The sequence below is a fragment of the Panulirus ornatus genome, chromosome 32, assembly GCF_036320965.1.
Source record: "Panulirus ornatus isolate Po-2019 chromosome 32, ASM3632096v1, whole genome shotgun sequence".
Classification (NCBI taxonomy): Eukaryota; Metazoa; Arthropoda; class Malacostraca; order Decapoda; family Palinuridae; genus Panulirus; species Panulirus ornatus.
Window position 1 is genome coordinate 4,102,479 of NC_092255.1, and position 72,089 is coordinate 4,174,567.

A 72,089-nucleotide genomic window follows, 5' to 3' on the forward strand; every position below is an offset into this window, starting at 1 on the left:
TAGACCATCCAGTTAGATTTCTGATAGATTTTGATCACGCCCTTACAGCTGGGACATAGATGTGTCATAGAAATATCTCTAATTCTATGTCTGATAATAATAATAATAATAATAATAATAATAATAATAATAATAATAATAATAATAAAGTTAATAATAATGATAATAAGTTGATAATAATAATAATAAGTTAATAATAATAAAGTTATTTCAGAAATATCAGGCAAGGGTAATTTGAGAAGGTGGGAGGGTGGGGAGGGGATCGAACCCATGTACTCTGGACCCATGAGAGGCTGTGGGTGGGGTACCCAACACTCCAAGAAGAGAGAAGAGAAAGCTATGTGATGATATATGGGAGGCAGTGAAATCAAGTGTAGCGAGAATATGAACCTTAGTGGTATAGTGTTGGCGTTAGCGACCGTGACGTGTGCACGGGAGGGCATGGGTTCGAATCCCCGTGGACTCATAAGAATATATATATATATATATATATATATATATATATATATATATATATATATATATATATATATATATATATATACATATATATATATATATATATATATATATATATATATATATATATATATATATATATATATTTATTTATTTTTTTCTTTGTCGCTGTCTCCCGCGTTTGCGAGGTAGCGCAAGGAAACAGACAAAAGAAACGGCCCAACCCACCCCCATACACAATGTATATACATACACGTCCACACACGCAAATATACATACCTATACATCTCAATATACACATATATACACACACACAGACACATACATATATACCCATGCACACAATTCACACTGTCTGCCTTTATTCATTCCCATCGCCACCTCGCCACACATGGAATACCATCCCCCTCCCCCCTCATGTGTGCGAGGTAGCGCTAGGAAAAGACAACAAAGGCCCCATTCGTTCACACTCAGTCTCTAGCTGTCATGCAATAATGCCCGAAACCACAGCTCCCTTTCCACATCCAAGCCCCACACAACTTTCCATGGTTTATATATATATATATATATATATATATATATATATATATATATATATATATATATATATATTTTTTTTTTTTTTTTTTTTTTTTTTTTTTTATACTTTGTCGCTGTCTCCCGCGTTTGCGAGGTAGCGCGAGGAAACAGACGAAAGAAATGGCCCAACCCCCATACACACGTACATACACACGTCCACACACGCAAATATACATACCTACACAGCTTTCCATGGTTTACCCCAGACGCTTCACATGCCTTGATTCAATCCACTGACAGCACGTCAACCCCTGTATACCACATCGCTCCAATTCACTCTATTCCTTGCCCTCCTTTCACCCTCCTGCATGTTCAGGCCCCGATCACACAAAATCTTTTTCACTCCATCTTTCCACCTCCAATTTGGTCTCCCTCTTCTCCTCGTTCCCTCCACCTCCGACACATATATCCTCTTGGTCAATCTTTCCTCACTCATTCTCTCCATGTGCCCAAACCATTTCAAAACACCCTCTTCTGCTCTCTCAACCACGCTCTTTTTATTTCCACACATCTCTCTTACCCTTACGTTACTTACTCGATCAAACCACCTCACACCACACATTGTCCTCAAACATCTCATTTCCAGCACATCCATCCTCCTGCGCACAACTCTATCCATAGCCCACGCCTCGCAACCATACAACATTGTTGGAACCACTATTCCTTCAAACATACCCATTTTTGCTTTCCGAGATAATGTTCTCGACTTCCACACATTTTTCAAGGCTCCCAAAATTTTCGCCCCCTCCCCCACCCTATGATCCACTTCCGCTTCCATGGTTCCATCCGCTGACAGATCCACTCCCAGATATCTAAAACACTTCACTTCCTCCAGTTTTTCTCCATTCAAACTCACCTCCCAATTGACTTGACCCTCAACCCTACTGTACCTAATAACCTTGCTCTTATTCACATTTACTCTTAACTTTCTTCTTCCACACACTTTACCAAACTCAGTCACCAGCTTCTGCAGTTTCTCACATGAATCAGCCACCAGCGCTGTATCATCAGCGAACAACAACTGACTCACTTCCCAAGCTCTCTCATCCCCAACAGACTTCATACTTGCCCCTCTTTCCAGGACTCTTGCATTTACCTCCCTAACAACCCCATCCATAAACAAATTAAACAACCATGGAGACATCACACACCCCTGCCGCAAACCTATATATTGTATATATTGTATATATTGTACACTGGTGGGGGCACCATCTCTTGTACTGTACGGGGAGGAGGGAGTTGTACACTGGTGGGGACCCCATCTCTTGTACTGTACGGGGAGGGAGTTGTACACTGGTGGTGGGGCCCATCTCTTGTACTGTACGGGGAGGGAGTTGTACACTGGTGGGGCCCCCATCTCTTGTACTGTACGGGGAGGGAGTTGTACACTGGTGGTGGGGACCCCATCTCTTGTACTGTACGGGGAGGGAGTTGTACACTGGTGGGGCCCCCATCTCTTGTACTGTACGGGGAGGGAGTTGTACACTGGTGGTGGGGACCCCATCTCTTGTACTGTACGGGGAGGGAGTTGTACACTGGTGGGGCCCCCATCTCTTGTACTGTACGGGGAGGAGGGAGTTGTACACTGGTGGGGGCCCCCATCTCTTGTACTGTACGGGGAGGGAGTTGTACACTGGTGGGGACCCATCTCTTGTACTGTACGGGGAGGGAGTTGTACACTGGTGGGGGCACCATCTCTTGTACTGTACGGGGAGGGAGTTGTACACTGGTGGGGCCCCCATCTCTTGTACTGTACGGGGAGGGAGTTGTACACTGGTGGGGGCCCCATCTCTTGTACTGTACGGGGAGGAGGGAGTTGTACACTGGTGGTGGGGACCCCATCTCTTGTACTGTACGGGGAGGGGGTTGTACACTGGTGGTGGGGGCCCCCATCTCTTGTACTGTACGGGGAGGGAGTTGTACACTGGTGGGGGCCTCCATCTCTTGTACTGTACGGGGAGGGAGTTGTACACTAGTGGGGACCCCATCTCTTGTACTGTACGGGGAGGAGGGAGTTGTACACTAGTGGGGGCCCCATCTCTTGTACTGTACGGGGAGGGAGTTGTACACTAGTGGGGGCCCTCATCTCGTACTGTACGGGGAGGGAGTTGTACACTAGTGGGGCCCTCATCTCTTGTACTGTACGGGGAGGAGGGAGTTGTACACTGGTGGGGACCCCATCTCTTGTACTGTACGGGGAGGAGGGAGTTGTACACTGGTGGGGCCCCCATCTCTTGTACTGTACGGGGAGGAGGGAGTTGTACACTGGTGGGGGCCCCCATCTCTTGTACTGTACGGGGAGGGAGTTGTACACTGGTGGGGGCCCCCATCTCTTGTACTGTACGGGGAGGAGGGAGTTGTACACTGGTGGGGGCCCCCATCTCTTGTACTGTACGGGGAGGGAGTTGTACACTGGTGGGGCCCCCATCTCTTGTACTGTACGGGGAGGGAGTTGTACACTGGTTGGGGCCCCCATCTCTTGTACTGTACGGGGAGGGAGTTGTACACTGGTGGGGGCCCCATCTCTTGTACTGTACGGGGAGGAGGGAGTTGTACACTGGTGGGGGCCCCCATCTCTTGTACTGTACGGGGAGGGAGTTCTAACACTAGTATGATATTGGCCAGCAAACACCTAACCTAACCTAACCTAACCTAACCTAACCTAACCTAACCTGACCTAACCTAACCTAACCTAACCTAACCTGACCTAACCTAACCTAACCTAACCTAACCTAACCTGACCTAACCTAACCTAACCTAACCTAACCTAACCTAACCTGACCTAACCTAACCTAACCTAACCCAACCTAACCTAACCTAACCTGACCTAACCTAACCTAACCTAACCTAACCTAACCTAACCTAACCTAACCTAACCTAACCTAACCTAACCTAACCTAACCTAACCTAACCTAACCTAACCAACCTAACCTAACCTGACCTAACCTAACCTAACCTAACCTAACCTAACCTAACCCAACCTAACCTAACCTGACCTAACCTAACCTAACCTAACCTAACCCAACCTAACCTAACCTAACCTAACCTAACCTGACCTAACCTAACCTAACCTAACCTAACCCAACCTAACCTAACCTAACCTAACCTAACTACCTAACCTGACCTAACCTAACCTAACCTAACCTAACCCAACCTAACCTAACCTAACCTGACCTAACCTAACCTAACCTAACCAACCTAACCTAACCTAACCTAACCTAACCTAACCTGACCTAACCTAACCTAACCTAACCTAACCTAACCTAACCTAACCTAACCTAACCTAACCTAACCTAACCTAACCTAACCTAACCTAACCTAACCTAACCCAACCTAACCTAACCTAACCTAACCTAACCTAACCTACCTAACCTAACCTAACCTAACCTAACCTAACCTAACCTAACCTAACCTAACCTAACCTAACCTAACCTAACCTAACCTGACCTAACCTAACCTAACCTAACCTAACCTAACCTAACCTAACCTAACCTAACCTAACCTAACCTGACCTAACCTAACCTAACCTAACCTAACCTGACCTAACCTAACCTAACCTAACCTAACCCAACCTAACCTGACCTAACCTAACCTAACCTAACCTAACCTAACCTAACCCAACCTAACCTAACCTAACCTAACCTAACCTGACCTAACCTAACCTAACCTAACCTAACCTAACCTAACCCAACCTAACCTAACCTAACCTAACCTGACCTAACCTAACCTAACCTAACCCAACCTAACCTAACCTAACCTAACCTGACCTAACCTAACCTAACCTAACCTAACCTAACCTAACCCAACCTAACCTAACCTGACCTAACCTAACCTACCCTAACCTAACCTAACCTAACCTAACCCAACCCAACCTAACCTGACCTAACCTAACCTAACCTAACCTAACCTAACCTAACCTAACCTAACCTAACCTAACCTGACCTAACCTAACCTAACCTAACCTAACCTAACCTAACCCAACCTAACCTAACCTAACCTAACCTAACCTGACCTAACCTAACCTAACCTAACCTAACCTGACCTAACCTAACCTAACCTAACCTAACCTAACCTAACCCAACCTAACCTAACCTAACCTAACCTAACCTAACCTGACCTAACCTAACCTAACCTAACCTAACCTAACCTAACCTAACCTGACCTAACCTAACCTAACCTAACCTAACCTGACCTAACCTAACCTGACCTAACCTAACCTAACCTAACCTAACCTAACCTAACCTGACCTAACCTAACCTAACCTAACCTGACCTAACCTAACCTAACCTAACCTAACCTAACCTGACCTAACCTAACCTAACCTAACCTGACCTAACCTAACCTAACCTAACCTAACCTAACCTAACCTGACCTAACCTAACCTAACCTAACCTAACCTAACCTAACCTAACCTAACCCAACCTAACCTAACCTAACCTAACCTAACCTAACCTGACCTAACCTAACCTAACCTAACCTAACCTAACCTAACCTAACACTTGCTTCTTAACTTTCCTCCTAATATGGGACGCTGGCCACAGGTTAGGGAGGCACCATGTCCACTCCCAACTCCCTCACACACACACACACACACACACACACACACACACACACACACACCTTCCTACTACACGTACACCCAACTAGATGTATGTATGTATGTATGAATGTATATGTACGTCTATTTGATGTATACTTATGGCTGGTATAGTCCTAATAGAATACTTAGAACAATTGAAATGGGAATATCCACTTAGCGCCATTAGAATGGACCCGAAATGAATATAAGATGTAGCATTAGAATTAACTTATGATCAGTACAAGGTTAGGAGAATGATTAATAATTGATCATGTACGGATTCGTTATAATCAGTACAAGGTTAGGATAATGATTAATGATTAATCATGTGTGGATTGGTTATAATCAGTACAAGGTTAGGAGAATGATTAATAATTAATCATGTGTGGATTGGTTATAATCAGTACAAGGTTAGGATAATGATTAATGATTAATCATGTGTGGATTGGTTATAATCAGTACAAGGTTAGGAGAATGATTAATGATTAATCATGTGTGGATTGGTTATAATCATTACAGGGTTAGGAGAATGATTAATAATTAATCATGTGTGGATTGGTTATAATCAGTACAAGGTTAGGATAATGATTAATAATTAATCATGTGTGGATTCGTTTCTGTACACCAGCGTGGATATCCAAAATGATCTTACACAGTTACTCACTTAACATCTAAGTAAAGATAGAATTACTCACTTAACATCTAAATAAAGATAGAATTACTCACTTAACATCTAAATAAAGATAGAATTACTCACTTAACATCTAAATAAAGATAGAATTACTCACTTAACATCTAAATAAAGATAGAATTACTCACTTAACATCTAAGTAAAGATAGAATTACTCACTTAACATCTAAATAAAGATAGAATTACTCACTTAACATCTAAATAAAGATACAATTACTCACTTAACATCTAAATAAAGATAGAATTACTCACTTAACATCTAAATAAAGATACAATTACTCACTTAACATCTAAATAAAGATAGAATTACTCACTTAACATCTAAATAAAGATAGAATTACTCACTTAACATCTAAATAAAGATAGAATTACTCACTTAACATCTAAATAAAGATAGAATTACTCACTTAACATCTAAATAAAGATAGAATTACTCACTTAACATCTAAATAAAGATACAATTACTCACTTAACATCTAAATAAAGATAGAATTACTCACTTAACATCTAAATAAAGATACAATTACTCACTTAACATCTAAATAAAGATACAATTACTCACTTAACATCTAAATAAAGATACAATTACTCACTTAACATCTAAATAAAGATATGTATTTCAAGAAAGAAAATAAAGTCATTTCTCTGGTATAGAATAGGAGGTTTAATGATCGACCTTAATGTGTCTGTAGATAAGGTCTATTTTTTTCTTTTTTTTCATTAGTGTTAATAACTGTGTTTACCTTAATGGGAATGAGGTTTTAATGAGGTTATCACCTCATATTCCCCCCCTCCATGCATGAGGTTACACCATGAGTACCAACTCATAATAGTCTTCGTTTAAATTCTCGCCTTTACAGGAATTTAACCCCCCCTCTGCTCCTGATTGTAGCGCAACCATGGACATCCCACTGTCCCCCTGGGGTTACGGGATCATGTGAAGGTTAAATAGTTGTTCTAACCAGTTCACATGTGTGTGGGGCCACCAGCACTGGGCCACCCTACCCTCACACACATGTGTTGTTGTTATTGTTGTGAAGGGATAATGTTTATGAGTCTCCATAGCAACGTGGAGAGTCGATAACCCTCCCTCCCTCCTCTCCCTCCATCCCTCCCTCCGTCCCTTCCTTGGGGGCCCATGGGGTACACTAACACACCCTCCCTCCCTTTCCCTCCTTCCCTCACCCCCAACACACACACCCCCTCACACACATCTCACTGGACAAACACCTCTTCCTTCATGTTTATCGGGTCATAAATTCTGTATTCGTTTATCTCTTTCATCCTAATAATCTATACAAGTTAAATATTCGTGTTAGAATAGGTTTACAATACGTGTTCAAAGATGTCGAAATTTATAATTTTCTTTCTATATCTCATGGAATATCATACCTAATCAAAAATAAGTGTTCTATACTTTTTCTTTTTAAACACTTTACACACCACACACACACACACACACACACACACACACATAAACACAGGGACAGAGCAACCAGACGACCTAATTAGAAATGAACCAATAAACTTGCTAGAAGTATATGAGAAGGAGAATGTATGTGGTATGAGAGTCATGGATGAATGGAATGAATTAAATTACGAGTTAGTGAATGTGGGCAACGGGCAGAAACTTGAAAAGTAGTATGATAATGAGAGATGTTCAAGAGATGGGGGCCCCACTAGTGTAGAACTCCCTCCCCGTACAGTACAAGAGATGGGGCCCCACCTTTGTAGAACTCCCTCCCCGTACAGTACAAGAGATGGAGCCCCAAGGGTGTAGAACTCCCTCCCCCTGTACAGTACAAGAGATGGGGGCCCGACCTTTGTACAACTCCCTCCCCGTACAGTACAAGAGATGGGGCCCCACTAGTGTAGAACTCCCTCCCCGTACAGTACAAGAGATGGGGCCCGACCTTTGTAGAACTCCCTCCCCGTACAGTACAAGATATGGAGTCCCATGGGTGTAGAACTCCCTCCCTCCGTACAGTACAAGAGATGGGGCCCGACCTTTGTACAACTCCCTCCCCGTACAGTACAAGAGATGGGGCCCCACTAGTGTAGAACTCCCTCCCCGTACAGTACAAGAGATGGGGCCCGACCTTTGTAGAACTCCCTCCCCGTACAGTACAAGATATGGAGCCCCATGGGTGTAGAACTCCCTCCCCCCGTACAGTACAAGAGATGGGGCCCGACCTTTGTACAACTCCCTCCCCGTACAGTACAAGAGATGGGGCCCCACTAGTGTAGAACTCCCTCCCCGTACAGTACAAGAGATGGGGCCCGACCTTTGTAGAACTCCCTCCCCGTACAGTACAAGATATGGAGCCCCATGGGTGTAGAACTCCCTCCCCCCGTACAGTACAAGAGATGGGGCCCGACCTTTGTACAACTCCCTCCCCGTACAGTACAAGAGATGGGGCCCCACCAGTGTACAACTCCCTCCCCGTACAGTACAAGAGATGGGGCCCGACCTTTGTAGAACTCCCTCCCCGTACAGTACAAGAGATGGGGCCCCACCAGTGTACAACTCCCTCCCCGTACAGTACAAGAGATGGGGCCCCACCAGTGTGCAACTCCCTCCCCGTAGAGTACAAGAGATGGGACCCCCACCAGTGTACAACTCCCTCCCCGTAGAGTACAAGAGATGGGACCCCCACCAGTGTAGAACTCCCTCCCCGTACAGTACAAGAGATGGGGCCCCACCAGTGTACAACTCCCTCCCCGTACAGTACAAGAGATGGGGCCCCATCAGTGTACAACTCCCTCCCCGTACAGTACAAGAGATGGGGCCCCACCAGTGTACAAGTCCCTCCCCGTAGAGTACAAGAGATGGGGCCCCACCAGTGTAGAACTCCCTCCCCGTACAGTACAAGGGATGGGGCCCCCACCAGTGTAGAACTCCCTCCCCGTACAGTACAAGAGATAGGGCCCCCACCAGTGTACAACTCCCTCCCCGTACAGTACAAGAGATGGGGCCCCACCAGTGTACAACTCCCTCCCCGTACAGTACAATTTTATCTTAGTAGTATCATGCACAGCTTTATCTTAGAGATACATCCTAGGTTTCATCCTAGAGACGTATATTCCTACAGGATATATCCTAGGTATATCTTCCTGCAGATATGATCCTAAAGGTTTTATTGTGGAGGTTTCATCCTCCAAGTTTTACCTTGAAGGTACCCTTCTACAGGTTTTATCCTTCGAATATCATCCTAGAGGTTTACTTTGGAGTTTATCATCCTACAGGTATAATCCTACAAGTTTTATTGTACGAATCACCCTACAGGAGTTACTTGAATGTATCATCCAAGAGGCTTTATCCTCGGTATCATCCCACAAGTTTTACTCTGAATATATCATCCAACAGACTTTATCCTCTGTGTATCATCCTGCAGGATTCATGCCAGAGGTATGATCCTACAGGTTGTTAACGCGAGAAGTATTCATGGGTTTGTGTTTCCTGGATTTTGAATTTCGCGGTATTTGTGTTGTGTTATGGGAATGCATTTCTTAATTACATTGTGTATACCAGCATTATGTAAATCTAGAAAAAGATAACGAGATAATTGATATAAAGGTTTCCAGTGTAAATAAAATATATGAAGTAGAGGTGAGTAAAGGAGTGATATGTAAAGTAAATATTTTCAGTTTTTCTTGAGAAATCTTTGTTTGGGTTGCGCCTCGAAAGTTTTTGTTGGCTGAGAAAAGTTGAAGGTGGGAACTGCTCTCAGCTGGTCTCAATTGCTGTCTTACACGCCTTATTTTTGAGTCGCACACATGTTTCCTCACACCACAGACCAGAATATGCAGACCTGAAGCTCACTCGGCCGCAGTCATTCCTCAAAATGCCAAAAGTCAAGTCGGGAAGGATGTACGGAAGCTGCTTCCCTGATTACGAATTGAGACGGAGGGAGGCAGGGCTGAGAGCCACCCTAGGCTGGGAATCTGACATAAGACGGTCTCTCTACTCCTCCATGATCCCATGCACCTCGTGGGATCCACAGGAAAATGACCCCAAGACGGGATTTATAGGTCACGGCGGTGTGTTCAACCTTGAGTTCTCTCCCGATGGGTAAGTCAATTGTTTACACCTTTTTTGTTTACATGGTTGAGTTTACAGGTAAACTATCACTCTATGGGTGAGATGTAGACTATGTTTAGTTCTCCTATGGGTGGGAAAATGGGAGGAATTTCCTCAGTTTTCTTGGCTGGAGAGTATGAGGTGGTGTTGTTTGTTTGGGGGGGATAAGTAGACGTTGGGGGCTAAACAAATTTGTTTACTTCCCTCTAAATATCTGTCTCGTACTTATGTCTTCATTTGCATGTAAATCTTGATGAAAGATGATCGTAATTTTGCAAAAGCAGAACACCAGTGCGTAATGGTGTGTACGTAATGTTTTTTGTTTGAGGTTGCGTAATCATTTATCAGTTATTGTTTATTATGTGATCACAGATGCCTGTTTACTTTGTTTATTCATCTGTCTTACACATTGACTAGTTAAACTGTATGGAATTACATGTATTGCTGGTAATTAGTTGGTTGAGCTTTCCATGCGTTTTAGTTCTACATTTTCTGTCATTTTGTTCTCTAATGCTGTATAGCATTTCAAGAATACAGTAACAATTATGGAACAATGAGAATTAAGTCATTTATAAGATAAGGAAGGGGATTTATATAACTTTGTCCTCCCAGGATCCACTGAATGGTTGAACTTGATGAAATCAATGACGTGCATATTATGACGAGTTGACGTTTATGATCATGTGAATGTAGCCCAGTGATCTGTTGACCCTTAAAAGACTAAACAAGTACTTTTATGATTTTTCTCTCAGGCCTGTATGGGTTACCTCTTCCTGTCCTCAGTCGAATTGGAACGCACGCTTTATCATTACGTAGAGGTATCATTTACCTGCATAACACAATGGGGTAATGTGTCTGACTCTATGGGGATTCTAGCCTTACTCGTACAGGTTTCCTTTTCCTTCAGCAATGTAATTTGGAAGGCATGCTGTAACGGTATGTAGAGATGTGATAAGCAACTAAAGTAAGCACCGGGACATAATTCTAGCATGTTAGTTATCCGAATACCATGATGGGAGGAGTTCAACCTTGGCTTGCGTGCCAGATTTAAATTTGGTTAACTTACTAAATTGTTTGTTACTTTATGTTTCATGATATTTCCTCTCAGTTAACGAAACTAAAATCACATTTTGTATTTTTGGATTAACCTTTCTCCTGGGGACCCCCTAAATTTTCAGGGCTTGGTTCTGTAAGGGTTAATGGCTTAAGTTGCCCTTTACATATTTTGATTTCCTTTGACACTTGTTCTATGTTGGTTTGTTGACAATTTTACCGTGAAATCTACCTATGATGAGTATCTTAGTGAGGGAATAGAAATTTACTGTAGTGAGGAAACCCCCCCCTTCTGCATTCCTAGATAATGTGGAGTTCATAGATTCTGCCAATTTTATTTATCTGCTGGATGAGGAGGCGTCATCAAGGCTCGAGGGAGAGTTGAAAAGTTTGGTACCGTATAACCATATATACCTTGTCTGTAGAGAGGAACTGGATGGTTGTGTTGACTATCTACATCAGTTGAACTTTGGGCATGTTAGCATAACTAGAATACTCAAGGTAGAAAATTGAATTGGTTTTCCACAACATTATACAGGAATGCGTGATCTACAGTTTGGTACCGTATAACCATATATACCTTGTCTGTAGAGAGGAACTGGATGGTTGTGTTGACTATCTACATCAGTTGAACTTTGGGCATGTTAGCATAACTAGAATACTCAAGGTAGAAAATTGAATTGGTTTTCCACAACATTATACAGGAATGTGTGATCTACATTATGATATCTGCTTCCTTCTTCTTTGTCATTTAGAGCTGCATGACCAAAAATGAAGGTGATTTACCGACTTGCCCTTGCATTCAAACTTGCTTTAGATATTGAATGATTTTATTTTGCAATGATTGCATAGAGGTTTGAGAACAGATTGATTGTTGCAGAACATGATTTGGAGCTGTGTATTTTATTCTGTGATATTAGATAAGGCAATAGTGGCAAGGGTTATGAATATCAGGAAAGTTTTGGTAACCAATTGATGTAAATGAAGGTGAAACAATTGAGAAAAGTCAGCAGTACCTACGAAGATCGTATGTAATCTTCCTAGCAGCCAAGATTTATCCTAATTTTCAGTATTCTCGTTGAAGTGTACAAGATAATAGTGCATCATTGCGGATGCTGACAAATGTCCACATACTAATGATAGACTGGATGGGTCTTTGCACAACTATTTAGCCTCCTTGCAAGCAGTTATTCCATGTTGTTCCCAGCAGTAGAATGCATTTATATTTCTGTATTTCTATAAATCTTGGCTCCCACAGACCTCACAAAAATTTTTATTTCTAGATAAACCCAAGTAACTGTTGTCATTGATACTTGACGTCTGTGTATGATTTAGGGATGCTTTTGAAATGTTGATGTGGTTTTGGAGCATTATACATGACAGGTTAAGTAAGGATGTGAGTGGATGTAGCCTTTCTTTGTTTGTTTTCTGGCACTTCCTCGCTGATGCAGGAGGCAGCAATCAGGTGTGGAGGAGAATACATGAATGTATGTGTCTCATTTTTTTCTTTTCTCCTATGTGTTAATGCTGTTTCCAGTGGGGCAGGGTGGCATCGGAAATGGACGAAGGCAAAAGAGTATGAATATGTACATGTGCATGGACTTATATGTGTATATATTTGTACATATATATGTATGTATATTTATTTATTATTATTTATTATACTTTGTCGTTGTCTCCTGCGTTAGCAAGGTAGCGCAAGGAAACAGATGAAAGAATGGCCCAACCCACCCACATACACATGTATATACATACATGTCCACACACGCACATACACATACTTATACATTTCAACATATACATATTTTTACATACACAGACGTATAAACATATACACAATTCATACTTGCTGCCTTTATTCATTCCCGTTGCCACCTCACCACACATGAAATGACAACCCACTCCCCCTGCATGTGCGTGAGGTAGTCCTAGGAAAAGACAACAAGGGCCACATTCGTTCACACTCAGTCTCTAGCTGTCATGTATAATGCACCGGAACCACAGCTCCCTTTTCATGGCCAGGCCCCACATAGCTTTCCATGGTTTACCCCAGACGCTTCACATGCCCTGGTTCAATCATTGACAGCACGTCGACCCCGGTATACCACATCGTTCCAGTTCACTCTATTCCTTGCACGCCTTTCACCCTCCTGCATGTTCAGGCCCCGATCGCTCAAAATCTTTTTCGCTCCATCCTTCCACTTCCAATTTAATCTCTCACTTCTCCTCGTTCCCTCCACCTCTGACACATATATCCTCTTTGTCAATCTTTCCTCATTCATTATTTCCATGTGACCAAACCATTTCAAAACACCCTCTTCTGCTCTCTGAACCACACTCTTTTTATTACCACACATCTCTCTTACCCTTTCATTACTTACTTGATCAAACCACCTCACACCACATATTGTCCTCAAACATCTCATTTCCAACACATCCACCCTCCTCCGCACAACTCTATCTATAGCCCACACCTTGCAACCATATAATATTGTTGGAACCACTATTCCTTCAAACATACCCATTTTTGCTTTCCGAGATAATGTTCTCGCCTTCCACACATTTTTCAACTCTCCCAGAACTTTTGCCCCCTCCCCCACCCTGTGACTCACTTCTGCTTCCATGGTTCCATCCGCTGCCAAATCCACTCCCAGATATCTAAAACTTCACTTCCTCCAGTTTTTCTCCATTCAAACTTACCTCCCAATTGACTTGTCCCTCAACCCTACTGTACCTAATAACCTTGCTCTTATTCACATTTACTCTCAACTTTCTTCTTTCACACACTACCAGACTCAGTCGCCAGCTTCTGCAGTTTCTCACCTGAATCAGCCACCAGCGCTGTATCATCAGCGAACAACAACTGACTCACTTCCCAAGCCCTCCCATCCACAACAGACTGCATACTTGCCCTCTCTCCTAAACTCTTTCATTCACCTCCCTAACACCCCATCCATAAACAAATTAAACAACCATGGAGACATCATGCACCCCTTCCGCAAACAGACATTCACTGAGACCCAATCACTTTCCTCTCTTCCTAGTCATACAGATGCCTTACATCCTCGATAAAAACTTTCCACTGCTTCTAGCAACTTGCCTCCCACGCCATATATTCTCAATACCTTCCACAGAGTATCTCTGTCAGTTCTATCATATGCCTTCTCCAGATCCTTAAATGCTACATATATATCCATTTGCTTTTCTAAGTATTTCTCACATACATTCTTCAAAGCAAACACCTGATCCACACATCCTCTACCACTTCTGAAACCACACTGGTCTACCCCAATCTGATGCTCTGTACATGCTTTCACCCTCTCAATCAATACCCTCCCATATAATTTCCCAGGAATACTCAACAAACTTATACCTCTGTAATTTGAGCACCCACCTTTATCCCTTTGCCTTTGTACAATGGCATTATGCAAGCATTCCGTCAATCCCCAGGCACCTCACCATGAGTTATACATACATTGAATATCCTTACCAACCAGTCAACAATACAGTCACCACCTTTTTTTAATAAATTCCACTGCAATACCATCCAAACCTGCTGCCTTGCCGTCTTTCATCTTCCGCAAAGCTTTTACTACCTCATCTCTGTTTACCAAATCATTCTCCCTAACCCTCTCACTTCGCACTCCACCTCGACCAAAAGCATCCTATATCTGTATATATGTGTATGTATTTGTATATATATGTATGTATATATGTATGTATGGCCCAACCCACCCACATATACATGTATATGCATACACGTCCACACACGCAAATATACATACCTATACATCTCAACGTATACATATATATACACACACAGACATATACATATATACACATGTACATAATTCTTAGTGTCTGCCTTTATTCATTCCCATCGCCACCTCGCCACACATGAAATAACAACCCCCTCCCATTCATGTGTGCGAGGTAGTGCTAGGAAAAGACAGCAAAGGCCCCATTTGTTCACACTCAGTCTCTAGCTGTCATGTAATAATGCACCGAAACCACAGCTCCCTTTCCACATCCAGGCCCCACAGAACTTTCCATGGTTTACCCCAGACGCTTCACATGCCCTGGTTCAATCCATTGACAGCACGTCGACCCTGGTATACCACATCGTTCCAATTCACTCTATTCCTTGCACGCCTTTCACCCTCCTGCATGTTCAGGCCCCGATCACTCAAAATCTTTTTCATTCCATCTTTCCACCTCCAATTTGGTCTCCCACTTCTCGTTCCCTCCACCTCTGACACATATATCCTCTTGGTCAATCTTTCCTCGCTCATTCTCTCCATTTGACCAAACCATTTCAAAACACCCTCTTCTGCTCTCTGAACCACACTCTTTTTATTACCACACATCTCTCTTAACTTATTATTACTTACTCGATCAAACCACCTCACACCACATATTGTCCTCAAACATCTCATTTCCAGCACATCCACCCTCCTGCGCACAACTCTATCCATAGCCTACGCCTCGCAACCATACAACATTGTTGGAACCACTATTCCTTCAAACATACCCATTTTTGCTTTCCGAGATAATGTTCTCGACTTCCACACATTCTTCAAGGCTCCCAGGATTTTCGCCCCCTCCCCCACCCTATGATTCACTTCCACTTCCATGGTTGCATCCGCTGCCAAATCCACTCCCAGATATCTAAAACACTTCACTTCCTCCAGTTTTTCTCCATTCAAACTTACCTCCCAATTGACTTGACTCTCAACCCTACTGTACCTAATAACCTTGCTCTTATTCACAATTACTCTCAACTTTCTTCTTTCACACACTTTACCAAACTCAGTCACCAGCTTCTGCAGTTTCTCACATGAATCAGCCACCAGCGCTGTATCATCAGCGAACAACAACTGACTCGCTTCCCAAGCTCTCTCATCCACAACAGACTGCATACTTGCCCCTCTTTCCAAAACTCTTGCATTCACCTCCCTGACAACCCCATCCATAAACAAATTAAACAACCGTGGAGAAATCACACACCCCTGCCGCAAACCTACATTCGCTGAGAACCAATCACTTTCCTCTCTTCCTACACGTACACATGCCTTACATCCTTGATAAAAACTTTTCACTGCTTCGAACAACTTGCCTCCCACACCATATACTCTTAATACCTTCCACAGAGCATCTCTTATCAATTCTATCATATGCCTTCTCCAGATCCATAAATGCTACATACAAATCCATTTGCTTTTCTAAGTATTTCTCACATACATTCCTCAAAGCAAACACCTGATCCACACATCCTCTACCACTTCTGAAACCACACTGCTCTTCCCCAATCTGATGCTCTGTACATGCCTTCACCCTCTCAATCAATGCCCTCCCATATAATTTCCCAGGAATACTCAACAAACTTATACCTCTGTAATTTGAGCACTCACCTTTGTCCCCTTTGCCTTTGTACAATGGCACTATGCAAGCATTCCGCCAGTCCTCAGGCACCTCACCATGAATCATACATACATTAAATAACCTTACCAACCAGTCAACCATACCGTCACCCCCTTTTTTTTATAAATTCTACTGCAACACCATCCAAACCCGTTGCCTTGCCGGCTTTCATCTTCCGCAAAGCTTTTACTACCTCATCTCTGTTCACCAAATCATTTTCCCTAACCCTCTCACTTTGCACACCACCTCCATTTGCTTTTCTAAGTATTTCTCACATACATTCCTCAAAGCAAACACCTGATCCACACATCCTCTACCACTTCTGAAACCACACTGGTCTTCCCCAATCTGATGCTCTGTACATGCCTTCACCCTCTCAATCAATACCCTCCCATATAATTTCCCAGGAATACTCAACAAACTTGTATCTCTGTAATTTGAGCACTCACCTTTATCCCCTTGCCTTTGTACAATGGCATTATGCATGCATTGTGCCAATCCCCAGGTGCCTCACCATGAGTTATACATACATTAAATATCCTTACCAACCAGTCAACAATACAGTCACCCCTTTTTTAGTAAATTCCACTGCAGTACCACACAAACCTGCTGCCTTGCCGGCTTTCCTCTCCCGCAAAGCTTTTACTACCTCTTCTCTGTTTACCAAATCATTCTCCCTGACCCTCTCAGTTTGCACTCCACTTGACCAAAACATCCTATATCTGTATATATGTGTATATATTTGTATTTGGGAGGTGAGTCAGTTGTTGTTCCCTGATGATACAGCGCTGGTGGCTGATTCATGTGAGAAACTGCTGAAGCTGGTGACTGAGTTTGGTAAAATGTGTGAAAGAAGAAAGTTAAGAGTAAATGTGAATAAGAGCAAGGTTATTAGGTACAGTAGGGTTGAGGGTCAAGTCAATTGGGAGGTAAGTTTGAATGGAGAAAAACTGGAGGAAGTAAAGTGTTTTAGATATCTGGGAGTGGATTTGGCAGCGGATGCAACCATGGAAGCGGAAGTGAATAATAGGGTGGGGGATGGGGTGAAAATCCTGGGAGCCTTGAAGAATGTGTGGAAGTCGAGAACATTATCTCGGAAAGCAAAAATGGGTATGTTTGAAGGATTAGTGGTTCCAACAATGTTGTATGGTTGCGAAGCATGGGCTACGGATAGAGTTGTGCGGAGGAGGGTGGATGTGCTGGAAATGAGATGTTTGAGGACAATATGTGGTGTGAGGTGGTTTGATCGAGTAAGTAACGTAAGGGTAAAAGAGATGTGTGGAAATAAAAAGAGCATGGTTGAGAGAGCAGAAGAGGGTGTTTTGAAATGGTTTGGGCACATGGAGAGAATGAGTGAGGAAAGATTGACCAAGAGGATATATGTGTCAGAGGTGGAGGGAACGAGGAGAAGTGGGAGACCAAATTGGAGGTGGAAAGATGGAGTGAAAAAGATTTTGAGTGATCAGGCCTGAACATGCAGGAGGGTGAAAGGCGTGCAAGGAATAGAGTGAATTGGATCGATGTGGTATACCGGGGTTGACGTGCTGTCAATGGATTGAATCAGGGCATGTGAAGCGTCTGGGGTGGGCCGTGGAAGGCTCTGTGGGGCCTGGATTTGGAGAGGGAGCTGTGGTTTCGGTGCATTATTATATGACAGCTGGAGAGCGAGTGTGAACGAATGGGGCCTTTGTTGTCTTTTCCTAGCGCTACCTCGCACACATGAGGGGGGAGGGGGATGTTATTTCATGTGTGGCGGGGTGGCGATGGGAATGAGTAGGGGCAGACAGTGTGAATTATGTACATGTGTATGTGCGTGTTTGTCTGTGTGTGTATATATATGTGTATATTGAGATGTGTAGGTATGTATAGTTGCATGTGTGGACGTGTATGTATATACATGTGTATGTGGGTGGGTTGGGCCATTTCTTTCGTCTGTTTCCTTACGCTACCTCGCAAATGGGGGAAATAGCGACAAAGCAAAATAAAAGAAAATAAATAGATATATTTGTATATTATCACTGGGGATAGGGGAGAAAGAATACTTCCCATGTATTCCCTGCATGTCGTAGAAGGCGACTAAAAGGGGAGGGAGCGGGGGGGGCTGGAAATCCTCCCCTCTCGTTTTTTTCAATTTTCCAAAAGAAGGAACAGAGAAAGGGGCCAGGTGAGGATATTTCCTCAAAGGCCCAGTCCTCTGTTCTTAACGCTACCTCACCAACGCGGGAAATGGCGAATAGTACGAAAGAAAGAAAAGAAATATTTGTATATATATGTATGTATATATGTATGTATATATGTGTACATATTTGTATATATATGTATATATTCTTTCACCCCTATCCCCAGGGATAATATATATATATATATATATATATATATATATATATATATATATATATATATATATATATATATATATATACACCTACACACACATACACACACATACGCACATATACACACACACACACATACATATATATGCATATGAAAAATGTAAGAAACAATTTAGAAAACTGAAACTTCTAGCTTGAAATGAAATGAAAAATGAATGTCACATACTGGTTCAACCTCTGACTATGTAAAAAAGGAAATGTATAATTTATTTACACAAACGTCAGTAGTAGTTCTCATCAATTTAACCACTGTATCAATAAGCTTCAATGTCTAAGCTACATTTTTTCCAATTTCACTATTTTCTTGTCAAAGCACCATGTATGAAAACTATCACTCCAGTAACACAACTATAACATTTACTTCCCCTTTAAAAAAGTTCTGGGGAAGTCTGTCTCGATACACTGCGGGACACTCTACCACCTGGCGAGGTTTGTGTTGCAATGGTTCTTGATTCACAAACGTAGTAGCATCACTGGTGGGCCAAGGTAGAACTGACTTGCTCCTTGCGAAACACAACTTAAAGATGACATTAGAGTTCCACTGGGCAGAGGACACGAGGACCCAGTCCTGAGGTGACCACATCATTTCCGAGATGTTTGAGGACAATGTGTGGTGTGAGGTGGTTTGATCGAGTAAGTAACGTAAGGGTAAGAGAGATGTGTGGAAATAAAAAGAGCATGGTTGAGAGAGCAGAAGAGGGTGTTTTGAAATGGTTTGGGCACATGGAGAGAATGAGTGAGGAAAGATTGACCAAGAGGATATATGTGTCGGAGGTGGAGGGAACGAGGAGAAGAGAGAGACCAAATTGGAGGTGGAAAGATGGAGTGAAGAAGATTTTGTGTGATCGGGGCCTGAACATGCAGGAGGGTGAAAGGAGGGCAAGGAATAGAGTGAATTGGAGCGATGTGGTATACCGGGGTTGACGTGCTGTCGGTGGATTGAATCAGGGCATGTGAAGCGTCTGGGGTAAACCATGGAAAGCTGTGTAGGTATGTATATTTGCGTGTGTGGACGTATGTATATACATGTGTATGGGGGTGGGTTGGGCCATTTCTTTCGTCTGTTTCCTTGCGCTACCTCGCAAACGCGGGAGACAGCGACAAAGCAAAAAAAAAAAAAAATGTATATATGTGTATATATTTGTATATATATGTATGTATATATGTGTATATATTTGTATATATATGTATGTATATATGTGTATATATTTGTATATATATGTATGTATATATGTGTATATATTTGTATATATCTATTTGATTTTATTATACTTTGTCACTGTCTCCCGTGTTAGCGAGGTAGCGCAAACCAACATTCACTGAAAACCAATCACTTTCCTTTCTTCCTACTTGTACACATGCCTTACATCCTCGATAAAAACTTTTCACTGCTTCTAACAAATTTCCTCCCACACCATATATTTGTAATATATATTTATATATAATTTATTTATTATACTTTGTCACTGTCTCCTGCGTCAGCGAGGTAGCACAAGGAAACAAACGAAGGAATGGCTCAACCCACCTACATACACATCCACACACGCATATATACATACCTATACATTTCAACGTATACATATATATACATACACAGACATATACCTATACACACATGTACATAATTCATACTTGCTGCCTTTATTCATTCCCGTCACCACCCTGCCACACATGAAATGACAACCCCCTCCCCCCGCAAGCATGTGAGGTAGCACTAGGAAAAGGCAACAAAGGCCACATTTGTTCTCACTCAGTCTCTAGCTGTCATGTATAATGCACTGAAACCACAGCTCCATTTTCACATCGATGCTTTACAAAACTTTCCATGGTTCATCCCAGATGCTTTGCATGCCCTGGTTCAATCCATTGACACACATTGACCCCGGTATACCTCATCGTTCCAGTTCACTCTATTCCTTGCATGCTTTTCACCTTCCTGTATGTTCAGGCCCTGATTGCCCAAAATCTTTTTCACTCCATCCTTCCACCTCCAGTTTGGTCTCCTGCTTCTCCTCGTTCCCTCCACCTCTGACATATATATCCTCTTTGTCAGTCTTTCCTCACTCATTCTCTCCATGTGACCAAACCATTTCAGTACACCCTCTTCTGCTCTCTCAACCACACACTTTTTATTACCACATATCTCTCATACCCTTTCATTACTTACTTGATTAAACCACCTCACACCACATATTGTCCTCAAACATCTCATTTCCAACAAATCCACCCTCCTCTGCACTACCCTATCTATAGCCCGTGCCTCACAACCATATAACATTTTTGGAACCACTATTCCTTCAACCATACCCTTTTTTGCTTTCTGAGATAATGTTCTTGCCTTCCACACATTCTTCAACACTCCCAGAACTTTTGCCCCTTCCTCCACCCTGTGACTGGCTTCCACTTCCATGGTTCCATCCGCTGCCAAATTCACTCCCAGATATCCAAAACACTTCACTTCCTCTAGTTTTTCTCCATTCAAACTTACCTCCCAGTTGACTTGTCCCTCAACCCTACTGTACCTGATAACCTTGCTCTTATTCACATTTACTCTCAGCTTTCTTCTTTTACACACTTTACCAAACTCAGTCACCAGCTTCTGCAGTTTCTCACCTGAATCAGCCACCAGCACTGCATCATCAGCAAACAACAACTGACTCACTTCCCAAGCCCTCTCATCCACAACAGACTGCATACTTGCCCTCTCTCCTAAACTCCTGCATTCACCTCCCTAACAACCCCATCCATAAACAAATTAGACAACCATGGAGACATCACGCACCCCTGCCACAAATCGACATTCACTGAGACCCAATCACTCTCCTTTCTTCCTAGTCATACACATGCCTTACATCCTCGATAAAAACTTTTCACTGCTTTTAGCAACTTGCCTCCCACACCATATACTCTTAATACCTTCCACAGAGCATCTCTATCTCCTCTATCATATGCTTTCTCCAGATCCATAAATGCTACATACAAATGCATTTGTTTTTCTAAGTATTTCTCACATACATTCCTCAAAGCAAACACCTGATAAACACATCCTCTACCACTTCTGAAACCACACTGGTCTTTCCCAATCTGATGCACTGTACATGCCTTCACCCACGTAATTTCCTGGGAATACTCAACAAACTGAAACCTCTGTAATTTGAACACTCACCTTTATCCCCTTTTCCTATGTACAATGGCATTATACATGCATTCTACCAATCCTCAGGCACTTCACCATGAAGTACCTATATATTATCCCTGGGGATAGAGGAGAAAGAATACTTCCCACGTATTCCTTGCGAGTCGTAGAAGGCGACTAAAAGGGGAGGGAGGGGGGGCTGGAAATCCTCCCCTCCCATTTTTAATTTTCCAAAAGAAGGAATGGAGAAGGGTGCCAAGTGAGGATATTTCCTCTTAGGCTCAGTTCTCTGTTCTTGACGCTACCTCACTAATGCATTAAATGGCGAATATGTATGAAAAAAAATTATATATGTGTGTATGTGCGTATATGTATATACTGTATATGTGTATGTGAGCAGATGTAGCCTTTCTTTCTCTGTTTGGTGCTACCTCACTAACACAGGAAACAGCAGTCAAGTATGAAAAAATATCAAGAGACAGGTTATATATGGAAGATGTGGAGTGAAAAATTATAAAAAAGGAAAGTCATATAATCCTTTTAATGGTTTGTATAGACATTTAAGGTCTGACTCATCTTATGGTGATATAATGTTTATAAACATCTTACAGGTTATATTTTTCATGAAAGGGCTTTTCTTTAAACCATTTCATGAAACCTTAACTTGTCATGAAATCGATTAGGCCAGGTTATAATGACTGAGACCCTTTAAGCTTGTAAGCCCTCATCTTTGGTGGGGTATATTTGTTAAGGTTTTAGTGGATGTGTCTCGAAAGCTGGAAATTGGGCTTCATTTACATTGTTTCAGGATCTAATGGCATGCAATGGCCATATCAGAATATATGGAATAGCATTTCTTTCCAGTGTATTATGCCAGTTATTCTACATTGTTTTTGGTAACTGAAGTAAAGAAAAAATGTGATAGTTTCACTAGAACTATTTAGCATCTTAGTCATGGCTTCTGTATGATTTGTTCATGTTTTTGTTTAGAGAGTGTGAAAGGTATTCTTCCTTAAAGTTTATTCCTTGCCTTTTGAAAGTAACTTCTATACTATGTTGTGACAGTATATAATAGGGTCCACTTCTTTTTATTTCTTTGTTCAGATTAGTTTTTGTGTTCATTTTACTCACCTTGGTAAAGTATGGTATGATAGGCCATTAAAGATACAATGCCTTAATCAGTCAGTTATTTCCTACGTGCCCATTTTTTTATGCCGCCACTGATTTCTTGGAGGTCATCATTTTTATCGTTATAGTTTACTGTGACAGTGATATTTTGTTTACTTTGTAAAGATAAGATTTTTTTCATCTGTGGAAAGAATAATGTTATTGGATTTTTGTAATTGCTTATGTATATGTGTATACTTATATGTATTTTTTCTTTTTTATTGCAGGAGCCATTTGGTAGCTGCATGTGAACAGTGTGCTGTCATGGTGTTTGATCCCCTCTCAAGACGACAGATTCACCACATACCACATGCTCACGATAATTGTGTCAATTGTATCAAGTAAGTGTATTTCACATAGTTTTTAACACATTTAGGCTTAGAGCTTTATATAGTAGAAATATTTCTTATGAGAGAGGAAGCAATACATTTAATGAATTGGCATGTGTTAGTTGTCGGGGCTGTGTAATTGGTATTTAATGTTATTTATAGACAGGAGCAAGAATGTGTAAGAATGGACTCTTAAAGCAGGAAGGTATATGGACACACTGATATACGTGATGGAAAAGAGATGGGAGTGATTACATTGTTTTGGAGGAGGTATTTGAAAGATAAAAAGTATTCTTTCTGACATGGTAAGTCTAAGGAAAAACTAAGGTTATGATTAGGTTGAAGTGTTTGGGAGTGATCACCAGCAAGGATGATAACTTGTTTGTAATTACCTGTTTGTACTGTACTGCAGGAGTGTCTTACTCTTGTGGTGCTCCATCTCTTGAACACTCTCCAATATCATACGACCACTTGAATTTATGTATGCTGTCTGTAGTAACCATGTCTTTTGCCAGTCTGTTTCATTCATCTATGTATCTGTCTGTATCTCTGACGCCTGTTACAACTGGAACTCCCTCAAGGTGGTGGCCATGGCAATAGAGTCTCCATAGGTAGTGGGCTTTAGTGCCTCACCCTTAACATGCCACTGGCAGAGGGCAACTTTAGCACAGTGTTTGCAGAGGCTTCTACCTAATGTTCCTACTGACTTCTTCTATTCATAGATTCCCAATTAGTGATTGGAACGTGCAGGAAGGTCTAACTACTTTCTAATTTCTGTGCTTCTCTTTTGGAGTTAAAAAAGTACTCAAAAGGGGTGTTTGTCGGTAAGCGACCTACTCTACATGTTGATAGTGAAAGAAGTGTTTAATTGAAGTAAGACCGTATGGACACAATAAGAGGAAGATCCAGATCAGACTGCTGATAGCATAGGTAGAAGTAAGTTGAGAGGTGGCAGTAAGATGATGGTTCGAACATACCTTACCGAACCGAAACACAGTGACCTCCCAGCACCGCTCAACCTTCCAGTATGGCCTGTCAGACGGTAGCAATGGGCAACCCACCAAGGCGTCCACCGCCCGCCCGACAACCCATCCTCAGGAACTGGTACCTGCCTGGGAGCCACGGGAAAAAAGCCTAGTCCCGCACACCCTAAGCCAACAAGGGGGAGATGACCTTTAACCTGCCCGACGGCCGACACCAGATGGACAAGGCAGGCCCGATTATTACCCTGTGCTCTTGGATCACATTTGGTAGAGGGAATGCGTCCAGGTTAGGGCTTTGACACTGCACACCTCTAGGTCCCGGTGTGTCAGCCCTAACCCAATGAGAGCACTCGCGTTTTCTTGGCACCATGCACCTCGCCAGTTGACCGTGGCAGATGTTAAGTGCACAGTGCCTTTACCGGTTAGGTCCCGTACGCCATGTAGGACTTCCGGGGTGCCATAGTAGCTGCACTTATGCTGGTGTGCAGCTGAAAGCGCGTGGTGGACTCCAGAAACCTGGGTATCAATTACCCAGGCCTCTGTACCTTTGGAAGCCACGATGTCCGGCTTCCTAAAGGACCCCGCAATAGGAATGCGAGGCTCGCAGACCACCTGGTAACCCCTCTGCCTCAGCTGTCCGGCCAAATAGGCATTAATGTTGTCATGCCTTCTGGCTCGACCCCCATGGGTACGAGGACACATCTGTGCGATGTGTCCAAGTGTCCCAGGTTTATGGCAGGTGTCACAGAGGCCATTGATCTTGGGCCGGCCTCTGGACGCCCTGGCTGGGGTCGGTAGCGCTCCAATCCTGACTTGGACAGCCTTCATGTAGTCAGAACCGGACAAATTGGTTCCCGCTAGTGACCCATCTGCTAACCTGAGGTACGGCAGCAGATGGAGCGAGAGCCGCTCCATCAACAGTGCTGACTAGATTGGACCTCCATGCGTGCAGGCGTTCGGTCTTATTACCCGCCTGCCGACCAGCAATGCATGCGGGTCCGGCCCAGCGCTGCAGGTTGCTCAACACTGCAGGCTCCTGGACTGCTGCATGAATCACCGGGTCAGTCGAGGTGAGTCATTTCTCGAACCGCGCTTGTTTATTCAGACGGACGGTCGAGACAAAGTCCGGTATACCCAGCCCACCATCTCCAGCTGCCAAGTGGAAGTAAGCACAGGGCACGTCATGGGCTAGGCGTAGCCAGTGGCAAACCGCCACTTGCACCTGCCTGTCCATGCGTGCTAGTTGTGTCTTATACACTTCATCCAGCACCAGTCGATGCATGAGCTTAGGCACCAAGTGTCCCATGAGCATCGCAATCCTTTGCTGAGGTTTTAGAGGGGCTCTGGTGATGTTAAGGAGCCCCTCTTCTAGTAGGGCACCATAGGATTTTCGCTGCCCCTTAGCTCCGACTAGGACGCCTAGGTACTTATATTCGTCCTCAGCGTTCATGGAACCGACAGCACTGCCTAAGACTTGGAACGTCCTCTGTTCGTTGACGTACCAAGTATTACGTTTGCCATAGACCTCCATGCTGAGGGTATGACACTTTCCCGGATTAACGTGAAGTCCCCCCCCCCTCCCTGCAAGGGTCTCAGCCATCACATTCAGTGCCTTCTGGAGGCCAGTAGGCGTCTGCGCCACCAGAACCAAATCATCGGCAAACGCCAATGCTGATATTCTTTGGTCACCTAATCTTACCCCTACGCCAGTCTCTTTTACCCTTGTGATTCCCTCGTCAATCACAAGGTTAAGAAGGATAGGCGAAAAGGGTCACCCTGTTTGACCCCACGAGTCATATTCTCCTTTCCCAACATCTCGTCGCTTCCTTCAATATGGGTGAAGGCTCGGTCATACGACGACATGATATATGCCCTGACAGGGGCTGGGATGCCCTTCCGCGACATGGCCCGCTCGATAGTGCTATGATTAACACTATCGAATGCTTTGGCCATGTCGAGGAATGCCAGGTGCACACCGTGGGCGTGTGCCCGCGCACGACCAACGATCGCATCCAAGATCGTGAGGTTCTCAAGGCATCCGTCTATAGGGACGAATGCCTTTTGAGTATCATCGATCCGGATGAGGCTCGAGATGCGGCTGCTTAATATCTTATATAGCAGACGGACTATGGCACAAGAGATGGTAATTGGCCTATAGTCCTTGGGTTCAGTCGGATTAGGTACCTTTGGTATTAGCACTGTGCGATTGGCCTTCAGTGGTTCTGGTAGGGTGGACGTAGCCATCCACAGGTTAAACATTTTGGCAAGAATCCTTGGGGGGATGGACTTCAGTAATCTCGTCGACATCCCGTCAGGTCCAGGGGCAGATGTCCGAGTGGCTTTGAGGTGGTGTGCTACCTCACCTACGGTGACAACCTCTGCTAGTTGTCCACACTCCGGGTCATAATCGGTTATGGCACGTGTGTCCGGCTCAGACGGCCGAGAGAAGGGAGCTCCCCAAAAGGGATTGAGGCGGTCCGGCCCAACCGAGGTTGGCGGTACCTCCCAGTCAACTTTCAAGACCAATCCAGTGGCTAAAGACCTAGTTTAGCGATAGAGCCTATGTACCTTCCGGTATTGTTCTCTTCTAAGCCGGTTTCCACGCAAAGGAACCTCCTCCGCTTGGCGTACGTGGCCAGAATTCTCTCGCTGTCTCAAACTATCTCCACCACGATTTGGACGGTCGTCGGGTGAGCGACAGGAGCTTACCACATGGGTGGCGTGCTCTGCGGCTCCCCTGATAGCGGCAAGGCTGCCACCCTGACGCAAATGGTCGAGGGCTCCATTTAGGATGTCTTCACCCACAATGGACTTGTGGGGCCCGCTCCCAAAGTGTCGACATATGCGACAGTCTCTGCCACAAAGGAAGCAATTGTCTGGGGTTGTTGGGGAACCCGCGGGACAACGGGGACAGTTAGAACCGTGGGAGGGATGATCGTCTCACCACTGGAATCTGCTCCCATGGACATCCCTGTACTTGGGGCATCTTCTGAAATGCTGCCCTGCGGTGTGCTTTGCCTTGTGGGTGGGACACGCCTCGCAGTCGGCACCCCATCTGTCACCTTGCCTTCTTCGTCTTCATGTAGTGGATTAATGTTTGAGATCAGTTCCTGAACCCTGGTCTTATACGATGCTTTGTGTCGTAGACCTTTGATCACTTCGACCATCCTAGAAGGAACAATCTCCCGCAACTGCTGGTTCAAGCCCTCTCCGGCAACTAAAGAGGGACCAGCTGCCATCCCAGCCTCAGCCCTGGCGAGAAGCTCCACCTCCTCGTCAGACCATCGAGCCTTAGACACGACATGCCTGGTCGCCAGCTCCTGGTGAAAGGAGCTAGCATGTGCCTGCCTTTCATGGACCCTACGGCCCCAAAAGCTGGCAAAGGTCTTCCCACAATGTGGGCAAGTGGGTGAACGGTCTTCGTCCTGTTCCCCCGTGACTGTAGCTGGTACCCGACATACCAACAGAGGCTGGCACGCTATTCACTGAGGAATGGGTTATGCGTGATGGGTACCACGAAGCGAAAACCCGTGACAAGGGTGGACGCTCCGGCTCTAGTCGTACAGTACTACCGCCCGGAGGAAGTAGAGGACTGCAGTCAGTTGTTGGACACTGCCGCTGTGCTTCAGTCCTGGGATTGCCCTTTGGTAGTTGCCCTACTGTACCAGTAAGCTTAGCTGGACAACTTCTGACTCTCAGCTGTTGGTTGGAATATACTGGAAATCCAATCAACGAAGCTAGGGCTTAAAGTGTGCAATCACTTGAATTACTTGGCTGTGAGGCGTTATAAGAGCAAGTGACAATCCGTTGCAACTCTAAGAGAGTTGCAACGTGTCTTCCTAATGCTCCTGCCTACTACTTCTACCTAATGCTCCTGCCAAATTGTTTCTACCTACTACTGTTATTTACTGCTCCTATCATTTTGCCACAAGGCAGGGCTGGTGCATCATGCTCACCACTGGAAAATCTAGAGTTACAGAGAATGAGCCATGTGAGTTAAGTGTTGTCAAGTGTTATGTGTAACTAGGAGAGATTGTATGTTTGTGGACAGAAAGTCAGTAGTCCACCTGTGAGTGAGGCAGAAAGGAAAGACAGCTATCTGGGTTAGAGGAGTGCAACTTGACAACTGAAGTGCTGGCTCACTATGCAACTGTCACTAACCCTCCTGATAGCTAGGTGGGTAGTACTGGTAACATACCTCCCTGGGTGTTGGCTGCTTAGCTTCTACTACCTACTCATTCATCCACCACTCTTGTACCATAAGAGTATTTCTTTACATACTCATAAGAGTATTTCTTCACAGTTTCTTACTCAATTTCATGTTACGTCTTCTGGTTCCTGTATCCCTATATCTCAGCAAGTACTGTCCACTGTCCACTTTGTCAGCCTCACTTAAAGGTTGTGATGAGGTCACCCTATACTTTTCTTTCTTTTCTCTAAGGTGGGTAGATTTAAAGCTTTAAGCCTTTCCCTGTAGCTTAACTTTCTTGAGTCTGGGTACCATCTTTGTTGCCCTCCTCTGAATCTTCTTAGTGAATTCTTTGTGCTATTTTAGGTGCGATGACCAAATGTGAGAAGCATGTTCTAGTTTTGGTCTTATGTTGGATATGAATAGCTTGCTAAATATTTCTTTTTCCGTATGCTTGAAAGCTGTTCTGGTATTTGCCAACGGGCAGTTTGTCTCCTTGACTGTTCTCTTTATATGGAACTTTGGCGACGGGTTAGGGACAATGTCTACTCCCGAGTTTCTCTAGCACATAGAATTGTGAAGCTTACTTCCTGAGGTGATAATCATATTGAGGCCATCTTTCACTTTCTCTCATCCTTATTGCTTTACATTTGCTACGGCTGAATTTTAGATTTCATCAACCAAATTAAAGACCAATTTTGGAGTCTGTTTAGATCCCATTGTAACCTCATGCAATCCTCATCACTTTTCATCTCTCTCATGATTCCCTCATGTTTTTAACTTGCAGTGTTATGAAGGAGGTTACAATTTTGGATAATTACTTGTAAGACATTGTAGTTGTGATTTGAAAAAACATGATAAATTGCATGTATGACTATGACTGTAGTTGTAATAGATTTGTGAAAAAATCCTTGAATTAACTTAGTTTTTACCAAGGGAATAGTTGACATAGCAAAGGCTGATTCCAGCAAGAAAAGACATATTTTCATTGAATAATTCAGGCTACTGATATATTGCAATTTGTAGAAATTTAAAAGTTGTTTTTTGGAGTGTTATCCTCATTACTGTATTGACTGGAATTTTGGAAACCTGGTTTGTGATCGTAAAATTCAAACATGGTTAACATGGAGATGTGATTTATTGCTGCATTATTCATTGTAGTATTAAGACAAAACATTATATTTGATTGACAGTTTGATTATCAATACTAATCTAAATTTGAAAATCTGATGAAAACAAGTATCTACTTTGTGTTATATTGATTTGATTTCATATGGTATTTAATGTTCATGTGACTGGAGGTGAATATTTCATTTAACCATCTGCAGTGAAATGGTTATATGTGCTAAAATGTAATTATGATTAGGTAAATGTTAGAACATAATTATGACTAGATTATTCAAGTATTTTAAAAGCATTTGTGAAACTTTTGATTAAGGGTTTGTGTGTTTATTTTTTTTTATCTGAATTTTATTTCCAAGGAGTCAGTCTTTAGAAATTTTGTCAGCTATTTTGTCATTCCTTCAAGTGTTTAAAATGAAAAGGAAGATTGCTAATAGCATAAAGGCACTTTTCACCACTGTGATTCCATGTTTTAAGCAAATGTTACTATGTAGATCAAGGAATTACCAGTTTTCCAAAAAAACAAAAACAAGATACTACGTCAGACAAATCAAGACATGATTATCATGCCCTATGGGGAAAAGTAGGGCAGATCATGCTTTTTTTAGAATTATAATATGCTATGATGTGAATACTCAACTGTTACTGTTAGATTAATGCATTAAAGTTCATGCTTAATATAAGATACATGGAGTCTTTGTAACTTATTGCTGTTTATGGTAGCATGCACCAAGTGCATTGTTTAAAACCCCCACAAGGAACTTTCTTTCAGCCAGTATGCCTGTCACATCTAACATTCCTCCTCTAACTTGAAATGTCGTCACGTAAAATGCAGGGGAGTAGTTATGATGGATACAGCTTCATAGTTCAGCAACAGAAAACATCCTAAGAGAAAACATGGTCATGTGTATATTTCACACTGGCTTTTTAGATATATAGTGTGAAATAGTTTTGTTGTTGTGCATATCGGGTCTAAATCTTAGCCTTGCCATTTTGGTTGTGGCATGTGGTGTGGTCATCTCAACCTGTCTAATTAGAACGCTACCCATGAGTTATTAGAGTTAATGTCAGGTCGGTAGCTTGACATACAACCTTCGTAGAAGCACAGTGGTATCACAGGAACATTTTAGTTTACCATGTCATCCTGGTTGTATTTACTGTGGTGTGGCAGACATTAGTAATTTGTGTCTAGTGGCCATTTTTTTTTATGGTACTTGATTTTTTCTCTCGTTAGTGTTGGAATTTGACTTCAGATATCAACTGAAAGTTTGCTGTAGCTTTAGTTTTCTTTTTTAACATAGATTGACTCATTTTTAGTCATCTGCATGCTGTCTAGTTGATTCAGATCAAACGTTTATAATGTATATACTTAATCATTGTCTCTCTTCACCTTACCTATGGTCTGTGCACTTACAACTGTCATTTAGTAAAACAAATGTATTAAAGTGAATTATGTCTGTCTCAGGTTCCTAGATTCTCGTGTGTTTGCCTCATGCAGCGATGATCACACAGTTGCATTGTGGGATGTTCGCAACCTTAAGAGACGCATTCGTCTCCTTAAGGGTCACAGTAACTGGGTCAAGAACATCGAGTACTCTGCAGCTGATGGGATCCTGGTGACATCAGGCTTTGATGGCAAAATCCTTGGATGGGATATTAATGGGTAAGTGTTGATATCATGAAATTGCAGAGTTGATGAACATTGCAGTTGAACATCACTTGACAGAGTTTAATAAGAGGTAGAAGAGAAGCAAGGTGATGAGAGTGAAGGTATTTTTTTGATTGTATAATTCCAGGCCCACTTTTTTAGGGCTGCTGCAGCTTTAAGGTTGTACTAGAATCATTAGTTAGGAAATCATGGACTCCTTTTCAGTGAGAAGTTCGTTGATGATATAGTTCTCCCTTTTGTGCATTGATATTAATACAACATCTTTGAAGGTGTAGCATAATGTTAAAGGATTTTGTTGACATGGACAAGCAGATCAGGTGGTTGTAAATGTTGGCATATGATTCCAAGGCAGAGATTATCTACCAGCATTTAATGTGATTCCTAGTATGAATGTATGATTTGCATAGAATATTTTAGGGCAATATGTGGTGTTTGATGGTTTGGTTGAGTAAGTAATGAAAGGGTAAGAGAGATGTGTGGAAATAAAAAGAGTGCAGTTGAGAGAGCAGAAGAGGGTGTGTTGAAATGGTTTGGGCATACGGAGAGAATGAGTGAAGAAAGATTGACAAAGATGATATGTGTCAGAGGTGAAGGGAACAAGGAAAAGCTGGAGACCAAATTGGAAGTGAAAGGATGGAGTGAAAAAGATTTTGAGTGATCGGGGCCTGAGCATACTGGAGTGGAGTGAATTGGAACTGTGTGGTATACCGGGGTCGACGTGCTCTCAGTGGACTGAACCAAGGCATGTGAAAAATCTGGGGTAAACCGTGGAAAGGTCTGTGGGGCCTAGATGATGGTAGGGAGCTGTGGTTTCGGTGCATTACACATGACGGCTACAGACTGAGTGTGAACAATTGCGGCCTTTTTTTTTCTGTTTTCGTGGCGCTACCTCGCTGAAGTGGGGGTAGTGATGCTGTTTCCTATGGGGCAGGGTTGTGCTGGGAATTGATTCAAGGCAAGCAAGTATGAATATGTACATGTGTATATATATGTATGTATATGTTGATATGTATGTGTATGTATATTTACATGTATGGGCATTTATGTATATATCTGTGTGTATATTAGCAGCTTTGATGCACGAGACTGGGTTATAGTGATGGGTGATTTGAATGCAAAGGTGAGTAATGTGGCAGTTGAGGGTATAATTAGTGTAAATGGGGTGTTCAGGGTTGTAAATGGAAATGGTGAAGAGCATGTGAATTTGTGTGCTGAAAAAGGACTGGTGATTGGGAATACCTTGTTAAAATGAGATATACTTAAGTATATGTATGTGAGTAGAAGAGATGGCCAGAGGGCATTATTGGATTACATGTTAATTGATAGGTGTGTAAAAGAGAGACTTTTGGATGTTAATGCGCTGAGAGAGGCAGCTGGAGGGATGTCTGATCTCTATCTTGTGGAGGCGAAGATGAAGATTTGTAAAGGTTTTCAGAAAAGAAGAGAGAATGTTGGGGAGAAGAGAGTGGTGAGAGTAAGTGAGCTTGGAAAGGAGACTTGTGTGAGGAAATACCAGGAGAGATTAAGTGCAGAATGGCAAAAGGTGAGAGCAAATGACATAAGGGGATTGGGAGAAATAGGATATATTTAGGGAAGCAGTGATGGTTTGTGCAAAAGATGCATGTGGAATGAGAAAGGTGGGAGGTGGGCAGATTAGAAAGGGTAGTGAATGGTGGGATGAAAAAGCAAGATTGTTAGTGAGAGAAGAGAGAGGAGTTTGGACAATTTTTGCAGGGAAGTAGTGTAAATGACCGGGAGATGTATAAAAGAAAGCAGCAGGGGGTTAAGAGAAAGCTGCAAGAGGTGAAAAAGAGGGCAAATAAGAGTTAGGGTGAGAGAGTATCATTAGATTTTAGGGATAACAAAAGATGTTTTGGAAGGAGGTAAATAAAGTATGTAAGACAAAAGAACTGAAGTGCAGCGGCAGTGTCCACCAACTGACTGCAGTCCTCCACGTCCTTTGGGCGGTAGTACTGTGCGACTAAAGCCGGAGCGTCCACCCTTGTCACGGGTTTTTGCTTCGTGGTACCCGTCACGCATAACCCATTCCTCAGTGAATAGCGTGCCAGCCTCTGTTGATATGTCGGGTACCAGCTACAGTCACGTGGGAGCGGACGACGACCGTTCACCCACTTGCCCACATTGTGGGAGGACCTTTGCCAGCTTTCGGGGCCGTAGGGTCCATGAAAGGCAGGCACATGCTAGCTCCTTTCACCGGGAGCTAGCGACCAGGCATGTCGTGTCTAAGGCTCGATGGTCTGACAAGGAGGTGGAGCTTCTCACCAGGGCTGAGGCCGAGATGGCAGCTGGTCCCTCTTTAGTTGCCGGACAGGGCTTGAACCAGCAGTTGCGGGAGATTGTTCCTTCTAGGATGGTTGAAGCGATCAGAGGTCTCCGACGCAAGGCGTCGTATAAGACCAGGGTTCAGGAACTGATCTCAAATATTAATCCACTACACGAAGACGACGAAGGCGAGGTGATGGATGGGGAGCCGACTGCGAGGCGTGTCCCACCCACAAGGCAAAGCACACCGCGGGGCAGCATTTTGGAAGATGCTCCGCGTACAGGGATGTCCGTGGGAGCGGATTCCAGTGGTGAGACGATCATCCCTCCCACGGTTTTAACTGTCCCCGTTGTTCTGCGGATTCCCAACAACCCCAGACAATTGCTTCCTTTGTGGCGGAGACTGTCGCGTATGTTGACTCTTTAGGACCTGGCCCCACAAGTCCATCGTGGGGCGAGGACATCCTAAATGGAGCCCTGGACCATTTGCGTTGGGGTGACAGCCTTGCCGCTATCAGGGGAGCCGCAGAGCATGCCACTCATGTGGTAAGCTCCTGTCGCTCACCCGACGACCGTCCCAATCGTGGTGGAGATAGTTTGAGACCGAGAGAATTCTGGCCGTGTACGCCAAGCAGAGGAGGTTCCTTTGCGTGGAAACCGGCTTAGAAGAGAACAATACCAGAATGTACAGAGGCTCTCGTGAAAATAGGTCTTTGGCCGCTGAACTGGTCTTGAAAGGCGACTGGGAGGTACCGCCAACCTCGGTTGGGCCGGACCGCCTCAATCCCTTTTGGGGAGCTCTCTTCTCTCGGCCGTCTGAGCTGGACACACGTGCAATAACCGATTTTGACCCGGAGTGTGGACAACTAGCAGAGGTTGTCACCGTAGGCGAGGTTGCACACCACCTCAAAGCCACTCAGACATCTGCCCCTGGATCTGATGGGATTTCAACGAGATTACTGAAGTCCATCCCCCCAAGGATTCTTGCCAAAACATTTAACCTGTGGATGGCTACGTCCACCCTACCAGAACCACTGAAGGCCAACCGCACAGTGCTAATACCAAAGGTACCTAATCCGACTGAATCCAAGGACTATAGGCCAATCGCTATCTCTTGTGCCATAGTCCGTCTGCTTCATAAGATCTTAAGCAGCCGCATCTCGAGCCTCATCCAGATTGATGATGCACAAAAGGCATTCATCCCTATAGACGGATGCCTTGAGAACCTCACGATCTTGGATGCGATCGTCGGTCGTCCGTGGGCACACGCCCACGGTGTGCACCTGGCATTCCTTGACATGGCCAAAGCATTCGATAGTGTTAATCATAGCACTATCGAGCGGGCCATGTCGCGGAAGGGCATCCCAGCCCCCGTCAGGGCATATATCATGTCGTCATATGACTGAGCCTTCACCCATATTGAAGGAAGCGACGAGATGGCAGACAAGGTGAACATGACTCGTGGGGTCAAACAGGGTGACACCCTATCGCCTATCCTTTTTAACCTTGTGATTGACGAGGGAATCACAAGGGTAAAAGAGACTGGCGTGGGGGTAAGATTAGGTGACCAACGAATATCAGCATTGGCGTTTGCCGATGATTTGGTTCTGGTGGCACAGATGCCCACTGGCCTCCAGAAGGCAATAGATGTAATGGCTGAGACCCTTGGGGGGGGGGGACTTCACGTTAATCCGGGAAAGTGTCGTACCCTCAGCATGGAGGTCGACAGCAAACGTAAGACTTGGTACGTCAACGAACAGAGGACGTTCAAGTCTTAGGCAGCGCTGTCGGTTCCATGAATGCTGAGGACGAATACAAGTACCTAGGCGTCCTAGTCGGATCTAAGGGGCGGCGAAAATCCTACGGTGCCCTGCTAGAAGAGGGGCTCCTGAACATCACCAGAGCCCCTCTAAAACCTCAGCAAAGGATTACGATGCTCGTGGGACACTTGGTGCCTAAGCTCATGCATTGACTAGTGCTAGGTGAAGTGTATAAGACGCAGCTAGCACGCATGGACAGGCAGGTGCAAGTGGCGGTTCGCCGCTGGCTACGCCTTGCCCATGACGTGCCTTGCGCTTACTTTCACTCGGCAGCTGGAGATGGTGGGTTAGGTATACCGGACTTTGTCTCGACCGTCCGTCTGAATAAACAAGCGCAGTTCGAGAAATTACTCATCTCGACCGACCTGGTGATTCATGCGGCAGTCCGGGAGCCTGCAGTGTTGAGCAAACTGCAGCGCTAGGCCGGATCCACATGCATTGCTGGTCGGCAGGTGAGTAATAAGACCAGACGCCTGCATGCATGGAGGTCTCATCTAGTCAGTACCGTTGACGGAGTGGCTCTCGCTCCATCTGCTGCCGTGCCTCAGGTTAGCAGATGGGTCACTAGCGGGAACTGATTTCTGTCCGGTTCTGACTACGTGAAGGCTGTCCAAGTCAGGATAGGCTCACTGCCGACCCCAGCCACGGCGTCCAGAGGCCGGCCCGAGATCAATGGCCTCTGTGACACCTGTCGCAAACCTGGGACACTTGGACACATCGTACAGATGTGTCCTCGTACCCATGGGGGTCGAGTCAGAAGGCACGATAATATCAATGCCTATTTGGCCGGACGGCTGAGGCAGAGGGGGCACGTCTGCGAGCCTCGCATTCCTATTGCAGGGTCCTTTTGGAAGCCGGACATCGTGGCTTCCAAAGGTACAGAGGCCTGGGTAATTGATACCCAGGTTTCTGGAGTCCACCTCGCACTTTTAGCTGCACACCAACATAAGTGCAGCTACTACGGCACCCCAGAAGTCCTACAGGGCGTACGGGATCTAACCGGTAAAGACACCGTGCACCTAACATCTGCCACAGTCAACTGGCGAGGTGCATGGTGCCAAGAAAGTGCGAGTGCTCTCATTGGGTTAGGGCTGACACACCGGGACCTGGAGGTGTGCAGTGTCAAAGCCCTAACCTGGACGCATTCCCTCTACCGAATGTGGTCCAAGAGCACAGGGTAATAATCGGGCCTGCCTTGTCCATCTGGTGTCGGCCGCCGGGCAGGTTAAAGGTCATCTCCCCCTTGTTGGCTTAGGGTGTGCGGGACTAGGCTGTTCTCCTGTGGCTCCCGGGCAGGTACCAGTTCCTGAGGAGGGGGGGGTTGTCGGGCGGGTGGTGGATGCCTTGGCGGGGTTGCCCATTGCTCCCGTCTGACAGGCCGTACTGGAAGGTTGAGCGGTGCTGGGAGGTCATTGTGCTTCGGTTCGGTAAGGTCATATGTCGAACCATCATCTTACTGCCACCTCTCTACTTACTTCTACCTATGCTATCAGCAGTCTGATCTGAATCTTCCTCTTATTATGTCCATACGATCTTACTTCAATTCTTACACTTCTTTCACTGTCAACATGTAGAGTAGGTCACTTACCGACAAACACCCCTTATGTGTAGTCTTTTTTAACTTCAATAGAGAAGCACAAATATTAGAAAGTAGTTAGACCTTCCTGCACGTCCCAATCACTAATTGGGAATCTATGAAGAGAACATCGGTGAAGGGGGCAAATGGGGAGGCAATAACAGGTAGTGATGAAATGAGGAGATGGAGTGAATATTTTGAAGATTTGATGAATGTGTTTGATGTTAGAGTGGCAGGTATAGGGTGTTTTGGTCGGGATGGTGTGCGAAGTGAGAGGGTCAGGGAGAATGATTTAGTGAACAGAGAAGAGGTAGTGCAAACTTTGCTGAAGATGAAAGCCTGCAAGGCTTTCGTCTGTTTCCTTGCACTTCCTCACTAACGTGGGAGACAGCGACAAAGTTTAATAAATATACATGATATAATATATATATGTGTTTTTTATTATACTTAACTGCTGTCTCCTGCATTAACGAGGTAGTGCAAGGAAACAGACGAGGAATGGGCCAACCCACCTACATACACATGTATATACATAAACGCCCATGCACGCACATGTACATACATATTTCAATGTATACATATACATACACAGACATGTATACACATGTGCCTATCCATACTTGCTACCTTCATCCATTCCTGTTGCCATCCCACCACACATGAAGTAGCATCCTCCCTGGCCACATCTCATAGTTTTTATATTTTTAACTATTCCATGCTGAGCAACTGTCAGTTGTGGTTTTATTGTAGTCCTTTTGTGAGTCACTATCTTGAGTTCTGCAGCTGTTCACTCAGCGATTTTGAAATTGATTATTATATTTATCATGATAGGTACACAGAAGAAGGCTTGCTATCAACAGAACTATTCAAGATGCAAGGATTAATGAGGATGCGACTAACTCCAGACTGCAGTAAGCTGGTAATGTGTACCACGGGTGGCTATATGGTCTTGGTGCACAATCTTAGCCTAGAACATCTCTCACAAGACCTGCAGGATTTCAAGGTTGGTCTCTTCTGCACTTTATCTGATTTTGATGTTTGTGGTCTGTTTCATTTCTGAATGCTCCATTCAGAATTTTCTATATATTTCAAATAGATTGGGAAGTAGTGTGATTGTAGACAAATCTCACCAAGGTCCACTGTTGGCTATATTTATGAGTAGGATTAGCTACATTTAAGTTGAATCTACTTCCATTTTACCACCTTGGCTCTTTTAAGTTATAACGTATACTTTCAAATAACATATCACATTACTTATGCTTGTATCTCCGTAGTGATTTTATGGATTCTTTCATTATGTAGCTTCTTTGAAAAATGTAGCTTCCTATTTTTCATCTTCCTTCTCATGTTGGGACTAAGCCCTGTGAGCATCAAAGAAGGTATTTGCTCAAAGGTGGTCAAGGCACCATTTTACTCCCTAAATGGGGTTTATGCACCCTGATTTCACCTTCATCATGATATCTGGGGGGTGGCAAATGGTCTTAGACCTAAATTATATTAGAAAGTAGACTATTTTTGACAGTTTTGTATGGATTTAATCATAGGCCTTGAACGCTAAGGAAAAGAAGAGGGTAGATAGGCTGGAAATGGAGAGAATGAGGTGGAGGGAACAAGAAGCGGGAGACCAAATTGGAGGTGGAAGGATGGAGTGAAAAAGATTTTGAGCGATCGGGGCCTGAACATACAAAAGGGGAAAGGCTTGCAAGGAATAGAGTGAATTGGAATGATGTATACTGGGGTTGATGTGCTGTCAGTGGATTGAACCAGGGCATGTCAAATGTCAGGGATAAACCATGGAAAGGTCTGTGGGTACATTACACATGACAGCTAGAGACTGAGTGTGAACGAATGTGGCCTTTTTTGTCAGTTTCTGGCACTGCCTCACTGGAGGGGGGGATGCTATTTCGTGTGTGGCGGGGTGGCAACAGGAATGGATGAAGGCAGCAAGTATGGATATGTACATGTATATATATGTATATGTCTGTGTATGTATATGTATGTATACGTTATATGTGCGTGTGTGGGCGTTTATGCATATACATGTGTATGTGGGTGGGTTGGGCCGTTTCTCGTCTGTTTCCTTGCACTACCTTTCTAATGTGTGAGATTGCAGTTAAGTATAATAAGATAAAAATATTTTTTCTTTCATTCATAATACTTAATCGCCATCTCCCACGTCAGTGAGGTAGTGCAAGGAAACAGACGAGGAATGGCCCAACCCACCCTTACATATTCGCATTTCTTGTGTTAGCGAGGTAGCGCTAAGAACAGAGGACTGAACCTCAGAGGGAATATCCTTACTTGGCCCCCTTCTCTGTTCCCTCTTTTGGAAAATTGAAAATGGGAGGGGAGGATTTCCAGCTCCCCACTCCCCCCCTTTTAGTCATCTTTTGCAACTTGCAGGGAATACATGGGAAGTATTCTTTATCCCCTATCCCCAGGAATGTTAATGTGCTGAGGGGCAGCTGGAGGGATGTCTGATCACTATCTTGTGGAGGCGAAGGTAAAGATTTGTGGAGGTTTTCAAAAAAAAAAGAGAAAATGTTAGGGATAAGAGAGTGGTGAGAGTAAGCGAGCTTGGAAAGGAGACTTGTGTGAGGAAATACCAGGAAAGATTGAGTGTAGAATGGCAAAAGGTGAGAGCAGATAATGTAAGGGAAATGGGTGAGGAATGGGGTGTATTTAGGGAAGCAGTGATGGCATGTGCAAAAGATGCATGTGGTATGAGAAAGGTGGGAGGTGGGCAAATTAGAAAGAGTAGTAAGTGGTGGGATGAAGTAAAGTTGTTAGTGAAAAAAGAAAAGAGGCATTTGAACAATACTTACAAAGAAGTAGTGCAAATGACTGTGAGTTGTATAAAAGAAAGTGGCACAGGAAGGTGTAAGGCTTGAAAAAGAGTGCACATGAGAGCTGGGGTGAGAGAGTATCATTAAACTTGAGGGAGAATAAAAAGATGTCTTGGAAGGAGGTGAATGATGTTTGTAAGACAAGAAAACAAATGAGAACATCAGTGAAGGGGGGGCAAGGTGGGAAGTGATAACAGATAGCGAGGAGATGGAGTGAGTCTTTTAAAGGTTTATTGAATGTGTTTGATGATAGAGTGGCAGATGTAGGGTGTTTTGGTCAGGGTGATGCATGAAGTGAGAGGGTCAGGAAGAATGGTTTGGTTAAGAGAGAAGAGGTAGTGAAAGCTCTGTGGAAGATGAAATCCAGCTAGGTGGCGGGTTTGGATGGTATTGCAGTCGAATTTATTAAGAAAGGGGGTGACTGTGTTGTTGATTGCTTGGTAAGGATATTCAGTATATGTATGGATCATGGTGAAGTGCCTGAGGATTGACGGAATGCATGCATAGTGCCATAGTACAAAGGCAATGGGGATAAAGATGAGTGTTCAAACTACAGAGGCATAAGTTTGTTGAGTATCCCTAGGAAATTATATGGAAGGGTATCGATTGAGAGGATGAAGGCATGTACAGAGCATCAGATTGGGGAAGAGTCGTGTGGTTTCAGAAGTGATAGAGGATGTGTTGATCAGGTACTTGCTTTGAAAAATGTGAGAAATACTTAGAAAAACAGATAAATACATATATAACATTTATGGATCTGGAGAAGGCATATGATAGGGTTGATAGAGATGCTTTGTGGAAGGTCAAGCTGCTAGAAGCAGTGAAAAGTTTTTACCGAGGATGTAAGGCATGTGTACGAGTAGGAAGAGAGGAGAGTGATTGGTTCCCAGTGAAGGTCAGTCTGTGGCAGGGGTGTGTGATGTCCCCATGGTTGTTTAATTTGTTTATGGATGGGATGGCTAGGTAGGTAAATGCAAGAGTTTTTGAGAGAGGGGCAAGTAAGCAGTCTGTCAGGGATGATAGTCTCTGGGAAGTGAGTCAGTTGTTTGCCAATGTTACAGCTCTGGTGGCTGAATTGGTTGAGAAACTGCAGAAGTTGGTGACTGAATTTGGAAAAGTGTGTGAAAGGAGAAAGTTAGGAGTAAATGTGAATAAGAGCAAGGTTGTTAGGTTCAGTAGGGTTGAGGGACAAGTTAATGGGATGTAAGTTTGAATGGAGAAAAATTGGAGGAATTGAAGTGTTTTAGATATCTGGGAATGGACTTAGCAGCAAATGGAAACAGCATTGCAACACCCTGCTTCAGTGAGGTATTGCCAGGAAAACAGACAAAAATGGCCACATTTGTTCACACTCAGTCTCTAGCTGTCATGTGTTATGCACCGAAACCACAGCTCACTATCCACATCCAGGCTCCACAGACCTTTTTATGGTTTGCCCCAGACATTTCACATGCCCTGGTTCAGCCCACTAAGAGCATGTAGACCCCGGTATACCACATCATTCCAATTTACTCTATTCCTCGCAGAACTCTCACCCTCCTGTATGTTCAGGCCCCTTGCTCAGAATCTTTTTCACTCCATCCTTCCACCTCCAATTTGGTCTCCCTCTTCTCCTTGTTCCCTCCACCTCTGATATATATATCCTCCGTATGTCCAAACCATTTCAACACACCCTCTTTTGCTCTTTCAACCACACTTTTTATTTCCACACATCTCCCTTTCCCTTTCATTACTTACATGACCAAACCACCTCACACCACATATTGTCCTTAAACATTCCATTTCTAACACATCCACCCTCCTCTGTACAACACTATCTATAGCCCATGCCTCACAGTCATATAGTATTGTTGGAACTACTGTTCCTTCAAAAATACCCATTTTTGCTCTCTGAGATAACGTTGTCTCCTTCCACACATTCTTCATCGCTCCCAAAACCTTTGCCCCCTCCCCCACCTTGTGACTCACTTCTGCTTCCATGCTTCCATTTCTTGCTATATGTTTGATGCCTCTTCCCTCCTGGAACTCCCTCAAAGGGGTTGCCACCTCAGTAGAGTCTCCATAACTAGTGAACTCCAGTGCGTTTTCTTGCTTTTAGTGCCTCACCTTAACATGCCACTGGCAGAGGGCAACTCTAGTGCAGTGTTTGCAGAGGCTTCAGCCTAATGTTTGTACTGACTGTATCTTCTTACTGCTCTTGCCTGATGTTCCTACTTACTACTTCTGCCTAATGCTCCTGCCTAGATGTTCTCACATACTGCTTTTATCTATTGCTTTTACTATTTTGCCAAAAGACAGGGCTATCACATAGTGCTCTCTGCAGGAAGATCTAGTTACAAAGAATGAGCTATGTGAGTTAAATGTTGTCAGGTGTTGTGTATGACAAGGAGAGATTGCATGTTTTTGATGAAAATGCCAGTAGTCCACATTTGGGTGAGGCATTAAGAAAAGATAACTACCTGGTTCAGAAGAATGCAACTTGATAACCACTGAAGTGCTGGCTCACTACACACCTGTCGTTAACTCCTTGATACCCAGGCAGGTAGTGCTGGTAATATACTTTCCTGGTCGTTGGCTTCCTACTAGCTACTATGTGATGTGAGGCAGTTTGATTATGTATGGAGTGACAGTGTTAGAGAGAGGTGCTCTTGGCAGTCTAAATGAGACAGCTGACAGGATGTGTTGAAATGGTTTGGACATATGGAGAGAACGAGCAAAGGAAAGCTACCAAAGGGAATCTATGTGTTAGAAGGGGAGGGAGAGACCATGAAGGCTGGAGTGAAGAAGGCTTTAGGGTATAAGGGAAGAAACATTGATGATGGTAAGATAATGGATAGGGTGAACTAGACTGATGTGATATATGGTTTACAACATATAGATTTCTTCCTTTGAGTATGAAAATCATTGAGATTTTTATAAGATGTGCATAGTTCATGTAAACTAAGATTGAGCATATCCCACCCAGGGGTGTCCAGGAGGCATTAAAAAACCATTTCCAGCATTCTTGGGATTAAGATGATTAGTATTTTATATCATCTTGGAATCCAGTGCCAGTTGATACTTTAAAAGTTAATGAAACATCACAAAACTACATCTTTGCTGTTTACATCAGATCAGAAGACTTCATGCAACCTGGGAGTGATAGTGATAAGAATATCTTTTAGTTTATTGAGTTTAGCCATGAGATCTTGAAATATAAATCAATTGTGTGGGACTCACAGAAATTCCTTGAGGGATAACATGCCTGCAACATGCTATCTTTGGGCAGAACCAGGGCATATAAAGTTGTCAGTTGAAACTATGAATCAGTCTCGGGCTTGGCTGTAGATGATACATTATACATGACAGCTGTGCAGTGGATTTGTACAAATGAGGCCATTGTTTAATGTTCTTGACATTGCATTGTTTATGTGGGAGAGTGGGGTAGGTATTTGAAAAATTGTATGCTTGCTTTACTTTTAGAAAATATTAATCTTTGTAGGAAATTTTTTTTTCATACTTGTCTGCCATTTCCCATGTTAGCAAGGTAGCTAGGAACTGGTGAAGAAAGGTCACATTTGCTCACATCCATGCTCTGTCTGTCATGTGCAGGGCATCAAAACCACAGCCCCTTGTCTATACCCAGGCCCAACAGACCTTTCCATGGTTTCCCCTGGCTGTTTTACATGTCTTGGTTCAGTCCATTGACAGTATGTCACATCATTCCAATTCACTCTATTCTGTGCACATCTTTCACTCTCCTTCATGTTCAGGCCCTGGTCACTCAAAATGTTTTTCATTTCAACCTTCTATCTCCAGTCTGGTCTTTCCCTTATCCTTGTCTGCTCGACTTTTGACTCATATATCCTCTTTGTTAACCTTTCCTCACTCATTCTCTCCATATGTCCAGACCATTTCAGCACAACTTATTCAGCTCCCTCATCCACACTTCAATTACCATAACTCTCTTTTTATCCTTTTCTTGCTCACTCAGTCAAACCACCTCACACAACATATTGTCCTAAAATATTTCATTTCCAACACCTCAAACTTCCTCCACACATCCTTATCTATACCCTATGCTTTGCATCCATACACCATTGTTAGGACTACTGTACCTTTAAGCATACCCATTTTTGTCCTTACAGATAATGACCTCTTTTTCTACACATTCCTCGGGGCTCCAAAAACCCTTACCCCCTCAGCTGCCCTATGGCTTATTTCTGCTTCCATGGTACCATTTCTAATTAAAACTTGCATCCCAGCCAATCTGTTCTCTCCTTCTAAACCCAATAACCTTGCTATTTGTCTGGCTATCTATATCTCTGATGCTTGTTCCCAAGTGGAACTCCCCTAAGGTGGTGGCCATGTCAATAGAATCTCCCTGGCCATGTCAATAGAATCTCCATAACTAGTGAACTCCACTGCCCCTTCATGGCCCAAAACTTAGCCTTTAGGGCCAAACCCTTAACAGGCCACTGGTACGGGGCATCTCAAGTGCATTGTTTGCAGAGGCTTCTACCAAATGCTCCTCCTTCATATTCATACCTACTACATCTACTTAATGTTTCTTCATAATTCTCAAGCCTAAATGTTCCTACCCACTACTTCCATCTATTGCTCCTACCATTTTGCCAAAAGGTAGGGCTAACACACAGTGCTCACCACAGGAAAATCTAGAGGTACAAAGGAAGGGCTGTGTGAGTTTGGTGTTGTCAGTTGTTGTGCCTGACAAGGAGAGATTGTGTTGCTGGATAGAATGCCAGTAGTCCATATGTGGGTGAGCAGAAAGAAAACCTTGGTCAGAGGAGTACAACTTGACAACCACTGAAGTGCTGGCTCACTATGAAGCCATCACTAACCCTCCCGATACGCAAACGGGTATCCCTGTTAATATACCTCTGTGGTCATTGGCTCCCTACCAACTACTACCAACATAACCTTGCTTTTATTCACATTTATTCTCAGATTTTTCCTTTCCCTTGCTCTCCCAAACTCAGTCAGCAACTTCTGCAGTTTCATTTTCAAATTCTAAAGCTGCATTGAATATTGCAGGCAGTGAATGAATAAGCATGCCAGACACATGTATTGAATATCAAACATTGCAAAAAGAATTTCATATCTAGTATCTTTGAATTTTGGATTGTTAGGGAGGAATACTTTCTGTGTACAATACAGGCTTTAAGTGATACTAGCAAATTAATTGGTTTACTTTTGAATAAATATTTGTTAATATATATGTTGTTACAGCCCAACATGTATCGTCTTATGCAGCTGTCCAACACCCCACTTCCTCAAGCTGCCATGTTCACTCGCCTCTTCTGTGCCAAACGGAATCGAATTGAATTCATCTCTGACTTTCCTCCTTCAAATGAAGCTGAGGTTATCCATTCTCTACAAGTTCATCCTCAGGGCTGGTGTGTTCTCTCTCGTAACACATCGATGGAGGATTCCTCAGAGGTGGGTTTCATAATGTTTGTATCCATTTGTAAGCTCTCCTTTGGAATATTGATGATAAAATCTGCTGCCAAAAATTATCAGGATCAGAGTCACTGTTGTTTGATGATAAAGTTCTGCAGTGAAGGACATCATTCTCTCCCTCGCTCTTTTTCCTCTTCTTGTTCCCTGCCTTCACAAGGTAGTGTCAAGAACAGACAGCAGCCTTCAAGAAAAAGTACTACCTTGTCTTTTTCCTTGTTTCTGTTTTAAGAAAGTGGTGATATAGGAGGGGAGGATTTTGACACCCAGGTTCTCCTTTGTAGTCACCTTTTATGATGTGCAGGAGATATGAGGATAGTATTTTTTCACATCCCCAATTTTGATGCTTGAAAATCATGAGTGAAGCTCAAGCATTATGTGTGAAGACCACTGAATGCAAAAGATCTTAACTGCAGACACGATGCTATTAGTATTTTTATATTTGTAGTAATGACTCGTGCATTAGTTGGGTTGAGTGCACATTCAGTTTTATAGAATTTTCTCTACCTATATATCTTTATATTCCTGTTTTATTATTGAAGTTGTAATTGTTTCTTCCCTGGAAATGGCATGGGTATGAACAATAGTGGTCCAGAAAATATTTGGCAGTGATGGCTGTTGTCAGGTAGTGTGCAGTCATCTTAGGTTTACTGAGAACATGTACTCAACATTTGTTCCATACTCTCCATGATTGAACTTCAGGAATACAAGGTCTTAGATGCACTGATTAATATGCGACTCATGGCACTCTGCTTGATCCTCTCTAGATTGTCTTGAATATTATGTGGATTCACTAAGTCCAAGGACATGCTTAATATCAGCTGTTTGCTCACCTTTCTTATAACATTTGGTGACAGCCATCTTAAACTCGTTGATGATGCTCTTACACTTGTTAGCACCTCTGGTACCGGGAGAACATAAAAGATGCTGTGGTGGCATGATGCAGGTGGCAAAATGCATGCAATAGACAGTATACTAGAGTATAAGACCCAACCTTGATTTGGACTTCTCTCCATGACTGAAGCCTCCAGTGTAGAAAAAACAAACTGTAGCACTCTATGACTGTATCTACGCCATGTGTACGGTGCTGGCAATGCCAGACCAGTGGTGATCATGATATATCTACCTATCTGTATCTCTGATGCCTGTTCCTTCCTTAAACTCCGTTATGGGGTTGGTCATGGCAATTGTCTCCATAACTAGTGAACTCCAGTGCTGCTTTTAGCCTTTCGTGCCTCAATCTTAATAGGCCAGTGGCGGAGCGCAAATCTAGCGCAGTGTTTGCAGAGGATCCTACCTAATGTTCCTGTTTACTGCTTCTACCTAATGTTTCTACCTAGTGCTCCTACCTAGATGTTCCTACCTACTTCTATCTACTGCTCCTACCATTTTGTTAAAAGGCTAGGCTTGCACATAGCGCCTACCACCGGAAAATCTCGAAGTTATGAAGAATGGTGTGAGTTCAGTGTTGTCAGGTGTGATTTGTGACAAGGAGAGATTCTGTATTTGTGGACAGAAAGCCAGTAGTCTATGTGTGGGTGAAGCAGAAAATAAAGACAGCTACCTGGGTCAGAGGAGTGCAACTTGACAACCATGTAAATGCTGGCTTACCATGCAGCCACTAGCCCTCCTAATACCCAGGTGGGTAGTACTGGTAGTACTGGTCGTTGGCTGCCTGCCAGCTAGTACCTACTAATCATGTTATTCATTTTAAGCCCACATAGATTAAAAAAAGTGTAAACAGACCATGTGTTACTCTAAAAATGGCGTAAATCAAGAGGTCCCTATTGTAGGCTTGAGGAGGTTATAAGGCAATACAGTATTACTACATAAGCATGCATTTTGTATCATTGCCATATGCTTGATTGGGTTGTACCTTCTGTCTTGGTAGAAGCTGTTGCCATGCTCAATACTGATATGCACAGTTTTTCAAAGTGTTTAATTTTTTCTGTCTACATTACTTAATTTGTAGAACCTTCACTTCATCGTGAAGAGGTATATTGCAACAATCACCACTGGAAAGAGAAAATAAAAACTGTGAGTACTTTCGTTTATTACATCCTCAGACAGAGGATGTAATAAACGGAAGTACTAACTGTTTTTCTTTTAATTTTTCTGTGGTGATTGTTGCATTACTTAATTCATATGCTCGTGGACAGACTTATATTGGAACACTGGGTAGTAGTGATAGGGTGAAACTTTTGGTACAGTTTTTGATGGTTTGAAGTCAGAAGTATGCATAAGTAACCAGAAAAAATTCATGCATGAGGACTTTGTCCATGCTAATAGAATGTTAAGCAGAGTAGCCAGTTTCTGGAACATTATTGTTTTCAGGTCCCTTGATTTGGGATTGTGAATTATATAAAACTACTTCCATTGCTTTGAAGATGATTAAGATAAGAGCTGTAGGTTTGTAAATATATAGGAAGGAGGGCCCTTCCTTTTATGACACCAGTCTGTTTTCAAATTTCCTAACAGTTGGGGAAATAATGGCAGGAATTGAATTTTGCTAATTTAAAAGTTTAGAAATAGAAGGGTAGTCAGGGTTAAGAGCTTTATGTGTCAGGGAGCAGACAGAACATAACCAGTGAAGAACTTTGGTTTGCTAAAAAGAAGTAACTCATGTAATTTCCTTTTTATGTAATCCCATGTATGTGATACCATCCCCAGTTAATCTTATTCAGACTTCCCAGCTGTCTCTTTCTAGCACTTGGATGTACTGTATTGTGCAGCTTAACTTTCGTATCCAGTGAAGTTTCAGCTGGTAAACATTAGTATATTGAGTCTAGTTGTATCCTTATTGACTCAGTTCATTGTAAGAAGAGATACACAAGTTTTTTGTATTAGTGTAAATGCTCTACAAATATGCAGTGACTGTTGTTAAAATTCTCGTTCCAGTTTTCATTTGATCTGTTCCAGTGGAGCTGTGTTCATGATATCCAGGAACTGGGAGTGACAGCTTGTAAAGATGAGGATGAAGATGATGACAGGCATGAAGACATAGAACCTTATGATGATATTCCCTCAACCAGTGAACCAGAAGTGCAAATTTCATCAACCCAGAGCAGACAGATGAGTGGAGGCAGTAGTAATAGTAGCAGCAGTAGCATTGGGAGTGAAGGTGGTGGTGGAAATGGAAATCTCCATCTCTCCTTAACATTTAGCCCCAGAGTGGAGATAATGTTGAGACACAGTCCTAGAGATGAAGGTGATGATGGTGGTGGTGGAGATAGTGGCAGTGAAGGGGGTGGAGGTAGTGAAGGTGGGGGAGGAGGTGGAAGTGCTGGTGGAGCAAGGGGAGGTGGGAGTGGTGGTTCATATGGGGCCAGTGCGAGTGGAAGTGGCAGTGTTAGCGTTGCAGATGGTGGAGGCATTGCTGTTGGAGGGAGTGGAGGAGGAGGAGGAGGAATAGATATACAGTTCAGATTTACCTCAATGGATGTGTTTGAAGCTTTAGAACACATACGAGAACGTCGTGAAGAACAGCGGCTTCGGCAAGGGAGGCAGCAGCCCACTAGAGAAGAGGGAGAAGGCTCCTCAGCTAGTGGGGCTGGAGAGGGAGCCTCATCTGCCTTACAACGCCTTGGTCGCAACACAACATTTAGTGTTCGTAACAGGAGAGAAAGAGACTCTGCAAGAGAAAATTCAGGCTCAGGTAGAACTGCAGGTAATGCCATTGACTCTCGTAATGCATTTTATATTAGAACTGGTTCAGGCAATCATAGGGCGATTTTGTTACTTCGTCCTGGACAGAACTACCCACGTTACTATCGCACTGTAGACCCCAACCACAAGATTGCTAAAAATATACCGCGTTTAACTCACTATATTGAAGAACCAAATGTAGGACGAGGTTTTATTAAAGAACTCTGTTTCAACTCAGATGGACGGTTGATATGTTCTCCTTATGCTCAAGGTGTACGACTAATGATGTTTGATCAGAACTGCTCAGAACTTTCAACATGTGTTAAAGATACACCCCAAACTCTCTATGATGTGTCAAATAGTACCTGTCACTCAAACTGTGTTGTGAGTACCAAGTTTTCCCCGACACATTGCCTTCTAGTCTCAGGCTGCCTTAATGGCAAGATTGTGTGGCACCAGCCTGTTCTCTAGTGCAGATAAGAATGAGTGTAGAGTGTGAGAAGTGTCTTGTCTTTTTCTGCTGCTGCAGCTTGAACTGTAATGTGCAGCTAAAGTGTCTCTCAGTGTTTTCCTACCTAAATTGAATACTGTATATAGTTTTTTGGAAACTTGCTGTGATAAAACATTAGTGACAGCAAGGACCAATTGAAATGTAGTGGGTTATGTGACTTTTGTGGCTGGCAACCTAGCATCACAACCAAAAGACTCTTGGTGTGTGGGAGAGCTTGTACCTGGCAGGATATGATCATCCCTGACTTTAGATACGAGACATTATCAGTTATTTTTGGAAGTAATTTTTTACTGTAGTTGCTTTTCATCCAGTCTTCCTTATTTGTATTTGTATCAAGCAACAGTATTCCAGATGATTGGTCACTATGTTGGTAAATGAAAGGTCTTGTAAGATAAGAAAATATCTTGAATATTCAAGATTTGGCCCCATTTTATAGACTTGCATAATTAGGCATTATGCTAACATTGTCTATCAGCTTTTGATGGTCATCAAAGGCATTGTTGCTGAGGTAACAGTTGATGATTACTCTGAGGCTGTGTACATGTGTTGTGCACTAGACTGTCGTATTATTTGTTTATACATTTGAAGTTGACCCATTGCAGTTCATTTTGTTATGTATTTTAAGAATTAGAAGGGTGTAACCCAGATACTTGCATTTGTAATTGTTGTTTATCATAGATTTCCTCTCAATTTGCAACTGCAATACAGTTAATTCTCACGTTAAAGTGATTTAGTCCATTATGTGTTTCATTTGGTTTTCCTCCCGAATATACTGAGGTAAACTTGATGTGGGAGTGGAGTGGAGTGTAATGGAATGGGACTGAGTGGAATGTTAATTTGTGCTAACTTTTTCAGACATCATGACAATGTATATCTTTTTTAAGCTTGACGATGAACCTTAGAGACATGTGTCTCAGACCTTATCCTTCCAAAAGGCAGCATAGACCCCAATAAAACAGAAAATCAACTACTTAAGAGCTTAGTCATTCCCACCTTAACAACCAGTGACTGAGGGCCAGCCAGTCTTGAGCTGAGTTGCCTTTACAGCAGAGATACTGTCACTTAGTTAAGCTGAACATGAGAGATCCCTGTCCCATTAGGTCATGGTTGCATAATCTTTTTTCTTTTGGGTCCAGACCAGTAGACTAAATCATAAGCATGGGCTACAGGACCTACTTATGTGCAAATTATTACATGGCAAAATTATATATTGCCCTGATTCTCCAACTTTGATGGAGTTGAGCTACAGTTTTGTACTTTACAATAGCCTGTCAGTCATAGAATGTTGATAGAATGGATTTTCATATTCCTTATGCCACAATTTGTGCAGTAAAAAAGGAAAGATATAATCACCATTGAAAGAATGGCTTCTTAATGTGAGTGGGATCAAATTTCATTGTTGCCAGTCACAGAACAGAGTGTATATTGTCATTCAGTCTATTGTGAAGCTCTGAAAGATTTATAAGAGCGAATGTTTGTTCTCATGTAAGTTGAATAAGCATGGATTGATAGTATCCTTTTCTCACATAAGTATGAATTCTGATTAGGAGGAAAGTATTATCAGAAATTTGATAATTTCTCTTCTATAAACGTAATTGAGACAAATACGTTTTAATCCAAAAAATATGATAAAACACTCCATGTCATTTAAATGTTTGGTGCCATACTGTTGCTCATTTATATAAGTTTGTGGAAATACACAATGAAGCCACACAAAAGTTTTTCAGCATCACAAGTGGTTGGTAGTTAAATGACATTTTGCTCAGTCTTACATAAAACAATGGGGGCTGCGCAACGTGTGGCTATCAGGCTGCTGGTTGTGTGCCTGTGCTATAGTTTGTAGTTTATCCAGGTGCTGCCAGTGAACTACCAAGCTCCTCATTTTGACTCACAGACATGACACTGTGAATATCAGCCCGTGAGAAGCTGTACGGTATTAGTGAAATTAAGGAAGGTTAGATGTACCGTTCTTTTCCAGTTATGTACAGTAAGGGACAGAAATTCTCAATATAATGGGATGATGATGTTTCTTTAATTTCTTGATAATGAATAAATGTTATGTAAAGAGGAATCTTTAAAATGTTAAGAGGATGTAGCTTACCTATTTTGTAACTAATTTGAATTGTGTAGTTAGATGGTTTGATATAGTTTAGATATAATTTGAACCCCCAAATTGTTTCCATTAGGAGATTGTTATATAAGTCCACTTTGCTTTATAATGATAGATTGAGATATGATATAGATTTCCATATATCATCAGAGGTGACTCAAGGTATGGTTTTAGACTTTCAGAAACATAAAGGATGATTTATTTAGTGAGCTCGATTCATTTACTTTTGATATTAGCCCTTGGGTTTTGAGGTGTAAAGCTGCAGTCTTGTTGACTAGGCAGATACGTTATTTCAGATGATTGTATATAAAACTACAAGTTTGCTTTCTATGAGATTTTGAAATACTTCAGATTTGTATGTTCATTTTGGAAGTTTGTTTGATATCATTCCTGAATCTGTTACTAGATTCTGCAAGTTTTTAAGATTATTTCTCATCTTTGGTGTTATCAGGATAGGAACGGATGTGAGCATCCTTTTGATTGTGGTCATCATATGTTATGTCAAGAAAGTTGAGGGGGACATTAATCTGGTGGTTAATTTCATCAGTGAATTCTGCCATTAACTCATAAGCTGCTCTTTCATGTAACAAAGCATGTAGTTCTAGACCTGTTTTCACGTAATGAGTTAAAGCATCTCACCTCTTTTTTCGAAAATGCAGTTGGTGTTTGCCTTCCATCAGTTATCCACGAATGTTGTTAATAGCATACTGCCACATCTGGAAAAATGTCACACCTCTCAGTCGCTCATATGCTTAACATGTTCTCATTCTACGTAGGTTCAGTTTTATTTCATTCATAAACCTGATTAATAATGACAGCATTCCCTATGAAAACCTATAACATGATAGAAACAGCATGTTCTTTACCTCTCACTGCAGACTTGTGTTGCTACAATAACAATTGACATACATTCTTAAACTCTTCCCCATAATATTTTTCTCTTAACAAATGCATTATGAATATATGATTGATACATTGATCACTTAAAAGAGTGTTCTGATATATTATACCACAATGCCCCATGCACATTGATGCCAGTTTCTTATTTCAATTTATTGTACTGAAACTAGAATTGTTGTACAACCAATGCGCAACATTTATTGTACTGAAACTCTAGAATTGTTGTACAACCAATGCACAACATATTTATATCATCATGTGCTACTGCATCTTGGTTGATATATTTGAACACCTCATACTTTTTCATAGGTCATATGATTAAGACACTAATAAAAAGGTATTTCCTATTGTAAACATAAATCAGAATGCTCAACTTTTTAGAATAAGTAAAAGTGCAAATATTATAGCATTCATATGATTATTGTCTGTCCTGGTGTCAAAATCTAACATAACTGACACATCAGTTCATGAGCACTGAACTTCAGTCTGTTGAGTTTAAGCCAAGTATCATAAGCTTTCTTCCTTAAAACTGTATGACAACCATACTTAAATGATTATGATTAAGAAGTGCCCAGCATCTGGTAATTGTGCCAGTGACATGACTAACCCCCAAAATACCACCAGTTGACATAAAATTGTACATATTAAAGCAAAGTGACAGTGTATGAAGTCCTGTTAATATTAGTATAGTTCTCTATTTTGCTATATGATAATAGTTTTAAATATATTGAAATAACACAGAACAACAAATGTGAGAAAACATCCAGAAATATTTTCATATGTACCCCCTATTTATGATGTTAGGTCAGTGGTAAAGTTGGCTTTAGAGTGACACTTTCCAAGAACTAATGTAATAAGTTAAATGTGGAAACCTTTCATGTATGTCATCTGGGTGGGAAGTCATATGTTGGTACTCAACTGAAATTGCTGTAGGTTTAGAATAAAAGAAACAGTTATTCATTCACTTGTTCCTGCAAACAAAGTTCTCTTGGTAAATAACATAAACATGTAGAATCACACAATTGAATATATATATATATATATATATATATATATATATATATATATATATATATATATATATATATAATGTGTGAAAGAAGAAAGGTGAGAGTAAATGTGAATAAGAGCAAGGTTATTAGGTACAGTAGGGTTGAGGAACAAGTCAATTGGGAGGTAAGTTTGAATGGAGAAAAACTGGAAGAAGTGAAGTGTTTTAGATATCTGGGAGTGTATTTGACACTGGATGGAACCATGGAAGCAGAAGTGAATCATAGGGTAGGGGAGGGGGCAAAAGTTCTGGGAGCATTGAAAAATGTGTGGAAGTCGAGAACGTAAATCTTGGTAAGCAAAAATGGGTGTTTGAAGGAATAGTGGTTCCAACAATGTTATTTGGTTGCGAGGCGTGGGCTATAGATAGAGTTGTGCGGAGGAAGGTGGATGTCCTGGAAATGAGATGTTTGAGGACAATATGTGGTGTGAGGTGGCTTGATTAAGTAATGAAAGGGTAAGAGAGATGTGTGGTAATTAAAAAGAGTGTGGTTGAGACGGCTGAAGAGGGTGTTTTGAAATGGTTTGGTCACATGGAGAGAATGAGTGAGGAAAGATTGACAAAGATGATATATATGTCAGAGGTGGAGGGAACGAGGAGAAGTGGGAGACCAAATTGGAGGTGGAAAGATGGAGTGAAAAGGATTTTGAGTGATTGGGGCCTGAACATGCAGGAGGGTGAAAGGCTGCAAGGAATAGAGTGAATTGGAACGATGTGGTATACCGGGTTTGACGTGCTGTCAGTGGATTGAACCAGGGCATGTGAAGCATCTGGGGTAAACCATGGAAAGTTTTGTGGGGCCTGGATGTGGAAAGGGAGCTGTGGTTCCAGTGCATTATTACATGACAGCTCGAGACTGAGTGTGAACGGATGTAGCCTTTTTTTTGTCTTTTCCTAGCACTGCCTTGCGTACATGCAGGGGAAGGGGGGTGTTATTTCATGTGTGGCGGGGTGGCGACGGGAATGAATGAGGGCAGACAGTATGAATTATGTACATGTGTATATATGTATATGTCTGTGTGTGTGTATATATATATGTATATGTTGAGATGTATAGGTATGTATATGTGCGTGTGTGGACGTGCATGTATATACATGTGTAGGTGGGTGGGTTGGGCCATTCTTTCGTCTGTTTCCTTGCGCTACCTCGCAAGATAGTTAAGATATCTATGTTTAATATGAAAGCACCCCTTGAAAAGAACTTAAGTTGTGTAATGTGTTTAGGCATATATAGGATGCAATTACACTGGGAAAAACTCATGATTATTGTAAACTTATAAAGATAAGGAGCATCTATGCCACCAGCATGGGTCTTACCACAACATTAAAGAGAGAAAGAATGCAACTTTTTTGGTATTTTTCAATAAAGTATAATATAGACATATTCTGTATTATTATTTTTTTTTCATATGGGGATGGACCATGGAATTAATACCACTGTTCTGTCTATGTGTCTGTTTATACCTCTGACACCTGTTTCCAATTGGAACTCTCTCAAGAGGGTGGCCATGGTATTAGAGTCTCCGTAGCTAGTGAACTCCGTTGCTGCTTCTTAGCTTTAAGTGCCTCACCTTTAATGGGCTGCTCATAGAGGGCAACTCTCGTGCAGTGTTTGCAGAGGTTCTTATCTAATGTTCCTACCGACTGCTCTTACCTGTTTTTCCTCCCTGATGTTCTTACTACTTCTACCTAATGTTTCTATTTCATGCTCCTACCAGCTGCTTATATGGATTGCTCCTACCATTTTGCTAAAAGGCAGGGCTAGCACATAGCGTTCATTACAGGAAAATATAGTTACAAAGAATGAGTTGGGTAAGTAAAGTGTTGTCGTTATGTATTACAAGGAGAGATTGTATATTTGTGAACAGATTGCTAGTAGTCCATGTGTGGGTGAGGCAGAAAGAAAAAGACAGCTACCTGAATCGGGGAAGTGCAACTGGACATCCCTTAAGTGCTGCCTCAGTACGCAGCCAATACCCTCATTGGTAGTACTGGTCGCTGGCTGTTTAGGGCTTGTGAAATAACAGTACTCCCTGGTTCATCCCCATGTGTGCAGAAAAAGAATTTGATTTTTTCCCCCTCGCAGAATGTCCATTTTATACTTTGTTGAAGAAAATATCTCCAAAATTAGCATAATTTCCTCTTTTTTGGTTAGGAGGGTGTTAAGTGAATGGGGTAAGTCCATGCTGGTGGCATGGATGTTCCTTATCTGTGTAAGTAAATGATGGTTGTTATTTTTTCTTTGTGTGATTTCATTCTATATATGCCTCATCACATTACACAATCTAATTTTTTTTGTGTTGTATCATACATATAAGTATCTTACAAATGTTTCTTAAATTCCACATCTTTTTTTGTTCTTGTGTACATGTCATTTACCAAGTCACAATGTGCATGTTTGAATTTTCTTTGAAACAAAAATTTCAGCACTAGTATGCCAGAAGTTATATCTCTTATTGCTCTTTCTTTCATACTATTCGCCATTTCCCGTGTTAGCGAGGTAGCGTTAAGAACAGAGGACTGGGCCTTTGAGGGAATATCCTCACTTGGCCCCCTTCTCTGTTCCTTCTTTTGGAAAATTAAAAAAAAAAAGAGGGGAGGATTTCCAGCCACCTGCTTCCTCCCCTTTTAGTCACCTTCTATGACACGCAGGGAATACGTGGAAAGTATTCTTTCTTCCCTACTCCCTGGGAGTAATTGCGGTCATGTGTACATTTGGCATCACACCCATATGATGTATATCGTTTAACGTTCTGTAAGTGAGTTAGATGTGTGACATTTTTTTACTGCTGTGATGGTAGGCTGCTGATGACATGTATTGATAACTGGTGGAAGTAAACACCAGCTGGGATATCAAATAGAGCCACAAAGCTTTGCTTTGTTATGTGATGATGAGGGTAGTACTGTAAGGGTTATCAGAAGACAATAGGAGCAGATTAAGGGTTAATAGATTTAAGGGCATTTCAAAGATCTTTAACTTCAACAGGAATATTGTTTATGAGAAATCTACTATTCTTAGTTATTTCTGATGATATTACTGTTATAGGCATATAAATCTTTTCTCATATTACGTTCCAGGGTTTTCATAATGTAAAATGAAGATTATTAGAATTGTTGCCCATCCCTTAACCCATGATTGATGCATGTTATTGATAAACATAACGGTACACTAATTTTCTTGCTTTTGTCCAGCAGAGCTTCAGCTTCTTTGTACAGCACTTTAATGTGTATATTCACGCCATATTCAGGTTCTCTTTTGCCCCGTAACTTTTATCATAAAAGTGAAACCTTTTTGTTTCCGCAATACGGATCAGGGTTCATTTCTATTTGGATGTTATTTTGGTTATAAGCAACAGTAGCAGTGCTCCAACAATAGGTTTGAATTGCATAGTTATACTTTTCAAAGACTTTTCACATTATAGCCAGTTGAGAAAAGTTTCATATATATCCTTATCTATTTATAGGGTAACTTTTTGTTTTGATTATATATTTTCATGGCAGAACAAGGGCATTCCAGAGAAAACAATAGGGAAATTGCATAGTCAAAAGTGATTTCCAGAAAACTCTTTAACGCTTGATTTCATTTTTACTTCTATACCGTCATTTTACACATACCCTGTTTCTGCCACCCTTAGGGTCTTTCAACTACAGTCTTACCCCATCACTTTTGATTGGGCATGCACCCAGTGTCCTCCCCCTGTAATGTCAACTCCGGTACTTGTATAGAGCTCAGTGATCGTTCCTGTGCAACTTTTATACTGACTTTCCTTGGGATGGATGCTGCTTCACTAGCCCAGACACATCCGGTTGTGTTGACCATATAGTGGAGGTCATCATAGCTGGGATGGAGACCTATGCCCCTTTTACCAGGTCCTTCTGTTCACAGTCCTGGTTTGACTGCTTCTGCTCTGATAACTGTTTCAGGGGCAAAGTGTATTGAGCCACAAAACTCTTCCCTTTCCCTGAATCCCACTGCACCTTTGTTTCTACTTGGAATCATTACAAAGTTGTTCTTTGTAAAGCTAAGCAAACTCGTAAAATGTAAGATGTGCTGATATAACTTTTTTTTTGTTAGATGGCATGGGCAACTTAGTACCCATATTCAAGGGTACTCATTAATGCTGTAAATATATTTGGATATCTGGGAATGGACTTGGCAGCAAATGGAACCATGGAAGTGAAAGTGAGTCATACGTTAGGGGAAGGGGTGAAGGTTCTAGGAGCTATGAAGAATGTGTGGAAAGAGACAACGTTATCTCGTAGGGCAAAAATGGTTATGTTTTAAGGAATAGTGGTTGCAACAATATTATATGGTTGTGATAAATGGGCTGTAGATAGGACTGTTTTTAGGAGGGTGGAAATGTTGGAAATGAAATTTTTGAGGACAACATGTGGTGTGAAGTGGTTTGATCGAGTAAGTAATGAAAGGGTAAGAGGGATGTTTAGGAATAAAAAGTGTGTGGTTGACAGAGCAGAAGAGGGTGTGTTGAAATGTTTAGGATACATGGGGAGAATGAGGAAAGGTTGAGAAAGAGGATATATATGTCTGAAGTGGAGGGGACAAGAAGTGGGAGACCAAATTGGAGATGGAAGGATGGAATGAAAAAGATTTTGAGCGATCAGGACCTGAACATGCAGGAGGTTGAAAGGCACACATGGAATAGAATGAATTGGAACAATATGGTATACTCAATTTTACTCCCTCCCTCACTCTAATATTCACTCTCTTTCTCATACTGAACACATGTTCTCTCTTGATTCAGACTTGTGCAACATCTTGGAATGAGGAAGCAACAACCTTGTTGAATTCAGTGGCACTAAAATGTTTCTCCTTATGTATCACTTTAGATGTCACTTGTTTTTCATTGTTGAGTTTCAAAACACCTCATGAACATGTGCATAACCATATCCTTTGCTCTGTCCTCCAAATCCCCTATAATCAGCATCACAAAGTCTGCTTCTCAGAAATTGAGGTTGTTGCATAGGCATCATAATTATTTCTTTTTTGAGCTGCTATTTTATAAGTACAGGTTCTCATTCACCCCATTATATAGTACGGCTCCACTTTATTTACCAGAGTGGAATCGAAAATCATCCATTTCATTACCCATCCCCAGCCATTGCTCTCTGTCAACCGTGATGTTGTTTCCTCCTCCCTATTTGCAGTTATAATTTTTGCCGCTGGTCTTGTGTCCATCTGACCAAATCATGCTCTTGACCTTCATTTGACTGCAGCTTCCCTCAGTTTCTCTGGGCAGACCAACCCTACTAGGATTGGCTGTGATGATAAAACCTCTACTTTTCCCAAGCACTGAGGCTGTGAAGATCTCTTCCCTCTTACATTTTCCCTCTACCCTTATGAGCCAGGTCTAAAACGACTTAAGGGGCTCTGATTTATTTCCTCAATCTTTTTCTTATTCCATATTCCTTAATTTCCTTTCACTCTAGATGATCATGATTAAAGCATATTTTGCCTGTGCCATGTCAGTTTCCATAAAAAAGCTGACAGTTAGAGTTGCTTGTCATTAATGTCAAATTTGTGGTCCAGGGAAGCTGAAGCTGTGCTTTTATTTTGTGGATAAATTCAGGCTTTTGAAATAAATTTGATTCGTGGATGAAGCCATAGTGCACAAGTTCTTTTTGTAGTTATACTTTGGGAGCAGTTCCTTTGGTTATTGGTTTTATAAATCTTCAGATTCTGAGGTTCTGTCTTATGCTTCTCAACAAAGTTCATGAGCTTTAGAAGATCAATTTTGAATTATCCAGCATATTGATCTGAAAGTTTAGAGGAATCTTGTTAGCTTTTATCTTCTCTGCATTAAAAGGGGAGTCAGTTTATAGCCCTTCAAATAGTTTAATCACACTCATACTTCAGATGGGAGAGTTCCTTGAGTTAGTGTGTTCACAGATCTTAAGAAAAAATATCCTTATGGATTTAACCCATTCATTGCAGTAGGCTCAAACCCTGTACAGCACTTATTGAGAAATTAGCATTTCTGTACTTTTCAAAATTACTATTACAAAATAAGGTATAGTAAAACTGTAAAACTTCACTTCTAAGTGTGGTGGGCCATCAGACTTCAAAATTTTTGGATGATTGGTGCTGCCAGGCATAGAACTTATCCCTGTTTACACTGTATCATTCACTAACACCTTCATTTGTGTTCATTTTACAATATTTGTTTTATTTCTTTACTTTTTGTTGTCTTCCCTCACATGTTCCTTTATTTATAAGATATTGTTTAGGCTAATTTTTTATTATTCTTTACCCAGTTTTATGTATAATTACAAATGCAAATTTTTCAATAATTTTGCATGTAGATGCTTGAAAATGCAGATGCCAAATAACTTTTTCCTTGTGTATTATGGTTTTTTTTTAAATCACGTTGTGTATCAGTTCATCTATTTTCAGCATCATCACCCTTTAATGATCACAAGAAAATTTTTTTCGTACTTGTTTGCCATTTCCATGATTGTGAGGTGGCACTGGGAACAAAGAAAAGGCCTCATTTGTTCACATCCATTCTCTTGCCTCCTATCCACAACCAGGCTCCACAGACTTTTCTGTGGTTTCTCTCTGGTTGCTTTATATGACCTAGTTCAGTCCATTTGCAGTACATTGGCCCTTGTATACCACATTTCTCCAATTGATTTTATCCTGCGCATGCCTTTTTACCCTCCTGCATTTTCAGGGCCTGACCAAGTAAAATATTTTTCACTCCATCCTTTTATTTCCTTTTATCTCCAGTTTGATCTTCCCCTTCTTTTTTTGTATCCACTTCTGACACACATACCCTCTTTGTCAACTTCTCATGTAGGTAGTAGTTGGTAGGCAGCTAATGATCAGGGTAGGCAGCCAATGACCAGGGAGGTATATTAGCACAAGTACCCACCTGTGTATCAGGAGGGTTAGTGATGGCTGTGTAGTGAGCCAGTACTGTAGAGGTTGCCAATTGCATTCCTCTGACCCAGGTAGCTGTCTTTTCTTTCTGCCTCATCCACATATTGACTACTGACATTCTGTCTACAAACATACAGTTTCTCTTTGTTACACATAACCCTTGACAACACTTGACTCAAACAGGTCATCCTTCGTAACTCTAGATTTTCCTGTGGTGAGCACTTTGCACTAACCCTGTCTTTTGGCAAAGTAGAAGTAGTAGATAGGAATGTCTACATAGGAGCATGTTATAAACATAAAGTAGAAGTAGTAGGTATGAACATTAGGTAGAAGCCTCTGCAAACACTGCTTCAGAGTTTCCCTCTGTTAGTGGCAAGTTAAGTGTGAGGCAATAAAAGCTAAGAGGTGGCACTGGAGTTCACTAGTTATGGCAATTTAATTGCTGTGGCCAATGAATCCATGCAACAGCTGGGGTTCTAGGTTGCTGCCCTGATGGTGTGAAATTGTTGTACTCTTTGGCATGCCAGTTACTTAATAGATAGGCATGCTTCTTGTCACACAGGGAATTTTTGAAACTTCAACCATGTATGGGATAACTATAGTGAGTAGAGAACAATTTTGGTTATGTATGTATGACAGCTTAGGTTGATGGTTTTATATGTCATGTTGTATGGCCTTGAATTTACTAGAATATATCCACAGTATATTTTTACATTTGGAGTATGTAGTCTCACTTTATTCCATTTACATTTTTGGGAAATTTGAATTTCTTGGGTCAGTTCCTGATGCTTCCCCATGAAGGCAGAAGAAATGTGCATAAAGAAGACTAGAAAAAGAAAATTACAAATGCAGAGTGGACACTTAATCAACTTCTTCTTGCTCATGGTTGGTTCTTTAGTCAATTATAAGGGGAATTACTTAAAAACAGCAATAATTTTCAGCTTCCACAATTGTCTCCACTTCCAAATTTATCAACAGTTACGCTGTGTACTTTGGTTCTGAATCAGCATAAGTATACATACATTAATATGTATGTTTCCTCCATTTTCTCTCTTGGCATTGAAGACTTCTAAGCTCATGCAGAAACTCTTAGAAGTTCTATTATCTATCCTGGCCAGTCCATTATATCTGTTGCTCAATGCCAGAGAGACAATGTAAACAATTTAGATCCATTTCTCTTTGAGGATCTTGAGCTTATGTTTTTTACTTCACGTTTTAGATGTGTTGCCCCATCTTAACTTTATAAGCTCTTTGCTCATATGTCTTATACTTGCACACTGCTTTTTTCATCTTTGTTCCACTGAGATTAGCTGGGAAGGATATTAAAAGGTTTGTTTTTTCTTTACACAGAACACTGCTTTTATTCATTATTTATTTTTATTATTTATTTATTTTGCTTTGTCACTGTCTCCCGCGTTTGCGAGGTAGCGCAAGGAAATAGACGAAAGAAATGGCCCAACCCACCCCCATACACATGTATGTACATACATGTCCACACACGCAAATATACATACCTATACATCTCAATGTACACATATATATACACACACAGACATATACCTATATACACATGTACATAATTCATACTGTCTACCCTTATTTATTCCCATCGCCACCTCGCCACACGTGGAATAACATCCCCCTCCCCCCTCATGTGTGCGAGGTAGCGCTAGGAAAAGACAACAAAGGCCTCATTCGTTCACACTCAGTCTCTAGCTGTCATGTAATAATGCCCAAAACCACAGCTCCCTTTCCACATCCAGGCCCCACAGAACTTTCCATGGTTTACCCCAGACGCTTCACATGCCCTGATTCAATCCATTGACAGCATGTCGAACCCGGTATACCACATCGATCCAACTCACTCTATTCCTTGCCCGCCTTTCACCCTCCTGCATGTTCAGGCTTGTATTCATATGAAATCTTATTTAACAAAGACTTAAACCTCTTGGTGAATATGAACATACTTCGATATTGCTCCTTTTGCACTGACCTTCATTGTGGGGGAGATTGGGTGGCATGTGTGAAGAGAATAACCGAAGGATTTGTTTCTTTATTTTTGCTGGACACTACTCTTATTTCATACACAGGTATTGTTTTGTTTGCTTTTGACAGGGTGGATGACCAGGTAGGTGAGGCATAGTGCACTGTAAAGCAGATGAAGTGTTTGTAAAGGATGCTACAGGATTCTTTTCCTTGTGCAAAACTTGTACCAGTAAGTGTTCTAAGGGTGTTTAGTTAGTTTATGACCTTTGTACTGATGTTCGTGGTGTGAAGAGTAAATGTCGTGCATATCATATGTGATACCTTTTATGCTTGGGGCTCAGTTAAGTTGTAGTGGTTGGCCATCCAAGGTTACGGGAGGGTATAGGTGGGATTTGTGTCTGTCTGAGGTTAAGATGGTGATGGTGGATTTCTTAGCAGATGCAGACATTCTGTTGAGAATGAACCAATGTTCTAATTATGTGATGCAGTGTAATACATACACATACATATGTATGTATGTTTGATATATATATATATATATATATATATATATATATATATATATATATATATATATATATATATATAGGTTTGCTGCAGGGGTGTGTGATGTCTCCATGGTTGTTTAATTTGTTTATGGATGGGGTTGTTAGGGAGGTGAATGCAAGAGTTTTGGAAAGAGGGGCAAGAATGAAGTCTGTTGTGGATGAGAGAGCTTGGGAAGTGAGTCAGTTGTTGTTCGCTGATGATACAGCGCTGGTGGCTGATTCATGTGAGAAACTGCAGAAGCTGGTGACTGAGTTTGGTAAAGTGTGTGAAAGAAGAAAGTTAAGAGTAAATGTGAATAAGAGCAAGGTTATTAGGTACAGTAGGGTTGAGGGTCAAGTCAGTTGGGAGGTAAGTTTGAATGGAGAAAAACTGGAGGAAGTAAAGTGTTTTAGATATCTGGGAGTGGATCTGGCAGCGGATGGAACCATGGAAGCGGAAGTGAATCATAGGGTGGGGGAGGGGGCGAAAATCCTGGGAGCCTTGAAGAATGTGTGGAAGTCAAGAACATTATCTCGGAAAGCAAAAATGGGTATGTTTGAAGGAATAGTGGTTCCAACAATGTTGTATGGTTGCGAGGCGTGGGCTATGGATAGAGTGGTGCGCAGGAGGGTGGATGTGCTGGAAATGAGATGTTTGAGGACAATGTGTGGTGTGAGGTGGTTTGATCGAGTAAGTAATGTAAGGGTAAGAGAGATGTGTGGAAATAAAAAGAGCGTGGTTGAGAGAGCAGAAGAGGGTGTTTTGAAATGGTTTGGGCTCATGGAGAGAATGAGTGAGGAAAGATTGACCAAGAGGATATATGTGTCGGAGGTGGAGGGAACGAGAAGTGGGAGACCAAATTGGAGGTGGAAAGATGGAGTGAAAAAGATTTTGAGTGATCGGGGCCTGAACATGCAGGAGGGTGAAAGGTGGGCAAGGAATAGAGTGAATTGGATCGATGTGGTATACCGGGGTCGACGTGCTGTCAGTGGATTGAACCAGGGCATGTGAAGTGTCTGGGGTAAACCATAGAAAGTTTTGTAGGAACTGGATGTGGAAAGGAGGCTGTGGTTTTGGTGCATTACACAAGTCAGCTCGAGACTGAGTGTGAATGAATGTGGCCTTTGTTGTCTTTTCTTAGCACTACCTCGTGTGCACGCGGGGGGAGGGGGATGCCATTTCATGTGTGGCGGGGTGGCAGTAGGAATGGATGTATATATATGTATATGTTTGTGTTTGTATATGTATGTATATGTTGAAATGTATAGGTATGTTTATGTGCGTGTGTGGGCGTTTATGTATATACATGTGTATGTGGGTGTGTTGCGCCATTCTTTCCTCTTGTTTCCTTGCACTACCTCGCTAATGTGGTAGACTGCGACAAAGTATAATAAATAAATACATATTTTTTTTCCCCATGCATATTTGCCATTTCCTACATTAGCCAGATAGTGTTAAGAACAGAGAACTGAGCCTAAGAGGAAAAATCCTCACTTGGCCCACCTTCTCTGTTCCTTCTTTTCGAAAAATAAAGAACTGGAGGGGAGGATTTCCAGCCTCCCCACTCCCTCCCCTTTTAGTCGCCTTTTACGACACGTAGTAAATAATGATAGGGTAAGAGAGATGTGTGGTAATAAAAGAGTGTAGTTGAGAGAGCAGAAGAGGGTGTGTTGAAATGGTTTGGATGTATGGAGAGAATGAGTGAGGAAAGATTGACAAAGAGGATATATGTGTCAGATGTGGAGGGAACAAGGGGAAGTAGGAGACCAAATTGGAGGTGGAAGGATGGAGTGAAAAAGATTTTGAGCGATTAGGACCTGAACATACAGGAAGGTGAGAAGCGTGCAAGGAATAGAGTGAACTGGAATGATGTTGTATACTGGGGTCGACGTGCTGTCAATGGACTGAACCAGGGCATGTGAAACATCTAGGGGAAACCATGGAAAGGCCTGTGGGGCCTGGATGCGATAGGGAGCTGTGGTTTTAGTGTATTACACATGACAGCTAAAGACTGAGTGTGAACGAATGTGGCCTTCTTTGTCTGTTTTTCCGGGCGCTACCTCGCTGAAGCAGGGGATAGCGATGCTTTTTCCTGTGAGGCGGGGTAGCAACAGGAATGGATGTAGGCAAGCAAGTATGAATATGTACATGTGTATGTATGTAGTGTCTGCATATGTGTATGTATATGCATGTATATGTTGATATGTATATGTATGTATATGTGCATATGTGGGCATTTATGGATATATATATGTGGATATGAGTGGATGGGCCATTCTTCGTCTGTTTCCTGGTGCTACCTTGCTGATGCGGGAAATAGTGATGATGTATAATGATATAATAATAATGATAATATATATTTATTTATTTATTTCATACTTGATTGCCGTTTCCTGCATTAGCACAGTAGTGCCAGGAAACAGACAGAGAAAGATACATCCAGTCACACACACACACACACACACACACACATATATATATATATATATATATATATATATATATATATATATATATATATATATATATATATATATGCACATTTGCATACATATAAATATACATACATACACATTTACATATTCATACATTCATCCATTCCTGACACCACCCTGCCCCATGGGAGACAGCACATATGTATGAATGAAAAGAAAAAAGATAACATTTACATTCTTTTCTTTTTCCTCTCACGTGATCGCCTCCCCCTGCGTCAAGAGGAAAACAGGAAACAGATGAAGAAAGGCCACATCCATTCACATCCACACACGAGCTGTCATATCTACTGTGCCGAAATCACAGCCATCCACATACAGGCCCCACAAACCCCTCCATGGCAAATCCCAGAAGCCTCATATGCCCAGTCCATTGATGGCACATCGACCCCAGCACACCACACCTTTACAACTCACTCCATTCTTCACATGCATTTAATGGTGTTCCTGGGTTCTGCCTAAAAGTGGCAACACTGGGTGAGAAGCCATCCTTGACAAGCTGTGTCGTCTTCTGCCTATGGAAAGGAGTACATCCTCATTAAAGACCTTTCCATCCCAAGGGAGTTCATTGTACCACATTCTCACATGGAATGTGACCATAAAACTGCAGGAGCCTGACAAAATGGATGGAGGTGTTATGCAACTCACTATCTCTATGTTCTGCAGAGTCATCATGTAGGCTGAACCTTCAGGCTGGTGGCTGTGCACTAATATAGATAGATGTAGGGGTATTAAGGAGAATTTTTTTTTTCACCGAATCAAATTTGTATATATATTACCCCATGTAGTATTACTATTTTACTTGACGTTAAGGTGGCATTATATAATTATTCATTGTTTCATATATATATATATATATATATATATATATATATATATATATATATATATATATATTGTCCTTACCAGTAGTTGTGTGACAGTTTTATATGTTCTATGTTTTGCACATATCTTTTATCTCATTGAGACGTTATAGTTTAAAATTCACACATGATGTATAATGTAACCTGTTTCCGTACTCTATCATGATATATGGTTTTGGGGGAGCATTTTCTTTTTTTCTCATACATGTTCATTGGTATCTTGCTGTATTATTTCATTAATTTTGCAAATCATATATTTTGGGAAATGCTTTTATTTAGTGATTTTTTCTTTATGCATTTGTTGTATGATTTCCTTTCTATTAGCTAGAATTGTTGTACTTTGTCTTTTTCCCAGTGGTTTCAGTTTAGAAGAATGTGGACAGTTGGAGAGATATGATTTAGCCTATATATGTGGTTCTCAGACTTTATGTTAGCAGTAAATTCATTCCTTGAGGTTGGTCTCGGGAGTAGGGTGTCAGCATATGAATGGTTTTCATGACATGCGCCATGTGTTAATGGATGGATTGTTGTATAGCTGAACTCATGGACTTGTAGTTCATGGTATCTCTATACAGCATATACAGCTGATTATTAAGTTAGGGTCATTTTATTTAATGTGCAGACGCATCTGTTTTTCCTGTCTGTTGTGAGCCATTAGAAATTCACTATTACCTATGTATAACTGAGAAACATTAGGTTGAAATCAGCATGTTACTATTGCCAAGATTTGATATTTAATTACTATGCAGAAAAATTCGTGATGGGACCATTTAGGTGAGCGGGATGGTTGAGTGCCTGTCTTTCTAATTCACATGTTATCAGTGGATGAATATGTATTAACTGTTTATTGTATTGTTGGAGTAAGATTAACCATCTAATCTATGCCTTGAAAGAAGCAGTGGTTTTGAGTTTGAGTTTAGTATTTAATATTTTCATGTTGAGCGTGTGGAATGTGAGATTTTTGACCCCCTACCATTCCTGAAATCACATTGTTCCTCGGTACATGCCTTCACCCTCTCAGTCATTACTATTCCATACAGCTTACCATACACAGTACACTCGAGAAATTTATATCTCATTAGTTTGAACACTCACCTTTGTTTGCCTTACCTTCATACAGTGGCACTATACATGCATTTTGCCAATCCTCAGGCACCTCACCACAATCTGTACATACATTGAAAATCATAACCAACCAATCAACAATAGAGTCACCCCCATTCTTAAGAAGTTCAGTGCAATATCATCCGCTCCAGCTGCCTTGGCACATTTCATCTGACGTGTCTTTCCCCACCCCTTCTTTCTTCACCAAACCACTCTCTGCGACTCTTACTTCACTTACCACCTCGAACCAAACACCTGCTATCCTATCATCTAATGCCTTCAGTAGTCCTTTCAAAATACTCATTCCATCTTACTTCATCACTACCTATTATTATTTCCCCATTTGTCCCCTAAATGATGTTCCCATTTGGTCTTATCATTCTCGCACACTATTAACCTCTTTTCAAAACATCTTATTCTCCCTGCAGTTTATTGATACTCACTCACCCCTACTTTCATTTGCCCACTTTTTCAACCGTTGCACCTTCCTTTGCTCTCTTGCTGCTTGCTTTCTTACATATCTTCTAATCATTTGGACTCCTCTCCTGTAAGTACCACCCATATACCTTTCTTTTCTCTTTCACTCGCTACTTTACTTTTTCATTCTACCACTCACTACCCTCTCTAACCTGCCTGCCTTCTACCTTAAGCATGCCAAAGGCATCTCTTGGACATGCTAGCACTTTTCCCCTGAATACTTTCCATTCCTCACTCACTCCCTTTGCTTCATTTACTCTCACCTTTTGCCATTGTACACTCTGTCTCTTCTGGTAATTCTTTACTCAAGTCTTTCCCGAGCTCACTTTCCTCTTATCTATAATGTTTCCCCTTTTTGTAAAGCCTTTACAAATCTTTACCTTCCCCTCTCGACATTCACATTCTGTTCCTTCGACATTCCTTCCGTTCCATCTTTAAGAAAATGAAGTACAAGAAGGGAGGGGGTGTTCCAGACCACCTGCTCCCATCCCATTTATCTACCTTCTATGACACACAGGGAATACGGAGGTAGAATTCTTTCTTCCTACCCCAGGGATATATATGTATATATTATGGACTCTGCCTGCTTGAGGTTACACTGCAGGTGAAAAGTCATCTTTGGAGAGGCTGTATCATTTGGAGTACAGTCTTTTCAATGAACTCACTCCAAAGGAGCCTACATTTCCCTGCTAGTAGAAGTAGTGGAGCTTTGGTGTGCAGGAACCTTTGGAAAGGTCTTGGGTAACACCAGGATTCTTTCATAAAATTTAGTCTTGAGGCAATTGTAGCAAAAATAAAAAATGGAATTTATTGCGTTTCACTGATATCCATGATATCAACTTTGTATAAAATGAGAGAGTAAATAGTTACATTAGCATAAAAAAAAAAATGCTAATCCATGGGTTGAGGGTGTGGACACTTGGAAATTTTTATTTTTCCAGAGTAAAGGAAAAGGTGTGCTTAAGACAAGCTGAGGTATGGTTACCATATACAGAAATAATGATTATTCCCATGGAGATATTAATTACAAATAATGACCATTGTTTGAGATAAATACCTCAATTGAAAAAAAAATCTTTATTTTAAAGAAGTTATGCATTATGTAAAAAAGTATCGTAAGTACAATCACTGAAAATGGAAAGACATGATGAAGACACCATTGTTATCATTACAAAACTTAAATAATTAGTCACTATACACAATATTTTACATATTGGTTACAGAACAGCCCCTGAACATGACCACAAAGCTATGGCACCTTACAGGACGGGTTTCATTTGTGTTTGGCACAGTATTGGCTCACTACATGGCACTTGGCACTTCTGTACTGCGGCAGAGAATTGTCTAGGTTTAGGTCTGGTTTTTGAAACATGACGACCAATGTATTCCCTTTGGGCAGACACAGACACTGAGGTAAGGGGGAATCACAACATTAACTTCAGGTTTTTACCGACATTTGTCAAACTTTGTAACACTACAAGTATCATCTCTTCTTGCACACTAACAATGCCATTTTAATCACACTGTTCACTGCCTTATTCATCACAGAGAATGCAACCATTGAATAGTCATACATAAAATCATAAGTCCTTGAACATCTTTATAAAACTACTTTTCTGTATTGTTTATTGCTAATCACAAACTAGCTTCAATAAACTGAACAGCCAACGGGGTTCCCAGTTAATGCATGTTGAGTATTGACTGGTGCAGCACTTACAGGCTCACCATGCACATGAAAAAAGTGCCACTTTTACCTACTGCTGGCTGCTGTAGACACTGTAAAGTATTAAGCTGTGAGAAATTAGTTTTCTGGGGGCAGAACCACTGGGAGTTGATAGTTCACAATACAGTACAACTGTACAAATATATTAATGTTAAAACAATATTTACATTCTAATTCATCACAGTTATCCGTATTGGCAAAATTTCCAGGGCCACCAGTCATTCAGACATGATGTGGCCGGAGATCCTAGGTGTTGGCAGAAGTACAGAACTCTGAGGCAAGCCATCCCCTTCTGATGTGGCTAACAAGACTTGTCTCTATTGTGTTGGGTATGCTACCACATCAGTAGTAGGAGGGAGGCACATCATCACTCAGAGGTATCGGGCAAGCTGCACAGGGCTACCATAAATCTGCTATGGGAGCAAGCTGCCATCAGATGCTATGAGAAAAAAGAAATATTTGATGGAGAGGTTGAGGAGGGGTAGCCATGAGTTGGTATTGGAGCCCATCATACGGGAACCAGTAGCAGGTACCTAGTGTGAAGGGGAGTCACTGTAGCGAACTATAGAGGCACGTCGTCATCCCCTGCCATAAGCTGGCAAGGGAGCAAGGCACAATGACCTAGAGATAAGGCAGGCATCCGTTGCCTCAGATTGAGGACAGATAATGTCAACTCATGCACTGGGACGGACTACCACTATCACCTGGCATTAACCCAGGCATGATACTATCACTTGCAGGTACAGTTTATCAACAGCGCTGGAGAGGTTGAAGGAATGATTAATCTAACACGGTTGTCATTGAATCATCTGAAGGTACTTATTTTCTTCCTGTAATGATGTGAGGGAGGAACTCATGTCGTTTATCACCATGTTGGAGGTTTCTGCCAAGGCAACTGGAAGAGGCGTTGCAAACCTGGAAGTTCCCTGCATGGTGGGCTGCTGCGTCGGCTGCTGTATGGACGGTGGGAGGACACTGGTCTGAGATCCTGGTCCTGTGTACCCTGCCACAGTGCCGTTGGGATTGAGTTTTGGTTTCTGATCAGTAGTACTGGTGACTTCTTCCTTCACAACCGTAGAACTCCAGCTCTGACACTGCTGTACATACTCCAACGTACGCTGGTAAGTGTCTGGCTTCATGAAATTTTTGCTGTTGCCTTTTGTGTCCATGCAGTTGGTGTCTCCCGCTTGAGTGTCTGAAGGTTTGGAATCCACAGGAGTACTGGGCACAGGCGTAGCTGCATCACTGACTGCTGTGGCTGTGGGCTGCTGGATGGTATTATTATTCACAACTGCTGCACTTGAGGTACCACTAGCAGTACCACAGGCAATAGCATTAGCATTGTTACTGTTCTTGGCAGCTGCTTTGGACTTGCTGCCTTTAGTCTGTGAACTCTGACTGACATCCCGGCACTGGACATCACCTCCGAGGGACCCTGGATATGACATGGGCATCATAGAGTTCTGGTACTGGCTGCCCATGCTCATGTATCCCATTGCTCCCTGATTAACCATCATATTCATCTGTTGTTGCTGAGGCCCACCATACTGCTGCGGGCCTTGGTACTGGTTCATGCTCATCTGGGAGCCTTGCCAGTTAGACATAGGTCCTTGTTGGCCCTGATAGGCAGCGACCATGTCACCAGCCATAGCACTACCACCGCGGTTATGGCAGCCAGCGCAGGGAGCTTGGTAGGCTGGTGTGGGGAGGTTTGGCGGAGCCAAGTGGCCACAAATATGTACAGGACCATAGCCTCCCTGACCCATGACATAACCTGGTCCTCCCTGTTGACCCCCAATGCCTCCATACCTTCCATGCTGCTGCTGTTGCTGCTGCATCATAGAACCATACATATGCTGTCCCATCATCTGCTGTCCTTGTTGCTGCTGGTATTGCTGTTGTGAGTACTGATGTTGCATAGGATAGTTCTGGGTCATGGGTTGTTGTTGTTGGTATGCTTGA

The 72,089-nt window shown here is 42.1% G+C and overlaps 2 protein-coding genes across 4 annotated transcripts in view; one reads left to right on the forward strand and one right to left on the reverse strand.

Moving 5' to 3' along the window:
- The first annotated feature begins 9,978 nt into the window (after positions 1 to 9,978).
- LOC139758997 (DDB1- and CUL4-associated factor 10 homolog) lies at positions 9,979 to 55,437 on the forward strand. Of its 3 annotated transcripts, none has more exons than XM_071680880.1 (6): positions 9,979 to 10,380; positions 23,790 to 23,903; positions 31,651 to 31,848; positions 38,365 to 38,536; positions 45,609 to 45,818; positions 48,756 to 55,437. In XM_071680880.1, the coding sequence occupies exons 1-6, from the start codon at positions 10,154 to 10,156 to the stop codon at positions 49,950 to 49,952; spliced, it is 2,118 nt and encodes a 705-aa protein (XP_071536981.1). In that variant the 5' UTR covers positions 9,979 to 10,153; the 3' UTR covers positions 49,953 to 55,437. The 3 variants fall into 3 exon arrangements, with proteins under 3 accessions (XP_071536981.1, XP_071536979.1, XP_071536982.1); XM_071680878.1 differs by having other exon boundaries at positions 9,990 to 10,380; positions 48,735 to 55,437; XM_071680881.1 differs by having other exon boundaries at positions 9,990 to 10,380; positions 45,633 to 45,818; positions 48,735 to 55,437.
- Positions 55,438 to 69,466: 14,029 nt separating this feature from the next.
- Positions 69,467 to 72,089, reverse strand: part of ci (cubitus interruptus) — a 141,330-nt gene continuing 138,707 nt past the window's right edge. Inside the window, exon 11 of the mRNA XM_071680877.1 lies at positions 69,467 to 72,089. This exon is cut by the window's right edge and continues 353 nt beyond it. Coding sequence (XP_071536978.1) covers positions 70,925 to 72,089 — 1,165 coding nt within the window. The 3' untranslated portion in view covers positions 69,467 to 70,924.

What these genes read in the sequence shown, in the direction of transcription:
- LOC139758997 (XM_071680878.1), top strand. Translation starts at nt 10,154, where the DNA reads ATGCCAAAAGTCAAGTCGGGAAGGATGTACGGAAGCTGCTTCCCTGAT. An exon ending in CTTGGATGGGATATTAATGG is followed by an intron (nt 31,849 to 38,364) that starts GTAAGTGTTGAT and finishes TTATCATGATAG; the next exon opens with GTACACAGAAGAAGGCTTGC. An exon ending in CGATGGAGGATTCCTCAGAG is followed by an intron (nt 45,819 to 48,734) that starts GTGGGTTTCATA and finishes TTCTCGTTCCAG; the next exon opens with TTTTCATTTGATCTGTTCCA.